At 40.3% G+C, this 72,089-nt stretch overlaps 2 protein-coding genes and 1 long non-coding RNA gene across 4 annotated transcripts in view; all 3 read right to left on the bottom strand.

The window, feature by feature from the left end:
- The window catches only part of LOC106894723 (PHD finger protein 7-like), a 3,992-nt gene extending 624 nt beyond the window's left edge, over positions 1 to 3,368 (bottom strand). Inside the window, exons 1-11 of one of the 2 annotated variants that reach the window (XM_014953571.1) lie at positions 3,247 to 3,368; positions 2,773 to 2,887; positions 2,349 to 2,440; positions 2,158 to 2,259; positions 1,754 to 1,878; positions 1,511 to 1,673; positions 1,318 to 1,424; positions 991 to 1,101; positions 717 to 835; positions 343 to 537; positions 57 to 205 (exon numbers count right to left, since the gene is read on the bottom strand). In XM_014953571.1, the coding sequence (XP_014809057.1) occupies positions 344 to 537; positions 717 to 835; positions 991 to 1,101; positions 1,318 to 1,424; positions 1,511 to 1,673; positions 1,754 to 1,878; positions 2,158 to 2,259; positions 2,349 to 2,440; positions 2,773 to 2,815 (1,056 nt within the window). In that variant the 5' untranslated portion in view covers positions 2,816 to 2,887; positions 3,247 to 3,368 and the 3' untranslated portion in view covers positions 57 to 205; position 343. Of the gene's footprint in view, positions 1 to 56; positions 206 to 342; positions 538 to 716; positions 836 to 990; positions 1,102 to 1,317; positions 1,425 to 1,510; positions 1,674 to 1,753; positions 1,879 to 2,157; positions 2,260 to 2,348; positions 2,441 to 2,772; positions 2,888 to 2,999; positions 3,142 to 3,246 lie in introns of those variants that run through there. The other variant, XM_014953570.1, reaches the window with a different exon arrangement.
- A 1,921-nt stretch (positions 3,369 to 5,289) lies between these two features.
- Positions 5,290 to 19,412, bottom strand: RFT1 (RFT1 homolog). The gene is made up of 13 exons (XM_014953569.1): positions 19,311 to 19,412; positions 19,092 to 19,177; positions 18,673 to 18,789; positions 16,648 to 16,837; positions 15,834 to 15,935; positions 14,746 to 14,880; positions 13,775 to 13,853; positions 13,034 to 13,084; positions 11,528 to 11,658; positions 10,186 to 10,330; positions 7,905 to 8,010; positions 6,371 to 6,620; positions 5,290 to 5,491 (listed from the first exon to the last, which is right to left on the bottom strand). The coding sequence occupies exons 1-13, from the start codon at positions 19,371 to 19,373 to the stop codon at positions 5,327 to 5,329; spliced, it is 1,620 nt and encodes a 539-aa protein (XP_014809055.1). The 5' UTR covers positions 19,374 to 19,412; the 3' UTR covers positions 5,290 to 5,326.
- A 4,120-nt stretch (positions 19,413 to 23,532) lies between these two features.
- On the bottom strand, positions 23,533 to 35,660 carry LOC106894724. The gene is made up of 4 exons (XR_001413301.1): positions 35,593 to 35,660; positions 34,498 to 34,594; positions 26,707 to 26,869; positions 23,533 to 23,584 (listed from the first exon to the last, which is right to left on the bottom strand). It is a non-coding gene; the product is annotated as an uncharacterized LOC106894724 (long non-coding RNA).
- Positions 35,661 to 72,089: the final 36,429 nt, after the last annotated feature.

Here is a 72,089-nt window from a genome sequence, read left to right on the forward strand (position 1 = left end):
CCACCATAGGCACCCGAGCGCCTGCCATGCACTGGGGGCAAGGGAAGGACTCCTACCTGCAGGCAGCCCCCAGGGAACTAGCCTGTCCGCATGCTGGGCACAACATGGGGGCATAGGACTGACTTCCCCAACAGAGCCCAGGCAGATGAGGGCAGGTGGTGTTTCCCTCCAGAGGCACCTCCACTGCCTGCTCTGGCAGAAGGACCTAGGGGGAAAAAGGAAAGGGATGGACAAGGTGAGAAGTGATGGGCCCTTTCCCAGAGGGTGGAGAGCGCAGAGATTAATGACCAACATTATTGTATGGGTGGAGCAGTTCAGCCACAGCATTCGGGGACTGCCCACCTCACGACTTGCGGCGCCGTTTGGGGTGCCTGGAACGACTTTGGGCCCTACGACGCAAGCGGGGGTGGTCTCGCACGCGCGTGGGCCCAGGGGGGGTCGGGCAGCTGCTGCCTTGAGGTGGTGGAGAACCGCTGGTGGAAGATGGTGCCTGGCTGGCAGCGCTGGGGCCAACAAGTCGTGAGCTGGCACTGGAGGCTGTAGGGGGAAGCAGGAAGGTCAAGGGCACAGGCCCCAGGCTCAGGGCAGGACAGGCCACAGAGCAGGTGGCCCCAGCCCTCCTGGAGCAGAGAGCCTCTGCCAAGCCCACCATGGGCACCCACTGCCAGCCCTTGCCTGGCCCCTGGCCCCAGCCCTGGGACAGCTTTGCCTCTTACCGGTGCCCAGGCCAGCACAGCCGTCGCACTCCCAGGTAGCCTGGCTGCTCCTCAAAGAGGAGCAGCGCCGGTGGGTGCCCTCGGCACCACAGGAGGAGCACAGGAGCAACTCCCAGGGCCTGGGGAAGCAAAAGGGATCATGGCTGAGAGGCCAGAGTGACGGCAACAGAACAGGACGGTCTGGCAGAGCTCTTGTTCTCAGTCCTTGTGCTTCAAGCTCTTGGCCAGACAGAGATCCCGTGCAGAGCCCCGGGGTGCAGCGTTGGACACTTACCCCTCTTCCTCTGCCTGCTCCCTGCCTATCGGACAAAGGCACCGACCGGCGTCGCAGCGGCTGTGCCTCGCACTTAGCTCCTCATCTGCCTGGCTGTCCCGTGATGGCAACCTGATGGAGAATGGAAAACTGATGAGCCTCCACTGCCCCAGCATAAGGCAGATACAGGGTGCCTGTCCCCCCTGCCACCCCCTGCCCTGTTCCCAACTTCTCCGTGAAGCTGAAGCCCAGAGTCACGGGGCAGTGGAGGACTAGGACTACTGGGCACCCCTTGGCACAGCGCAGCACCTACACCCTCCTGTCTTGTGAGCCGGGCAGGACACCAACCTGAAAGGGATCCGGATGCCCATGGAGAGCATTTCTGAAAGAAACGCATCCCTGTCCCTGCAGAGAGGGCACCGGAAACAAGTAATTCCATCACGCACAGCCTGTCCCTGCAGGAGAAACAAAAGGAGCCCAAGTGAGGCCCTGGTGGTGCCGAGCGCCTGCCGTGCACTGGGGGCGAGGGAAGGACTCCTACCTGGATACAGTGCCTGTGAAACCAAGCGTGCCTGCACACCGGGCACACCATGGTGCCGTACGACCTTCCTTCCCCAACACGATCCAGGCAGAAGAGGCAGGTGGTATTTGCCTCTGGAGACGTCTCCACTATCTGCCTTGGACCGTGCTCCCAACAGAAGGATCTGGGGGGGAGAAGAAAGGCATGGGTGAGTGAGAAGCAACTGGGTCCTTTCAGTGTCAGGGAGGATGGGGGAGGAAGTACCTGTACTGAAAAAAGAACTGCGTGACGCAGGCACCGTCCACAGCGCAGGGCAGATGGAAGCTGCGGTCACAACTCGTCTCCCAGCAGGTAATGGTGGCCCCGCTCTCTCCACAGACAAAGCAGGGCTGGAAAAAGCACAGCAGCCCCCATCAGCGGCAGCCCCAGGGCCTCCCCAGCCACCCCACACCTCCAGACAGGATGTGGGATGTGGCCACAGCTGGGTCACAGCCCACAGATGCACCGGGCAGAGAAGGCTCCTCTGCTGGAGCCTCTGTGCAGCTGCTGCAAGCAAGACATTTGTGCCAGAGCTGCTTGGAACAGCTAGGATGTCTTTCTTGAGGCCTGGGGTAAGCTCCAGCAAACCTTTCCTGGCACAAATGTCCCTCCTCTTCTCAGATCCTCACCTTCTGTGCTGCGCAGGTGACTGTGCGCTTAATATCTTCAGGGAGAAATCCCTTGAGTCCCAACTCCTCGACCTGCTGCTGACCAAGCTTGTTGGCAAAAAACTGCAGATGAGAAAACACAAGGAGCTGATGAGCCGAGTGGGGCAGGAACCGCCTGTTGGAAAGCTGCAGGGAGCCCCCGAGGAACTCACCAGGCAAAACTCATGGGCATGGATGCCATCTCGCTCCAGCTTGTGCCCACAGATGTCAGGGTCAGCTTCAACCTGACGACACAGCATGCACGCTGGAGGGGAGAGAGCAAATGGCGGCGGGAATGAGCACCTCTGCGGGGCCGGGGGAAGCGTCCCTGAGGGATTGCCCCCAAGGGCCTGTCTGTCCCTGCCCAGGTGGCTGAAGGGCAGGGCTGGAGGCCGTGGGGAGGAAGGGGCCATGGCAGGCAGGGGTGTCCCAGCAGGTGCCCACTGCCCAGCCTGGTCCCCGCTGGCTGAGGAAAGGGAGGGCCCTGCCCCGGGACGCTCACTGAGCTCCTGCCTGCCCCGGCCACCGCTCTCGGCCCCACGCTGACCGCCCCGACAGCCCCTCTGCCAGGCTCTGGGAGGGACACTGTGCTCTCACCCTGATCCAAAGAGTCAGGAGCCTTCCGCTTCCTGGTGGACATGGCACACCAAGTGTCCCGAGTTCCTGGCCCAGCAGCACCGGACTCTCTCCTCCAAGTGTTCCTTGGCTAATCCTGTGGGAGAAGCAGGACGTGGCTGAGCTTGCAGCAAAGGCCCAGAGACATGAGATGTGGGGGCCACCTCCTCCCTTGACAACCCCACACAAGCCCCGTCCACATCCCTCACCTCTCCAAGGCACACTGACGCCTGCCCAGGGCCAAACATTCCATTTCGTGCACTTGGCACCATCGGTCACCATGGCCACCGTGACATCAGCACCGCTGGCCCGTGTGCACCCCAAATGGAGAGAGGGATGCCCCTGGGCATCTGCCCCCCATTCTGAGATGGCCACCATCTCACGGGGGGGCTGTGAAGGGCTTAAGCCATCAGCAGCCATAGAACCAGGGGAGCTGCTCCTTGCAGAGTCACACACCAGGTCCCCTGGGGCACTCCTTGAGATCTGGCCCATGTCTCCACAGGTGATCTTGGGGACTTCTCATCAGCACTGTCAGAAAAGATGAATTTTGTCCAGTCTGTCTCTCCCCCATTCTCTTCTCCATCTTCCTTTAGTGCCTTTTACTTCTGCTTCACCAGCCTCTGCGCTTCCTTGGCCTCATGTCTCACTGTTTGCACTCCTGGGGAAGCAAAAGGGTCCATGGCTGCGAGGACAAAGTCACTGCAGCACGGGATCACCCGCTAGAGCTCTTTTCTCAGTCCTTTCACTTTGAGCCCTTGGCCAGACAGAGATCCTGTGCAGAGCCCCGGGGTGCAGCACTGGTGACTTATTCCTCTTCCGGCTCACTGCATCCTGGACAAAGGCACCATCCAAACAGGTGCTGGGGCTTTTGCCATCTAATATTCCTCAGAAAAAGCAAAACTGAAGCCTGTAAACGACCACCACGGCTATATCCTGCACCCCTGAGCGGAAAACACATGCAGAAGCAAACACTGCTGACCATCATGCAGGAGGGCACTTCTTGAGACCGTTTAGTCCAAACACCAGCTCAAGCAGTGTCCCCTGGAGCACGCTGCCCCAGGCCTCTACCCACTTGTGTTTTGCCTGTCTCCAGTGGGTGGCAGGGGAATGAAACAGTCCCAGTCCATATTTGGGGTACACAGAAGCCAGGGCTGTGGCCACCGTGACCCACAGGGGCAAGCCCACAAAAAGGAAGAAGGGCTCAGGTTGTGCATCGTTGCATCCCCACGAGGTGAGGATCAGCAGAGTTGCTACACAGTTAAACTAAAAGCTTTCAGCTCCACATTTTTCACATCTGAGCACACATTTCTCATCACTTGACATTTTTTGGTCCATCCAAACACTGCAAAGGCAGCATGGATCATAATAGACCTGCCTCTTGAATATTCTGAAACTGCCAAATTCAGAGCTTAGACCCATAATAAACACACCATTAGCAAACCTAAAACAGCAGCCTAACATCTGATTTTACAGTTTGCAAGTCTCCAAATTTTCAACCATTTTTAAAAATAAATCAATACAAAGATGCGATTTCTTGGTTGTAATGAAACGTTTTTCTATCCAATAATGGAAGTTTCAATATGCATAAATCCTTCAAAGAAATCTTATCAAATGTATCTAACATTTGATTTCACAGACAAGACAAAATGTTTATTGAGACAAACTTTTCATTTCGGCATTTAAAATTTTGGTCAAAAAAAAACCTAATGGAGTGAAAGTAAGAAGTTTTACAATTAACCTTCTGGAACTTCAGCATCGCTGTGATTGTACTTAACACCTTCTGTAAAATACTGCTCAACCTCCTTTTCTTTCTTCTGATAAGATAAGGCTTCAGAGTATTTTTGACAAGTTAATTAATACCCTCATAAATGAATGATATGCTGAATGACATCACCTGACATGGCTAGCATGGACGCTTGCTGTGCGCGCCGTTAATTTACATCAGAACTTTCTGGTTTATGCTTCAAAACACTGACAACTCAGGCTCTCTGCACCACATTATATTTTACTTCAGTAACAGTGATACTGCTATTGGTCCTTGGTCTTACTGTTTTCTTCAGCTTTTGTTTTATTTTATGGGTTTGGGGTTGGTTGTTTTTTTTAGACTGTTTCTTTTCTTCAGTTAAGCAGCCCACTATGCCAAATAAGGGCATTCTTCATTCCATCTCAAGACGTAAGCCATACGATGCCTTCAGACACGCACTCCCCATTGCTAAGAACGGGAGCTCTCTCCATCAAGGCTGTCAACCAGGTTATGTCAGAAGGGTGTATCTTCCATCTTCATTCATTATCAAAGAGGTTGTTTGAAGAAAAGCTTAGAAAAGAATGATGCATAACGAGAAAATTACTCCACTCTCTTTCCCTGTACTGGCCAGTTGAAAAGACAAAATAAGGCTCTGTCGGGAATCTCACATTGCCACTCCAGTATCAGTGCTTCCAATAAATACATGTGGAAACGTTACTGCATACAGATCTTATGCAAAAAACCAGCCCTTTACTCCAAGCATGTCCTAGAACCGTTCTGCACGTGAGCATTTCATGTTCCTTTCTTCATATAGCGGGAGAGGAACTGGCTTCCGACAAAGTGGAGCAGCTTGGTCTCTGTGCAGAACATGGTAACGACGGTTCCTGCAAAGCACAGAGCCCCCACGCTGATGTGAACCAGCCTCGCCATCCAACCCTTGTCACAGCAGAAGAAAACCTACAACAAAGGAAACAAGCAGTTGCAGGAAAACCAGTCAGCACAGAGTCGATGTACTGTCTCAATACAGAACATGGCCCAGCACCTCTCCTGACCACGCTAACACCGCCATCAAGCTGACTGCAGTTTTGCCACATGCACTCATCCCACAATAAATCATCTTTAGTAGTCCCTTGCTTTCTCAAAATCCTGTCAGCAAAAAAAGAGCATTCAGTAGATACCTGGTAATGTGGAAGTTCCCTTTATCTGGAATGCAGAAATATGTTAATCGAGGTTATTAGGAAGACTCTGCTGGTGCTGTCATGCAAGTTTGCAGCAACGCATCAGGCTATTTTCTAACAAAACCTCACTCAATCTCCCATTCCAAAATATAAAGCATTTCAAGGCATAATGGATTTTCAATCTGTCAAATATTTGTACGCTGAAATGCTACCATCTCTGTAATAATTACTCTGCACTATTACCATCTCATAGTCTGAGTAGATGTGATAAATGTGCTCTTGGCAATTTTTCTTTCTGTTCTTGTTTTGGCTGTTTTTCCCCTCTCTCTTTTTTATTACCGAATGTTTAAAAACAGTTTTCTTCTGCTACCACAAAATTTCCATCATTATTAAGAACTAAGGACATGGATTCAACTACAGACAACAGAAATGTGTTGAATTTTATCTCACTTGTCAGATCCACATTCTGCAGGTAGCAGAGATACCTTTGCATCAAAGATAATATCTCTTAATATTTTATCTTGCCTCGTCTTCAACGGAAGTCTTGCATCCTGTCCTCATCAGCCTTTTTTGCTAATGGCATTTCCCTGCTTGGGGACACACGAGTCGCTTGACACACAATCTCACAGCAAAAGCAACATCTGAGAAAGACCCTTACCTCTGAGAAACCAGTGATTACTCCACTTATGATATAAACGAGTACCAAAAACGGTGAGGGAAGCAAGCCTGCCAAAGGTCTGTAAGTGCTTTCTTTGAAGTAATCATAGATAAAGTGGATGCTGTGAGCTATTCGAATGCCCATGTTAAAGCAGTTGGCAAGGATGAAGCCTACACTGCCATACCAGTGGGTCAAGAAATAAGAGATGCACAGAAACGTGAAGGACAAGGCCAACATGACAAAATTGTACCTAGGGGAAAAAAAAGAAACAGTGTAACAATTTATATAGTTATGGTCTTTATTGACTAACTTTATCTTCCAACTTATTTTCTAAACAAGGAACACAAATTCTCTTACCATCTTCTAATGGAAGAAGATAAATTTGAGAACTGAGATGTGAATAAAAAAAAAAAATCATTGAAAGAATATAAAATACATCAAAATAAACCAACAACTAAATATATTATGTGAAGGAAACTATTTCGCTAATCAGCTGTATACTCATTTCAGAAAGTCAAATTTAGTAACAATGATTAGTAATGCAAAAACTTGTGGACTTTTTGCTATTTTAGGTACATATTACACGCTCAACAACAAGATGATCCTTTAGTTTCTGCTCCAAACACTGGCTTTGAAAACAAATTCACACTTTAAAGGGTTGATAAAAGTACCCTTTGCTAAGTCTACTTTGCCTGTGGAAAGCAGGCCTCAATGCCATTAATCTGGAAAGGCCCTGTGAGGGACAGCTGCTACGTTAAGTAAAAAAAAAAAAAAAAAAAAAAAATAGCACTGGGAAGGCAACCAGGCTTCAAAGTCAATAACCCAGGATGAACACAGAATCAAGAAATAATCCAAGGGAGGGATCTCTGGAAGTCATTAGTCCAGCCTCCTACTTAAAGGACATAAACCACTGAATTCACACCCAGCATTTAAATAATGCAGAAGTGTACCTGATCTGCAGTTGCAAAATTTACATGAGTTTTAAGAGATAAGTCTTTCCTAAAAACTGTAATTTCAAGCACATGTACAGAAAACAAGACTTCACATTTACTTTTCCAGTTAGTGATGTACCACAAGCTAATTTAACAATCTGTTTATTTCTTAATTTCTGACCTTTTTCCCCCCCCAAACATTTAAACATATCCTAAGGCTTCTGTATGTAAATCTACACGCAGACAGCTAAATAAGGAGTTGGTTTTCAGCAGAGCAGGGTATTTTTTAGTGCCAATTTCAAATTCACCCAGCTCTTTATAAGGTCATTGCATAAAAATTTTTAAGAAGATCAATGTTTATGAACAAATCTAAGCATGTAAAAAACAAAACCAGTGCACGTTTGCTTGCCCATCTGTTGCACCTGGCTCTGGAGACAAGGAACAGAGTTCCTAAAGTGACAACAGAAAGAAATTTGCTCTTTGGAAAAAAGCATTTCCGGGCACATATTCAGGCAGAACAATTGTTGTTGTTTACGTACTGAACTCCAGGCAAACCGTATGCAGATTAATTAGAGGAATATTCGGAAGACACTATTTCCTACCTGTCTACCTCTTCTTTGCACATCAAAGCAAACGTAAAACACTCTGTTACTCCATTAATAGCAAGAAATAGGACATATAAGGAGTAACATCGGAGCAGATCTGGACCTAAAAAACACATTAGAATGATAAGTACATTATTATTTCTTTTCTAAAACCGCATTGTTTTCACACCCACTAAGAGATGCAATGTTGTTGCAATGTTATCACTAATAACGGAAACTTAAGTTCATAAAACCACATTGTTTTCACACCAAGAGATGCAATGTTGTTGCGATGTTATCACTAATAACGGAAACTTAAGTTCATTTGAGTAAGTTTCCCATCTAGATATCTTGACAAAACCACAAATATAGAAGGCAAAATAAAAACAAAAATAAAACCCCAAACATGCAAGTATATCAGTTCTTAGAGTAACAGAAAAGATATCCACCAAAAGAAGTATTTTATTAAAAGGGATTTCCTAATTTAATATTAATATTTACCGTAACCCAAATCTTCTATTATATAGAAATTTGTGGAAATTAATCCAATAGTCATCATGAGGTAATAAAAGCAATAAAATGTATATTTTGAACACAATACTAAGAAAAACAGAAAGGTTATTCAATACATTCAAAACTGTGCTAGATAAAAATTGTATTCAGATTTTTATGGGTCAGAGATAATTTATACATGACTTCAAAATTCTCCATTCAGACGTTATTCTTTTTCTTTTCCTTTACAAATTTTAGCAGTGGGAAAATAATCCCACGCTTTTTAACAGATCAGTGCACATCCCTGAATACTCCTCCTGGATGGCAGCAATGTGGTTTGTATCACCAAGTCTCCTCCTGTTTCAGTTCGAAAGAACAGCTGCCCAGTGAGCAGTAAATACACTGCAGATGTGGGGCAAAGCTGAAGATCTTCTTTTCAAATACACGTAAAAATGTTAGATAAGAGAGCAGTCAGGAAAAAAAAAAAAAAAGAAAAAATATATCCAAATGAAAATAGACATGAATATCTGGTCAAATAAGCCAGTCCCCATGCTCAACATTTCATTTTCACACATTAACATTAGGTTAAAAAAAAAAATTAAATTACTTCTGCATTCATATTCCTGCAGATTCCTTAAAATCACTTTACAAATCAAGCACCAACTTCCAAGTAACATGCAAGGGTCTAAAGCAAAAATATCTAAATGCTTAACATTTAATAACAGGGATGGGGGTTAGAATACATCAAATGATCTTAACACTGAATAAGGTAATTGCAATTAATTTTAATACTCAATAAGCAATATTCCAAGGTTATGGTTTGAAGCTGCAGAAATCTGACAGCTGCAACTGTCTTCAACACAATATACTGCCACATGCTTTCATCTTCCCTGTAACTTTCTCTTAATTGTAATAGAGGTGAAATGGAAAATGCAAGCTAGAACTCTCCCAGGATGGCACACAGGCAGCATTTCCAGACAGAAATGCAGCAAAAGAGCTCCTCTGCGGAGCTGCCGCATCTTCACCCAAGATAAATCAGCTAGAAACCGAGACATAACACCCGCCTCACCTACAGAAGGCAGGCTGGTTTTTCCCTAGCAGGAGCTACTGTAAAAGTCAACTGACAAATCACTGAAAGGATCCAAGAAAACTCCAGGCTACAATTTGTGTGTTAATGTTTCAAGAAGAAGGAATTAAAGCAACCTCAACTTTCTTTCCTGAAAATCCAAGGTGACCTATAAATTACCTGACTGCTTCTGCAGACAGATTTGTAAAACTTAACCCATCAACTACAGCAAGATTGTTACTATTAGTGGTTTAGCACTGTTAAAAAAAAAAAATAAATTATTGCTTCTATGCTAAAACTATGGAATTTTTGGTTCTAATTTATTGTATTGGTTTCTGGGGTGTGTGTCATCATTGTTTTAAACAGCTGGAGTTACCTCATGGTAATTTCACATCATGTTGTCACACAACCCTTTAAAAAGTTCTTTTCCAAAAATGTGAAATTGCAAAAACCCGAGTTGTCACACAACCCTTTAAAAAGTACTTTTCCAAAAATGTGAAATTGCAAAAACCTGATCATACATGTTTAGAGCTCCTTAGTATATTTTAATTTAAGGTGACCACATACTAAAGATGCTATTACAAAGGCAAGAGTTTTAGAGTCAGGCAAGCTAAGTCACTGAATTCAATGGGAGTTTTACAGAGAAAAAAGAAATCTGCTGATTTACCTAAGAATTCATAATAGCTGAAGTTTCTCCTTTTTAAGAATGGCTTTTTCTTTGCCAGCTCTGTAAATCTTTACCTGTTCCAGAACTGAGCATTGAGCCTCCATAAATATCCAAAGCCAGTTGAGAATAGGCATAGCCAAAAACCGTGATGGTAAGGCCAATCAGAAGCACCAGTTTCAACAGCAATTCTAATACATTTGCAGCCATAGCAACATCATCCTGAAAAAAAATTTAGTCAGTTACATGAATCAGAATCAATATAATAGTTATTTTCATGGAGAAAACCTACTTCACACCCCAAAAAAAATCAGTTTGCACAGTGTAAAAAGGTGTGAAACTTATCCTTTGTTATCGACTTATCCATACTCATGGTCTTAACTTCCAACATGTTTTTATGTAGTTATTGTTCCATGCTATGTTTTACACATTACAAATTCTACACAAGTATTAGCCATGAACACATCTGTTCAAGGACATATGCAACAGCACTTGCACCTGTATAACAGTTAGTAAATGGCAAAGAAGAGCACGGCCTCTGCCCAAGGCCACGGTTTGAGTCAGCAGGGGGGACACATTTTTATTGCTGCACAGGACTACAGGACTTGCCACACCAGAACAAGCAACGTGTCAGTTCCACTACCTCATTACAAGAAGCATTCTTGTAATGCAATGCAATTTCAGTGCATATGGTGAAAACCCATAACCATTTTGCCAGTTATGTATCAGTTACGCTATATATAAAATATACATATACGTACATCTTTCTTTGCCCACCAATGACCTGAAGCATGGGATTTGTTTAACTGCATGCTATGGTGCAAGCAGCAGGATCACTGCAAAAAGTTGTCATAGTATGAGACAAAAGCCCAGGTTGACCTTCATGACTTACCAATAATTTCTCACCTACAGCATGCATGAATATTACTCTGTGGAACAAAGCCTTTGTTTGTTTAACCTTTGATACTCCACATACAATTCAAAAGCTCTTTTCTTCCCAAACCCACACTCTTTGGAAACATTACTGTTGCATACTTAACAGCTAATTATATTTTCAAGCCAGTCAAATATTTTCATACAGCATTTATTTGATAATAATAACATACTTTCATGATTTAAATGATTGCCTAAGCATATCTGGAAATACATGGTACACCAGGTTTTACATCACACTGTAGGAAGCAGATGATGTTAACTTCCTTTGTAATACAAGGCCATACTATGCCACTGTGTATTTCTTTGGTCCAGCCTCACTCAACATCTTTGTTGTTCTTCAACTTCAACTTTTCAGTTTTAGCAGCCTTTATACTCAAAGTTAAACACACAATTCTGACAGTCATACTTCTGTGTTGCAACTCATCTGTAACGTCAATCAAGCATTTGACATGTAATTAATCCAAAAAAAAAAAAAAACCATACCTGCTTCTGCTCCTTTACATTCTTCCCTCTTTCCAATACTTTAGCAAAAAAGACATAAAAACTCTCCTCAATAGGCAAAAAGATAAACCTGGCCACCAGCGAACCAAGATTATTCACGATATCATATACACCTAAAAAAAAAAACAACCCATAGAAGCAACCTGTAATTTTTTTAGACACACTTTCATTCTAAGTCTTTAACAACGACATGAATTCTAGTTTAACATTTCCACTGAGCAAAGAGAAAATAAGTGGAACTTAGTGCAACATTAAAGCAGTGTTCCCTAAAAATTCTGACAGTCACAGCAACCACAGCTCAAAATGATAAGGCTTGTTCACAGAGGGCAAGCCCAGGTCAAAAGCATCAAGCTCAGAGATGTGAATCTAGTAACAGCACCAAACCACACCGTAAGAATTATAAATTCTTTGTTAACTTAGGAAGTTAAAAGATCTTGATGAATTTCACTGAATGAGACTGTAAGTATTTACTGATATGGGAGAAGAGAAAGGTATCTATTTTTAGCGTGAGGTTCTTCTTTCTTTTTACTTCCACTGAAGTAGAAGAGCAATCCTACATGACACTTCACTAGCACTTCCATCCTCAGCAAGATACTGCTCCAAACCTGGTAAGACATCTATCTATGTGTATAGAGTCCTTGAGAGGTGTATGGATAAATGCTTTACTTATTCACAGTGAAATAATAGAATAAGGTGCTGGCTGATTTCATAGGACTTGGAACCAACGTTTCTCAACATTTTGAGAGTACAGGCATTTTTGTACTCATTGGTCTTTAAAAGACCCTTCAAGTAAGAGCCAGCTCAATTTTTCTGCACGGGAGGAGGATCAGAAGCAACCCCAGTTACTGGTGGCAAACACATTTACTCAGTATTTATGGAGGAACATACTAGTGCCAGCAATTAAAAGTAATTCAAACTAGCCAAAAAACTCCTAACAGTAGGCCAACAATTACAGCCTATTTTCCTTCCCCAAGCTATAAAGATCCAAGGTGCTGCCAACTCGGTCATCTGAACAGCTACTGCCATACATTACTCTGTAACCCCACTGAGTTCTTTTACAGAACACAATTCAGTTTTGAGATGCAATGCTATAAACAATGATGTTCTTGCCATAACAGATATCACAGATTCAAAAGGAAGACAGAAAACAGAATTACAAAAACTCAAGACAGACAACTGCAACACATCAGATACTAATGAAGTTTTTTTATTAAAAAAAAAAAAAAAAAGAAACAAGACACATAGTGTCACATATCCAATTGGAAAGTTTTGATCCAAAGAAAAAATAAAATTAAAATCCAGGACCTTATATTAAATTATTTTCCGTATCTATACCAATCATTCACTGAAATGCATCACGAAGTCATAAAAGCTTTGAAATCTCAGATTTTCAAGTTATCTTCAAGTACTTGAAGTCATTTTCAGAACCATCTGAATAGCATCGACTAAGAAAACTGTGTCACCGTTCCACACCACCATCACACTTACCCTGATCTCCGAAATTTAACACGTTCAAAAAAGTCATCACATATCGTTCACCTGTAAGTTCAAAATAAAGAACTTAAGAACAAGTCCCTAAATCTTTCCTAATATTTGTTCAGGCACTTCACAGAATGAATGAATGATACGGGGTTGGGAGGGACCTCTGGAGATCATCTAGTCCAACGCCCTGCCCCAGCAAGGTGCACAGAAACATGTCCACGCAGGTTTGGAATGTCTCTTGAGGAGACTCCACCACCTCTCTGGGCAGCCTGTTCCAGGGCTCTGCCACCCTCCAAGTAAAGAAGCTTCTCCTTATGTTTAGGTGGAACTTCTAATATTCAATTTTGTGCCCATTTCGTCTTGTCCTGTCACTGGGCACCAATGAAAAAAGACTGGCCCCATCCTCTTGAGACCCACCCTTTAAATATATATAGGCATTGATCAGATCCGCCTTCAGTCTTCTCTTCTCCAGACTAAACAGACCCAAGCCCCTCAGCCTTTCCTCAGAAGAGAGATGTTCTAGGCTCTAATCATCTTCCAACAGGAAGTATTCAAGAGACAAATCAAACGGCACAGCATCTCATTCAGAATACCCTCAAAAACTTCATTCAGGTTAGAAACATCTGCCAGCAACAATCTCTGAAACTCACATGCCCACACCCCCTACCAGCTTTCTCAAACTTTACATCAATTTTGCAAATGGTATTCATTTGCCCTTCTCCATCACAACCACACACCAAGCCTCACCCTCTGTCAAAATCTGTTTCAGGAAGGATTGTTTGAAGAAACTCCAAGTCAACCATGCTTCCTTCCAGTTAACAAAGGTCTGCAAAAAAAAGTAGTACTGAAATGTAATAAACATGACTAAAACTACAGAGTAGAAATAGAAAATACAGAGTCAGTACAACACTCGAAGCTAGCTCTAGCTGTACTGATGAGGAAACCCCACAGTATCGTAACTACTACCAACTAATCTAAAATATTGCTAAATTCAAGCCCTAGTATTACTCTGATCTGACAAAGACTGTTTCCGTTGCTGAAAATTACTGTTGTTGCAGAAGAAGTATGCAAACAAGTTTTTTTACAGAAAATAGAGACAAAAAAATACCCCCTGCTGCTTAGCATAACGATATAACTTTCACCTTCATTGTAGATATAAATTGTTTAGTCTCTTCAAGCCGTCCGCACAAGTTTTGAAAATAAGAACCACCTTTACCTTTTCAATCTGCAAATATTTTTCAAAATGTCTTCTTCCTCACTATGTCTTTTCATTTCTTTCTTTGCCTCATTTTCTTCTGACAGGACATGGGAGATATTTGAGTATGTGTAGGATGCTGTGTACTTGTGGAAAAGCCCAAGTACCAAAATCCATGGTAAAACAGTTCTTGTTTCTTTCCTGCCTCAGAGCCAGTGAGACCCGGTCATTCCCCTGCACTGGAGATGTTCTACCTCCAAGTTAATGGTTTGTGCAAAGACACTAAGAGATAAGTCAGCAACAAACCTACAACAAAGAGGTCAAGCTTCATACATTCTTCTGGCAAGGACTTTATTGATACAAACCACAAACGGAATTTGTATGTTTGGTTTTTTTAATCAGTCATATCTTCTACAGTGCAGAGATATCCCTCAAAATCACTCAATTGCTCCACTATCTTGAACTAAACTTCAAAGTTCTCTCAAGAAAAACTTAAAATCAAGAAATAAACTGTGCAACCTACCTCATCTTCCACCAAGTTAGGTAACAGAGCTTTCATTCTAGCAACTGGAAAAGACTTCTTCGTTGCTTCAGGAGACCCCAGAAACATCACAAAATAAATTACATAGCACATCACCAGGACACTGACATATAAAAGCTGGAAAAACAGGGGAGGAAAGAAGAAAAACAACCAGGGATATAAAGTTAACTTATAAAAACAGAATGTCATGCTAGAGTTCCAAATTCAGTGAGAACAAAATGCAGTAAGTAGCCCTTATTCTTGTCAAATTTTAAACTAGGTAGAGACTTCAACCCTCCCAAGAATGCTGTTGAGGTTTTTTTAATATGTAGGCTATCATAACCCATTGCCAACTTATGTTCTATTCAGCATTTTTAGAATGATTATTTAAAGCCCAATTATAAAGCAATTATTCAGTCAAAAAACAAGCTGACAGAGTAACATCTACATTTCTTTGATCAGTTATAACCTGCTTCAACCACTGCAAAAACTGAAGAAAAAAAAAGCACAACCAAATGTCCACATCTGAGGTGGACCACATTTTTACTTCTAGCTAAAATGATACATTACAGTCCGTAACCCTATTTTTCGGGTGCCAATATAAGCATTCTTCACTGTAGTAAAGAAAAATTTTTAATGTGAGTATGCATTAGACATGATTAACGGCTCCCTACAAGGTGATATGGGTTGGTGGTACAGGCTGGTAAAATTACATATTATAGTCTACTACACAGTAGAATTCAAAATCTAACATTAATACTGAGGTCAAGTGGTGAACAGTCTTCAAACATTAGAATGTACAACTGACTAAGAAGAGCTAACATAAAACTTATAGAGAATAACATAACCTTATTCACACAGACAGAACAAGTTGCTTTCTTGTACCTCCAATAAACTCCTCAAGGTCAAAGTGCCAAGTCAATAACGAGTATCAGGAAAATACTAAATATAAGTGCTACATCTTAAACCTCCCAGGAGCATTTTCTCTCACCTCCTTGAGGTTATTTAGCAGGCTACACGTCAAAGGCAGCAACAAATAAAGATTCAGACAAATCAAGAATTTCTAGAAAAAGAGAACACAGGAAACTTACCTGAGCCAAGGAAAAAATGTACAGGCCCCATTGAGGATAAAGAACAACTAAAATAACCGTCAAAACACATTTTGACACTACTGAAAGGCTTTCAGCGATTACCTTTAAGAAAGAGAAAAAAAGAATAATTTATTTTCTGCCAAAGTAACCACATACACAAACTTTAAAATACATTAGTTTCACACACAGAATTTATGTAGGAATATCAGACTTTGAAAGTCAGTGTGACATTATCACAGATTTTCTCTCTGCTGACTTTGCCATCTTAGACTGCAATTTCTCTGTAAATTTTCTCTTCTTGCATTTCACTGTTTTTCTGTTGCACTTTCCCAGTCCTTTTTATGGGATACAAGGGAGAAAATTTTGCTTAAGATAATCATGTTCTCAATTGATGCATTTCACAATTTCATTCGAACAATCAATTGAAATGCAAAACTGTGGAAGCTGTGCGCCTCTCCCTCCATTTAAAATTCATCATTAAGTATCTGATGGTCACTAAGGGGATAATTTCTAAATAAACCAACTTCTTTGCTTTAACAGGTACAAATTCATATCCATGTTACAACTATGTCACACAGTACTAAACAATACACAGTTTTGTACAGTTTTTTATATATTTGAATATACAAAGACATAGTTCAGGAATCTGTTCTTTTCAATAGAGAAAGATTAATTCCCCCCCCTAGCCCCAGGCATACACTTCATGTACTTTACTAACATTTGAATATACAAAGACATAGTTCTGGAATCTGTTCTTTTCAATAGAGGAAGATTAATTCCCCCCCCAGGCATACACTTCATGTACTTTACTAACCTTAAGTCTCACAAACAAATGAGCTTGTGCTAAAACCCAGAACGGTTCTCCCAGAAGCTCGATAATTGCAGAAAGACCAAATGCCACTACACCAGCCTGATAATGAGGAACCACAGAAGGATCAGGTACTTCAAGCAAGTGTAGCCAGACTAAGCCCAAGAAAATAGACCAAAAAACACCAAGAGGGACTCTAAAAAAGTTAACATAAAAAACAATCAATGGAAATGTTACTTAAGCAAAGTATCCAAGAAAATTAGATTAAAATGTCACATACTGCTGTAATAATTAAAAATAAATAAAGAAACAGAAATCCTGAAGAATTAATTTCTATTGTTACAATGCCAAGAATACTTTTTTTGTAATGAACATCTTTAAGGTATTCTTTTGCAAGACATGGAAAACATTTTTCTGACTTGTGTATTTTCTACTCAAGGCCTAACGTAAGGTCAACTATCCGCATTTCTTGTTCCCCAGGACCGAACAATTCTGAACTCCTATCAACCTGTGGAATACTGCAAACCTCTCCCTGCTACAATTTTCATAGTACGTGGTTACCAGGTGTTGGGCAGACAAGCTTTGCTGGATCTTGCTGTAAGAGATAAAGATGCCACCACTCTTAACTGCTAGTCTTATAGTCTTCCCAAAATCACTGGTTCTGTGACAGTAGAGTGAGCAGAGAAAATGCATGCCTGCACCTCAGGTATGCCAGTTCACAGTGCTCTGCTGGAGCTCAGAGCCCCTTTGATTGGGGACTGTAGGTAAAAAACCAAACTAGGCACAGGAGTGCAGACGTGTATCACCTTCTGTTGACACTGCTTCAGGAACGCGATGCTGCTGGCAGAGTGCAGAAAGTTTTATATCATTTCAGCAGGATCTACCTGACCGTCCCATTATCAGATCCCTAAGGTATTTGACATCAAGCTCCTATGATGTATTTCAGATCCTTCACGGAAGTTAATCTTTTTAAGTTATGCTTCTCTATGAGGAAAAATTTAAAAAGAAAAATGCACCCACAGTCATTGTTAACTCCATCATTTAATGCCCACTTAAAAGGCTGTAAAATAGCAGAAAACTGATTATAATACAACAAAGAGAACAGACCCAAACTCAGCTCTGAGAATCCCTCTTCTTTATACCTGGATGCAGATGACACACAGAACCTCACACTCCTGAGACAGATGTAAACAACAGCTGTTCAGTTCCAGGGAAAACCAGTAAGGTGACCCAATAGAAGACTACCATCTTCTCATGTGGGGGTAATTTTCTACCATATCTGACAAGCAAACTTACTTCCCAACCACCTAATTGTGGCCACTAGATCTGACAGAGGAGAAATAGCAGAGAGGTATGTCCAGGAACCAGAAAGGAGAAACAAGTCTTAAAAACCACTCAGCTGCAATGTGCGATTACACTGAGTACAGCTTCACAGAGACTTTAAGCTATCCACTTCCTGCTATAAAATGCACTACAGTTGAAAGAAATAATCCTACTTACTCCCTGTTGCTTAATTCCAACCGTTTTTTTCACCCTTTCACATGTCTCCTCCCCAACACAAACATCTATGTCGCCATGCCGTTAAACTGCATCAGGGGTCAAGACTTTGAAAATATTATTTAACAAAGGAAAATAGTACTTAAAGCGTCTTCAAGGTGGCGTAATGAGTAATAAACAAGCAAGACCACACAGGCAGTGGAAGAAAAAAAATAAAAGACTATATATTTGTGCTACAGGGTCTTCGTTTGACAGCCACAACATAAATGAAACTTCAGGGTAAGTGACAGAACAAATTGCTGCAGATAACACACTGGGTGATGCGTTTTCCCATGTGTTCTAAAAGAGATCAATTTCATAAACACTAAAGCAACAGACTTGACCAGCCTCCTGCATCAGTCCTGAGCTGTGACTGAGGCTGCTAAATGCTCAAATTACCTCTGTAAACAAATAGCTGCTTTGTTTTTATGAGCTCTCAGACAATAATTAGAAGTTCTTTACTTCTAAAGCAGCAAATTTTTCCAGTTATCTTACGTCAGCCACAGCAGATTAATTGTTTTGGTCCAGTTTCGCTTCGTACTCCCACTCAAACATGCTCTGCGAAATGCCTCCCTGGCCAGGAACACGACTGTTGAATACAGCAGAGTTAGCCTAAAGGAAGAGAGAAAGAAAAAGAGAGAGAAAATTATTTATTTACATATTATCTCTGAAACCCTTCATGCAGCAGCATCACTGACAGGTTCTACCCAAGACCACCTGACAGACAAATCTAACAGGTAGGCAAAGAAAACGTAGTGGTATGAGATAATTTACTACTATATTGTAAAAAAGGATGGAAAGTAATTACATGTGGCACACGGGACTACACACACACTTCCAGAAATCCCCCATCCGGCCGGGCACCCTGTTCCCGGGGCAGCCTCGGTGGGTCTGTGGGACGGGGGCTCCCTCACCTCACGTTGACCACGCCGATGAGCTCTCTGGAGAGGTAGCGCAGGGTGAAGGCGTTCAGCCCGAAGGTGACCAGCCGGAACAGCACCTGTGAAGGAAGCCGCACGGGAAACACCTGCGGGCCCGGCGGGGCTGAGGCGGCTCCCGCCAGGTACCGCCGAGCAGGAGGAAGAGGAGGAGGAGGAGGAGAAGAAAGAAGGCGGCCCGGGGTGGCCCCGCACCTGAAGCAAGGCGCTGGAGGAGGCCAGCCGGGTGGTCTGGCTCAGCACGTCCTGCGCCGCCATCGCCCCCCCACCAAACCCAGCCTTCCCTGCCCCGCCGGCAGGAAATGGCGGCGCCGCCGTCGCGCCGCGATCCCGTCAGCGCGGGCGGCACCGCCCCGGCGGGAAAGGGACCGGCGGGGCAGGAGCGGAGGTGCCGCTCTCCCGGCCGTTCTCAGCCCGGGAAGGGAATCCCGTCCCTCTTCAGGAGCACTTTGGACATACACGGGCGGCTTCCACAGTAACCGCGCACTCCAGTCGCTCGACCTGGCGCTCAGCGCCAGCTTCCTGCTCGGCGAGAAGGGATTACACCGAAAACACCCCAAAACTGCACACTGGCGCGTCAGAGGAGACGTGGTATTAAACAGCATTTTCTGACAAGCGCTATTTTCCAGAGATTTCTGAAAAAAATCGCCCGTGCGAGTTCCTCCCATGCTTTTCTAAGCAGAGGGTAACCCTGCCAAGTCTCCACTGACCTGAGGAGAAACAGACAAGCACCCAAAGCTGAGGAGAAACAGACAAGCACCCAAAGCTGAAGAGAAACAGACAAGCACCCAAAGCTGAAGAGAAACAGACAAGCACCCAAAGCTGAAGAGAAACAGACAAGCACCCAAAGCTGAAGGAAGCAGCATCTCATTCGGTGTTAAATAAATAAAGAAATTAACAAACCAACCACCCAACCAAAAAAACCACCCAGCCAAAAAAACACCTTCAAATAGTAAAGATGCCATTCAGTTGTGACAGACTTGAATAACACACTCACTCAAAGTCTTCCAAACTGGTAAAACATAAGACTGGGTGTAAATCAGCACGAGTTCCAGACTATGCTCTTATTTAAGCAGCAATATATAAAAAGATTGTTTATCCCTTCAAAAGCATGGCCCTTCCAGCCCAGAAGTTGCATTTTTCTTGTAAAGTTTCAATCAAAACTTAAGTTTAAACTTCAAAGTTTAATTGGAATTAAGACACAAGTGAGGCCAGATGTTGGAAACTCACCAACACTACTTATTTAACAACAATTTGAGTACTTGCGAAGGAAAGAGAAAGAAAGAAAGGAAGGAAGGAAAGGGAAAGAGAATTACACCCACCACTTTATTCTTCCCATGTTCAGAGTAAAGATTTTTCAGATGTTTTCATTTGGTCATTTTTCCTGGTAACATTCTTTGAGTACCTGGGAAGTGATGTATAGATGTGGGTGTACGTGGCAGAGGAGTATATCCTGTGAATTCTTTTATGCATGATACTAATATTGGGAACACCTAACTTGTAAAAACCTAACAAAAAGAGGTTATTATCCCATTGTAAAGATAGGGAGATATGGACAGAGAAGAAAGCAATCCGTGTTGGGTAACTGCAGAGACAGGAGGAAATCTCAGAGATTTGGGGTTACAGAAGGGTGTTCTCGCTAGAGGGGAGGAAATGCTGCTGCCTCCCCTCCCCTTTAGGCAATTTTCCAGTTCTCAAATGGAAAAGGCAATTAAAAATATTGTCCCAACTCAGGCTCTGGGCTTTTCTTAGGTGGTTGAACTGTGGGGATTAAAACCTATCACAAATTACACTGCACAGGGAAACAAATAGGCAGCTGGTGAGCATAAAGCATGCAGCATCTACCAACACTCCAGTAAGGATGCATGTTATTCTCTCTGTATCCATACACACATTTTCATGACAAAAGTAGGGAACTTAAGGAATAAAAGCAGGAGAAATTAGCCTGCTAAACTGAAGGTGATAGACAGACCTGTGCTGGCATCTGCCACAGTAAGTGACAACTAGTGATGTTTTGTTGGACAGTTTTGCTTGTCACCTCATAAAGCTGAAACAGAAACAGCTGCAAAGCATGGGGAGGTGGTAAAAGAAGAGAAACAACTGTAACTTCAACTGGTTTTAATAGGAACCAGCTTTGCTGCTTACAGCCTTTTGGCATTAATGCACCAAAGCCACTAGATGGCAAACGGCCCTCGAGGCAGCCAGCAGCGAGACACACTGGTCAAGCCCCAAAGCACACCCTTGAGGCTGGACTGAAAGCCAGGATTTTTACTCCAGTCACATCTTTCAGATCCTACTGCATGTTACGCCTGAACAATAGAATAGACCAACTCCTCACAGTCATGTGGCACAACGCAGGTCAAAACCAGAATAAGAGCAGTATTTCAAATTTACAAATTCACTTACCAGCTAACTTGCTTTTATTCAAACCAGTGTGTAAGGAGGCTTAGCAACTGAGTTGACAAAAAATGCTTATTTTTAGTAACATAATTTGAGAATAGGTATAACTTAAAGGAGTAACTGAACTGGCATACACTGTCGAGAGAGCTTCACAAGAACATGCAGTCAAAACAAGCACCGCAACATACACCCCTTTTGGTTGTCCTGAGGCAGCTGTTTGTGACAGCCTACTCTGAAATAGTTCACTTCCCTTAACTAAGCAAAGGAGGCAAGAAAAACTTAACTACTACAAAGGTCTTTGCTTCCACAGTTAGGCTACTTCTGGAACTGAACCTGGGTGGATGTTCTTCCAACACGGAACATACACTTCTTGGCTCAGGGATAAACCCCAGTTATTATTATTATTAGAGCACGGAACATACACTTCTTGGCTCAGGATGATGGGATAAACCCCAGTTATTATTATTATTAGAGGTACATGGCACCTCTACAGCAGAGAAATTCCTCTTTGATCCACTCCGAAGTTGAACTAGTCCAAAAAGACTAGACAGCTGTATAAACAGGCCTTTGAATGGGTTTGGACTGTTCCTTCAGACTTTCAGAGTGAAAAATCTTAGTGTTTCATGGTGTTCAGTAGCTGTGTTCCACCTCAGATCACTGTATTTCATTACCCCATTAATAAGTTATTTCAAGATGAAAGGTGGACTTTGACTTCAAATTACAACCTATATATAGGCTGAAAATCTAAAACCTGTTAAGAGCAATTAGGGACCTTCAATAATATCACTTCCTCAGAAGGGAAATCATCTTCAGCTAAAATATTATAGCTAATTTCCTTTGGGACAAAAATTCCCAAATTAATGATGAAGTGAGACTGGGAAGCAGGAATCTATTAAATCATCAGTCAGACCTTGAAACAAGCCTGATCAGTTGTGACTTCTCATCTCTTCTAAAACAAAGATCTCATTGCACAACCAAAATCAAATCCAGAATAAAGGATAAATATCAAATTCACAATTTATTAACTCAAATAAATACTGCACTTTATAGTTAGCAATATATTTTAACATCTTAATTTTATTCCCTTAAAGGTCCCTTGAGGAATCAAGTTAGAAAACTAACTGTGCTATGAAATCATAGGCAAAGTTCTCTGCTGCTGCCTGATACCTCCTAGAATAGTTCCTGATGTAACACAAAATGACAGACCAGCTAAAGACTGTAGCCTTCTGCAGCTGCTGAAGAAGCTTTTAGCTTTGCAGTCAGGACCAATTTTAGAAACAAGCAAAAAAGAACTACTCAAAACCCCTGGTGCCCAGAGCTAAGCAACTTTCACCCTGAATGGCAGCCTCTCCAGCTGATTCAGTGCACAGACACCAAGAAGATCCCTGACACCCACGGGGAGCAGCCAAACGCTGCTGTTTGGGTGCCCAGCCCTGGAAGGAGAGGCTTTGTGGGCAGCAGGCCCTCCCAACAGCATGTGCTGCGTTAGGAGATGGATACACATCCCTCTTCCCATCCCTCTGGCCACAGCATGATTCTGTCTCGTGGCTGGACACCTGGACTCTAGTAACGAAGACAAGCAGGTACAGAACTGGAGCTGTGCAGCACTGGCTCTGCAGAGCTCACTCACCAGCTGTGTGATGCTCAACAGAACTGCTCTGCTTCTGCTAAGAGACCACACTTTGCCATTTCATTAACAAGGACAAAATATTTTATTCCTGGAGCGGCAAAAAGATTATATTCCCTACACTGCTCAGAAGCCTTGTGCCAGCACAGGACAGATTATGTTAAGTCTAGTTCTAATTTTCTTTGTTTCTTTTTTAAAAATAATGCATAGAGGAGATCTGTCTCTCTGTTCCCAATAATATAAAGCTTGTTCCTTTACAGAAACGCATAGAGATCTGTCTCTCTGTTCTCAATAATATAAAGCTTGTTCCTTTACAGAAATAACTAGGAGGCTGGGGATAAAGCAAGAAGTCACATGGAGACTTACCAGAGGAGGCACTAAATCTCATTAAGCTTTCTTCCCTCCTGTGAGCCCCTCTCTCCCATCAGGGACGAATCTGGGCCTGAGGATGTAAAATTTCCAATTCAGTGCAGAACTGCAGAAAGCAAAAGAAGAAATTCACAGGCCATTCACCAGCAAAGGGCCCACCAGGAGTTACTGCTGTGCCAGTTTCTGGCAAAGCAAAGCAAAGCATCCCCTGGAGGGCTTTTTAGATTAGTTTCCCCAGGCCTTGTGGACTGAGTTAATCTCTCTGTGCATGTTAAATGGTTAAACGCAAATTTGCATTTTTTTTCCTGGCTGCATTAGTCCTTCAGCAAGGATTTAATTTACATCCTTTCTTTGGGATGGAAGAATAAAGGAGCTTTCTGAAGAATGCAGAGGAGTGTCCTTTTCTGTGATATGCTACATTCGAAAAATGAATCATCTCAGCTTTCAGAATAGCCTTTGACTTTGTAGTGTTAAGTGTTAATTTTGCCTCATGTTTTCACAGTGCATTGGCTTTTGATTTGCCATTTATATGTAATTTGATCAACTGGTTTTGCTGCCATATAAATTTCACTTTTAAATTCAACTTTTATTTATTGAGAGATTTTATGTATTTAGTATATGGAAGACTGATATTTTCTTATATGTAAAATGTAAAGTAAATCAATGTTCAACTCAAAGGAAAAGCAAAAAAAAAAATCAGCAAATATACAAGTCAAACAGTAAAATTTCAAGGATGGAATAGTCCTAAGCTTTCAAAAACAGTGTCAAATAATTACACTCCATATTTTACAGTATATAGGCAGATTTTAAGAAATATATCTTGATTAAAGAGCAAAAATTAGTGTTCTGCACAATGCTGTCTGCTTGCAATGTTTCACACTTTTCTTGTTCTCGTCACAATTTAAAAACCTGTAACATTCAACAGACATTCTAAAATCTACACAAAACCTCCAAGTTCTTCAGCCTGAGAGAAGTAATAAATTATAGTAGTTTTATCACTGGAACTGACAAGCTCCTTGCATAAAATTCTTGCAAAATTTGTACATTCCTTAAACTTATACATAATCAATTCTGCACAATCTTTACTGTCCTGTATGTTCTAAATACTAGGCATTTCCTTTGTATGTATTTATATATGTTCAGCTGAAGATGATTTCTCTTTTGCCTTCCTCGAGGCTAGAAATTCCAGTCATATTCGTTATGATCGGAATAACAGTCTCTGCCTTACCTGTCTCTTAACTGGCTTTGGAAACTTTTTATCAGCCCCCCACTTTGAATACTAAATAGACAATTTATCTCATTGCAATGTGCTTTGGAAGCCTAGCGATATATAAAATGAGAAAACTGTAATGGAACAACTCTTGATCTTTTTGGAAATAATTATCAATGAGAAGTTCTCTTGTGGGTTGTTTCCTTTACCTTGCAAAATATTAACTGCCTTCATTTATTGTTCATGTCAACTTCAACTATCACTATGATAAGTACTGTTTCTGGGAGGTAGTACCTCTCAAATTCTAACCTACAAATTGGAATTATAAATGTGGTGATGAGCAGGTGCTGATGCTAAACATGTATATTTCCCCCCCTTCCTATGCATTCTGTAAGATTAACTTCACAGTTATCCTTGCTGCTGCAGGTTTGGGGTTGATGAATGCATTAGTAGCGAACACAGAGAAGTGTTTTTTTTCTGGAGCACAGCAGCCATAGCAAAGTTACAGAAACAGATTTTGCAGCTGTGAGAACTTGCACTTGAAGAATCTCTAACTAGTGCTTGGCATCTTTGTGCTACAAAATCATTCCATAAACTCCAGGCTACCTCCCTTGAGGAAAAACATACTTGAAGTTACAGAGGTGCAGAAAGCCTGCAGAAGAGACTTCTACTTGCTATACAAACACATATGTTAACAAACAATATTTGCTTTAATAGTCATATAGAAATAAGGCTCTGTTCATTAAAACAGTTCACAGCTGCCAAGTACTCAAGCAGAATAATCCTCCTGTATTTCAGAATTCAACAAGAAGTGTTATTAAACTTGCTTTGACCTCAGCACGACTTGTTTGTGCATGAAAAAGCCTTAAGACTTTTAAAACCATCAGTGACAATAACTCAATGAACACAGTAAAATACACACAGTGGAAGGACTCAGCTGGCAAGTGCTTCTGAAATACACATCAGAGGAGTTTGGATTCTGAAAATGCACCTAATACAAGATATTCTTGTACAATATTCTAGTTTCTGTTTCCTTTTCTCCTTTGAGTCACCTGGAGACTTACTTTCAAAGCGGATGGAGACATGCAGGAGTTAAACTTAACAACCAGGAGGATATCTGACACAAAATGGAATAAGTGGTTTTGCTACTTTAAGTAATTCAGCATCTAGGAGAAGAATCACTTAGTGGAATGCCTTATAAAGGCTGAGAATACAGAATTTGTGAGTCACCCTACACTGTCTTCAAATTATATTTGTATGATATTATATAATATTGTGCATGATCACCTGTAGAATGGAATTAATTATGAGTCAGGTATCTCTTCACGTCATTCACTTCCATCTCCCTTGAAAGCTGACTTCCATTCTTCACTGAAATAATCCCTCTGAGCAAGACAGTGATTAGTGATTAGCTTGACAAATTGATAGAATAAAATATCTCCATCCCCCTTATGGGACCTCCTCCAGCATTCATGACAGTTACGATTAAGTGAAATACATTTTTTGGATTCCTCTTATTTTTTAGTGGGAAGCAAGGAATCTCTTAAATAAAACAGTTCCAGTATATGTTTATCTATTCAGTTTCAGAAGCTCTCACGTTATCCTCCAACTGTTAAACTTCACTTTCAGTACAGAAACCTGAAATCCAATTAGAAGGAAAACGCAGAAGCAATATGGGGAGCAGAACATAACACTGTGCCCAGCAGATTTCTCTCAATTACAAGTAAGAGAAAAGGAGAGGTCCTAAAGATCTATTTACCTTTTAGTGGGAGGTCACCTAAAACCAACTTTTCAATATTGGGGAACAATACTGAGAGTCAGAATAATCTCTGCCACTAATGCAGATGTGTATATAATAAAGCAACCAAGCTTCATTGCCTCCATTTGAATTGAAAACACAACTTCATTGCATTACTTTTTCTCCAGACAAAAGTACAATTATTCTCTCCAAGCTCAAGGAGGCCCAAGGTCATAAGACGACTCACCTTGACAAGTCCTACTGTTCTCAGCTCATTAGGAACAAGCTTCTACTCTCCAAGTTTAGCCTCTCTGCCATCCAGGCTGGCTCAGTCTATAGGCTTACATGGAAGCAACAAACATAGGCTGGCTTTGGTCTAAGGACACCAGCTGTCCCCAAACATCACAGTTCTGGTGATGGACAAATAGAAAAGACAAGTGAGATTAGTCATCACATGAGACACTTGAAACATCACATGAGTCTTCAAACACAAGATCTTGTGTCACACTAACAATGTTAGGGGACTTCCCCAACCTTGTCCCTTAAGGAGGTACACTGAAGTAAAACTCCCCTCTTGCTTTCCTACGAAATAAGCTGTTCTCTTTTATTTCCTCTTAAAGACATACTTTTTTCAGCTTTGCCAATCACTCTGAGTTTGTGTGATAACCAGTCAAGTAGAAAAAAAAAATACTTCCCTTCGTTCAGCCAAGTTGTAACTGTATTACAATTGAACCATGCTATGTCAACAGATTGTGCGTAACTTGGAAAAAAAAAAACCCACCAACAAATTAACATACCCACTCTCACTTCTAAGATTTGGCTGGGGGGGTGTGATTGTTTGGGGTTTTTTAAGCAACAGGCATATTGGGCTAAATTCACAATTGGAATAAACCCCCTAAGGATAACAGCAGCAATCAACTGTTGCCTCAACTGGGCTATGCATTTTTGCCTCCTCTCTCCCTCTGCAGGTTGATGTTTAGTTACAGAGGGTAAAAATTTGCCTATTACAACAGAAGATGCTGTCATCCCTGACCACACCCACACCCTGGTGAAAAGACTGGATGTGGTACTGTCAAGACTGTTGGGCATAAATTATGAGGCAGCTTACTCATAAATACAGGAGGTACAGTTTAACATGACTAGGAAGGTACTTTAGACACATTAATAGGCTCGGTTTCCTTCCCCTGATAATCATATGAGGGCCACATGGGCATCTTGATGCTGGCATCTTTATATTCTTTATACTTCCTATGTTCCTAAGAATTTATGTTATGAAAAGAGCTACATATCCTACCAGATACTCCATCTTACCAGAAAGGCTGCACCCCTACCAAGAGTCATGGTTTGACTTATTGCCAAGTTCAAGAGAGGTTGAAAACACAGTCAACTCTATAGCCCACCCGAGAGCAGAAGTAACCCCATCAAACCACAGAAGTAGGGGGTTTGATGTACTTGGGGTTTTGTAAACCTGGGAAGTGGCCTTCCCAGGTTTAGAGAATTTCAAAATTCTTGAGAAAATGTATTGTCCTTACCAAAGGGGAGAAACTCTGAATGAGCAGTGGACAGGACTGCTCCTACCAGATCAAAGGAGCTGGATATCCTTGTCAGAAATACTGGTGTCCACACACAGAGCAACGTAGATGCCTGCTGAGGAAAGCCATACCCTGGCTCCGATATTCTGCTGTTGCATCCACAACTTTTACTTGAACCAGAAGAGAAATGCCACTAAATGGAAGAAATGTCATCTTCCTGACTTCATAGCACAGCCTATAACACATTATTAATCTGGAGCCATAATCTGCTGCTATTACCCTTACTCACTGTTCTGCAACTTGCAGGTTATGGTTCACACCAAAGTTCTTCATTAGCAGACTTCAAAAGCACTGCGTAATTTCACCGTGCATTTTTAGATCTCCATGTCCATCCGACCTAAACATACATTTAAAATTCTTTTCTTAGAAACCAATAATTGGTTGTTCGTTGCAAGAGATGTCACAGGAGTCGTTTAAGGTTTTCATGTATGGTAGAATCCTCCCACGCACATCCTGAAGAATGCAGGGAGGTTCAAACAAAAGGATCTGACCACGTCTGAGACTAAACCAGCAATGCATATCTTCTACCCACACCATACTCCTAAAACTCAATGGCCATTATGAAACAAGCTCCTTTCTATCTGCATGCAAAACTCGCTATTTTATGGTATCGGTCTTGCTGAGAGTCCAACAGAAAAAGCACGAAATTGTTAGTGGCAAAGAAACTCTTGAAATCCTTTCCATCACACACACATTCCTATATAAATATTTAGGAATACCTGTCCCTTCTGACTATTCCACTGACCCTGTATCCTCAGCCTTTGACCTTCATCACTTCATCCTCCCTCCGACAGTAAATTGTACTGGGCTCAGTTCTGTTGTTGTTGACAACGTTCTGAATGCTATAGGCAGGTTTACTGCAGCCTGGGAAAGAGCTGGACAGGAAATTATGGAAGAAATGAGCCTTATTTTGTTACTGCAATTCTGGGAGTTTTCCAGATCCTTATGTCACTAATTGCACACGATTACTGGAAAAAAGAGAGCTCTTCTAACCATAATACTAAACAACGTAATTAATTCCATTATATAGATATAGATTACATAATTTGCAACAGTGTAGGCCCAAAATCTGAGGCGCCTTGGTAATCCATAAAGATAGAAAAAAACCAGTCCTTTTCATTACGTAAACCTGGATTTTTCACCAGTCTGTTCAGAATTACTCTTGTCCTTGCATATTGCTTTTTCAAGTGTGCTTTTAGTTATTGAAAGGAATATTGTATCTCCCCCCTACCGCCCAAGAAGAACTGTCTGCTTTTTAAAGACCCCATCATCAATTGTGACTGTGAGCTGGAGACTTGTATAATTGCTTCTCTTTACGAATAAAGCTGTTTGCTTTAAAGTGCCATTTACTGGTTTGCTTCCCTAATGTGACATTATATATTCTTTCCTGTAGCAGAAGAAGTGGAGCAGTCTGGGGGTGTTACAGGCTGCTAAAGCTGAAATCTACACTGGTGGAATTGCTTCTGAATACTTACATAAAGTAATTGTAAATTTGACAATGGAAAACGCTGCCAAAGCAGAGAAAGCTGTTCAAACCCTCAGATTTTGTTCTAAGCATATTACTAAAATCACAGGCTCTTTCCTGTTTTTTGTGTAGATAAACAGGTGAAGATTCATCTGGGGAAGGGGATGGGGGGCAGAAATCAAACTCATTCAGTTGACTTTTTCACAAATCCAGACTTACTTTCAGAACTTTTCACCTCTGAGAGAAAAATCTCACTTCGTTAAAGACAGAGAACGCTAAATCATTTATGTCAGCAAGGCTTTTGACACTGTCTCAGCAAGGCTTTTGACACTGTCTCCCATAACATCCTCATTGGGAAACTGAGGCAGTATGGGCTGGATGAGGGGACAGTGAGGTGGATTGAGAACTGGCTGTGTGACAGGACCCAAAGGGTAATTATTAATGGAGCAGGTTCAAGTTGGAAGCCTGTAACCAGTGGAGTCCCCCAGGGGTCAATACTTGGACCCGTGCTGTTTAATATATTCATCAGTGACCTGGACGAGGGGACAGAGTGTATCCTCAGCAAGTTTGCTGATGATACCAAACTGGGAGGAGTGGCTGACACCCCGGAGGGCTGTGCTGCCATCCAGCGAGACTTGGACAGGCTGGAGAGCTGGGCAAAGAAGAACCTCATGAGGTTCAACAGGGAAAAGTGTAGGGTCCTGCACCTGGGGAAGAAAAATGTCAGGTACCAGTATAGGTTAGGGGTGGACCTGCTAGAGGCAACTACTGAAGAGAAAGATCTAGGGGTCCTGGTGGACAGTAAAATGACAATGAGTAAACAGTGTGCTCTTGCGGCCAGGAAGGCCAATGGTATCTTGGGTTGTATAGGGAAGAGTGTAGCCAGCAGGTCAAGGGAAGTCATTCTCCCCCTCTACTCTGCACTGGTGAGGCCACAACTGGAGTACTGTGTCCAGTTCTGGGCTCCCCAGTTCAAGAGGGACAGGGAACTACTAGAAAGAGTCCAGCGTAGGGCTACAAAGATGATTCAGGGATTGGAGCATCTCCCTTATGAGGAGAGACTGAGAGAGCTGGGACTCTTTAGTCTGGAGAAGAGAAGGCTGAGGGGAGACCTTATCAACGCCTACAAGTATCTCAAGGGAGGGTTGAAGGAGGAGGGAGCCAGACTCTTTTCAGTGGTTCCCACCGAGAGGACGAGGGGCAACGGGCACAAGTTGGAACATAAGAGGTTCCACTCAAATATGAGGAGAAACTTCTTCACGGTGAGGGTGACGGAACCCTGGAACAGGCTGCCCAGGGAGGTTGTGGAGTCCCCTTCTTTGGAGATTTTCAAAACCCGCCTGGATGCAGTCCTGAGTAACATGCTCTAGCTCTAGGCAATCCTGCTTCAGCAGGGGAGTTGGACTAGATGATCTCTATGGTCCCTTCCAACTCTAGAAATTCAGTGAAATTCAGTGAAATTTAAAGGTAATTCAATTTGATCACCTTAACATAAAAGCACATAAGGAGGTTACAGCTGGGTAGCGCGGTGGAAGAGACAAAAAGATCAAAACTAAGCTAAGAAAACAGTAAACTTGCTCTGTGCTAATACTATCAGCACTGCTTTTGTTCTACAGATCCTAACGAGGGAAGTAACGAGCAGAGCTGTGTCAAAACCAAGCTCTCTGCTAATAGTGGGGCACAGGCTGCTCAGGCAGGGCTACTCTTCCACTGCTAAAGGAAAGTGCTCTTTACTATTATGCTTTTTGTTTCAAAAAGTGAAAAGGAGATACTCCCCAATATACAGTAAAACACAGAAAGAATAAAGTTACTTCAAAAATGACTTCGTGAAATGGACACTAGAAGAATGCTCAATTATTCATTATATTGCAAAAGGAGAAAGAAAGGCCTTGAAAACAAATGAGACTTTTTGCATCAATCATTTTTAAAAGAATGATGATTCTATATTTAGAAAAGGAGTCAGACACTGAGTTTCACAACCATATGTGGAAAACATTAAAGGGAAATCTGGATGGGATTGCCAAGGCAGTGTGGGGCCAAGAACTGCTATTTTTTAAACCCACCCTGAAACACCGATGGGGGGTACTGGGGGGGTGGGAGGGGGGAAGTTTCACCCAAGTCTCCTCTGCAACTATTGCTAAGTACATTTGCCTAGCAATACACAAAAACTGGCAGCGCTGGACTGCTACAGAGACCAAATTATGCTGTCAGCACCAGAACTGGTCAGGCAATTTTGGGAGAGTTTCCAGTGTTACTGCCCAATTTCTGCTGGTTTGTGAATAAATAGGGAATTTCAGTCTAATTATTCCAATCCAATTTGTGAGATGAATAGACAGTAGATAGAACAGCAAAGCTTCCCAACACATCAGAGAGAAGTTTTGGAAGCGCATGAGAGGATTTTTACAGTCAATAAGCAGGGCACGTTAGCCAGAATTTTACTGTGAACAGTAGAAAATTTGTGACTATTGTCAACATAAATAAAAATGAATGGCCTGAATATACCCACTACGTTACCCACTTTCTTCTGAATATGTCTACCAAGAACAGCAAAAAGGGCCTTGCTCATAGCCCTCAAAAATACTACTTCATTGTTGGGTCCTTCCTTTTGGAGAAAAAACTACACCTAGTGCAAATTTGTATAATTTAAAAAGCCAAACATTCTTTTTTTGAGCCCATCCAGCTCTGCCAAAAGCCGTATGGTCACGTTGGCACTTAGTCTATCCAATGCTTTGTGCATTCAGAGCATCGTATCAATACTGATTAATTGTCAGAATGCCTGTACAAGAGAAGCAAATAGAAATATGAGAGCCAGATACTACAAACAGCACTGTATTCAATCAGATCATCTTATTGTTAGCTTATCATTGCTTTTCCCTAGTATTTTCAGCCTGGATAGTGAAACTTAAATTGCATATTCTCAATAAGCAGACACCACAGTACACATCTACATAACCAACTACAAGTTGCAAAGCAAATGAATCACGGGGAATGGGGGGAATGGAGCCAACCATTCCTTTGTAAGATTAAAAAACATCTTGGGATTCTTATTTGAAAACTATGTCATGCAATTCCTAAACTTCCTTTTCACCCCAATGTTTCCCAGATACTTCGTCCTTCACAAGACTGTTAATTGCCTCTGGGGAAAACACAGTATTTCCACTGTTCAAGCATTACAACTTGGCAGGGCAGAAGGGGAAATAAAGCATATTTAACTAAGTAAAACTGCAAGATGCATTTAGAGGCTGAAATAATGCAGAGAGCCTTAGGGTGAATGTCCTCCTCTGGAAAAAAATGGCATAGAGGTTTTAAGAGCCACAGCTTGTCAGCTGTCTCCCTTTTCGTCACTGAAGGGGCATGCTGGCTCCTTAAAAGGATGTCTGTTGGATCCATTCTCTAAGGCACAACATGAGAGTGGTCAAATGACTCATTATGGATCAAGACCTTCCAGGACCCACTAGTGCTGCATCCCCAAGCAAAGAGTGAGCACATGTAGAAGTCCTCACAGTACTCCCATGAGAAGATACGTACTGAAGGAACCAAGAGGAAACTGGGAAATAGACTGAAACCTGGCACCCTGGGAAACAGACTGAAAAAGCTTAGGCTCTGAAAAGACATAATATATAATTTTAATTTACTGTTTTGCCTTCTTGCAATCACAAGTTGTCCAGACCTAAAGGCAGTAGTAAGTCCTACTCCCACTACCTGGAAGGAGAGTGCTGTTGCTTAGCGATCTCTGTTCATACACCCTTGAAGAAATGGGGGGAAAAAATCAGCATGTCAGAACACCAACAGAGATTTCACAACTCATATCTTTGCATTCTTCTTCTCAAGATCAGCCAGGATGGTCACATTTCAGTGATGCCAGCTGTCTTGACTGACTGCTTTTTAGACTAACTACCCATGCAGTGGCTCTTAGCTCTCTTCTGTCACGTTATAAAGCTGCAAGCATTAGAGATCTTGTGCACACCTGCACAGTGAGAAGTATCTCCCATTTACTTACGACGTATCAATACAGGATGTGCTCCAAATCAGTCCCTACATCACCTATTATTGAACTGCTTCTGAAGGCACTGGCTTTAAGAGATTACACGGTATGCTCCTACACCTACAGAACTGAGTACTGGGTTTTGGTCTAGACTCTGTTGCTTGCCAGCTGTTATTCTGGGAGACAGATAATGTAAACAATCAACAGACAACACATTCTTCCAGCTGCTAATGCTGTGAAATAATTTCTCAGAAGTTATCCCAGAATTAGATTTAATACTGACTATTAAGCACTTGATAATAATGTGTGGTTAAAGACAGACAACTGTAACAGAACGAACAGTGCACAGGAAGTACTGATTTTTATCTTACTGGCTTTTTGCCTCTATTTTCATCAAATTCTTCAGGAGTGATGACAGTAGATTAAAAAACATTTTTTTGCATGCAGACAGTAGTTTTCTAGCCCCGCTTCCTGCACTTCTATCGCATCTCCATTAATGGAGATATGTTTTCATTAGTGATGGGGCATCAGTAGCTACTACCACAAGCCCAGTGACATTCAGCTGTGTGATGCTGTTCTGAAACAGATGTTTCCCTGCTACAGTTAACCACATGGGCCGGCTGTTCTACACAAAATCCCTGCTACAGCTAACCACATGGGCCGGCTGTTCTACACAAAAACTGTCCACAACTGGCTGGGCAGACCAAAGAGACAGTTGTCAGTACACTCGGACCCAGTCCTTGTATGTAGGGCATTTTTATAGGCCACCAAATATTTCAGAGATGGAATCCACCAGGTTTTGATTTTTACATTTAGCTGTGAGAACTAGCGGACCCTTCTCTAAGGTTATCTCAGCCCTGAGCACTGCAGAAGAGTGCTGTCACTGCTCACAACAGAATAAAAGTTATTTTAGCCCTTGCAAAGGCCAATGACTTCATGTAGGTTTCTGAGCAGATACTGATACCAATGATGTTGCTGAAACAGACACCAACTTACCTGTGTCTGAAAAACCAAGCCTTCCACAAATGTTTAATCAACCATCAGACACTCCGCAAGGATTGCATTTCATCATCACTTGCAGCTTGCCCAGGATCTGCAATTAGTGAATCCAAATTAATGAAGACTCAGTATTTAGGAAAGAGATGATCAATTCACAATTAAAACTACAAGTGAGAGTTTAAAATTAGCACATCTGTAGAATTTTTTTTTAAGCTGGCGTACCCAGAAGCTGTACTATATATGGATTGGAGCATGTTCTAGTAATTCATTTAATTAACAAAATATAAAAGGTTCTTTAAGAAGTTAGAACTGCAGCCCCATATATTGGCTCAAACTTTGTCTAGTCACTCAAGCAATCACATTCACCCTAGTATATTTATGGACTTCAACTTCAAAAGCATTAAACGCATTCCAATCTAGTGAAATACTATGTTGATTTTGTTGAGAGCACCAATTAGGCTCCTGCTACTTGAAATCTTCACCAAAAACTCTCCAAGTTTGTTTCAATGTCACTATTGACACACTGACAAAGCCAAAAATATCCATTAAACTGTAAGAGTGAAGTGTTGTGGATACAGCACATCTTAAGAGCTGAAGGCACTCAGTACTTGGATGCAATTCCTGGAAAAGCTTCAGGAAGCTCTCACTAACAGGGTTGAATCAGTAGATATCATAACTTTTCAGTAACTACATAGTTACTAAGCTGATTTTTCAATACCCGCAGAGGCTTCAAAAGTCTGGGAAATATTTTTGCTAAGACTGAGCTACCGATTCTGACTATTAGAAGGTTACTAGAGTATATCTTGCTTATAGGGGAACACATGCATTTTGTTCTGAGCATCTGTGCTATCACTTCAAAGCCCATCTGGAGACTGCACTGACCTCTACCAATGTTCAATGCTCCATGGTAGGATATAAAAGTATGGGAGCAACTGCTTAAAGAGGAGGCAACTCATGTCCGAACTTGACATATTAGGTGGTCCACACCGGAGCAACTGCTTAAAGAGGAGGCCACTCATGTCCGAACTTGACATATTAGGTGGTAGCCAAGTCAGCAGCCTGAAAACATTAGTAGGTACCAGTTGAACTCACTTTCCACTTGTGTGACCCTCTCATTCCTAGCTGGAAGAATCCCAGATGAAAGTGTAGCCCTAGGATTGAAAAGATTGATTTTTTCTTCAAAACTGCATTTTTACTGCAATACAGCTACCATACAGCTGCTGAAAACAATTATAAATTTTATAATTGTTTTCTAAACAGAAGCTGGTGGATGGCAACAGTAAGAGTCCTTCATGATCAGCATGATCAACATTCTGTTGACAGAGGTAAAAAAAAAAATCCAAGTGAAAGAGTTTGTTAGAACATGAGAAAATATGAACTTTGGAGGTTTATCCAGGCTGCAGACTAAGCAGTATCGCCCCACCTTTGCAGGTTTTCTCTGTAAAACAACCCAACCCAAAACCAACTAAAACCAAACAGGGGAGAAAAGGGCTTATACCCACTCCTCAGTGAAAAGGCAATTATTGCTCACAAACCCTGCGAGGACCAAAAACCTCCTTCTGTGAAATGAACAGGCTTACCTGATTGGAAAAAGCAGATTATATTTGCATATGATTAAACCAGAATCTCAGTCTACAGCCATCAGTATTCAGTATTTTCAAAGATGTTCTGATTAATCAAACTGCCTAATTAAGAGCGTTTTAAGTGTCTCTACTATAACAATTAAGTGCTTTTTCTGTTGCCTTTTAACACGGTTCATTTTAAACTGTGACTGGATAGAAGCTTGACTGTGCTGATAATCCAGTTATGTTTTGGGAATTAGCATGCACCAGTTGATTAGATTAAGAGATGAAGCCAGAATTAGGAATCACTTGCCACAGCTACATCATTGTAGACTTGTATCTCACGGGGTTATGCTGTAACAGACTGTGCAGACAAATGCTGAAGAGACAGATGGTACAGGCAATGGCGCTCCTTTGCTGTTTAGGTTGATCCATGAATCAAGGCAAAAATTTAAGGGAGAGGCATTATATTATCTTTGATTAATAAAGAGAAACAAGCTGGCCTAATGAAAACACACACAAATCCCATTTTCAAATTTTGTCCTGCTTCTGTCCTCACTGGAACAATCAAAATAAGCCACATCATCAGGATTATTTCTTTTTCTACTGTAACTACATAAAATAAGCTGTGTTTATTTGGGGGGGAAGGGGTGTGTGTGTATACTTTCACCAGCCATAGCTGTACTGTGGATGCTTAAGAACACATTGAAACAAAAAGTGGCAAAAGGATCAAATCTCTAACCCTACATTTCTACCTCACAATAAAAACTGCAACTGCTTTGTACAATTTGCAGTGGGAAAATTATATGCATTAATTATTGTCTTTTTAAAAGACATACTTTTTGATGGCAGGACAGATATTTGCAACTAATTTGCTTCACATCACTGCGTATTTTTCAGAGGTCTCTCCCAAGTATTTTAAGAGTGATTCAGCAGTAATTCCAAAACAATTCTCCAATTCTCAGAAATTCTTTACCATGTATGGACATAGAAACTTCCCCCCCACTTTTTTCTTTTTTTTTTTGAATATGCTTTGCTACTTGCCAAATGAGTGCAGGATTTCTGATGCAACTTGAAAATGGACTGTGTTATAGGACTGCAAATGACTGGTTACTTCTGTTTGGGTTTAGTACTTACCATTCAAGAAGAAATATTATTTACTGGTCAGAGAGAGGGCTGTGTCAAGACACCAGGCTCGACTCCTAGAACTGTTAAAGACCTGTGAATTCAAACACTCATCTACATTTTAAGCGCCTTATTTTCCATTATATACGAAATAATTCAGAAAGATAAGATAGCACAGGACAAAATGGACTGTAAACATACACAAAAATAAACTAGTTTATAGTAAAAACTGTTGAGACTTGCTGTGAAATATTAAGACCTGAGTTGTGCTTCTATTCTATAAAACATTTATAAATATGCATAGGGTTGTTTTGGGAAAGAATAGCTGAAATGAAAGCTCAGGGCACACAACTTAAATCTTCACTGATGGATGAAGAGAAGATGCAATTTATTTTTAGGCAAATTATAAAATGCCTGATTACTAAATTATGGATTAGTCAAATTCTCCCATATTTCATACACCGCTGTTAAACAGTTTACTCTAAGATGACACAGGATTTATTTGTAACCAGCCTGCAGCCCTGATATTTCCACAAGCTAAATAAAAACTGCCTGAATTAAGTTAATGAAAACTGTATTTTAATAAAGAGTCTAGTACAGACTTTAAAAAAAAAAAATCACAAACTTCTGTTTTTTTACTGTCGGGAGACTGATTTTAAAAAATAAACCATGGAATACTCTGCTTGGTTTCGTGAAAGGAACACTCCTGCCTATTCGCTACCTGGGAAACGGTATTTTGTCTTGAGATGTGTGTGGGTAAATGCCTCAAGCAACATTTTCACAAGCGACAGTTACAGATTTTAGTTGCAGAAATCCATCCACAATACAGAACAAGCAGAAAATAACATATTTCTCAAAGTCCCTGACCTCCCCAGCTCCAGACAGAGGGAGTAAATTAACAGATGGCCTTAAGGACCACAAGAATCAATAAAAGACATAAACCACAGATATTATTAAATGCTATACTTTGGGACTGGGCATTGATTTTTATTGTCAAACTTTATTACTGCTGCAGGCACAAGATCCACTACAGACTTCTGTTCTGTATTGATTTGGTTGAACAGCAATCAAGAGTTCAGTATTTAATGGCATGAAGCTCAAACCGAAGTTCCTGCTTGCTGCGCAGAGGTTTTAATCAATTAAATCTTCCCATTACATATTCTCATTCACTGTGTAACTGCCTTGCATAAAACATAAAAGAATGATAATGTCATTCTGTTATCATTAATACTCCATAAAATTCCTTTTACTCATTAATTTAGTAACATTTATAGATCTTCACTGTGCAAGGCTGTAGAAGCAGTCTAAAAATTGTCACAGATTTTTCTGCATGACTTCTCATCTTTGTGACTTGGAATTACACAACTGTAATGAAAGACAAATTGAAGTATCGGAGAGAATAATTCCTAGAATTACACAGTACTCCGATGGTCAACTTGACCCTATTACATGGGGTCCAATTAAGATTCCTTTGCCATCTAGAGTTTTAAATGACAGCTATTGATCACAGCTACAGCACTGAAGATAAAATATACTTGATTTGTATTGGAGGAAGGGTTTATTATCTTAGGCAAAGATGGTGAAATCACCAAAATAAATCCAGCATAAAGCTGAAAAATGACAGACTCTGCTTTATATAAACTCTTGAAATTGTGCACGAATCCTCTTGCGTATGTAATTACACACACAGAAATTCAATCTGTTTTTACCTTTGCAACCTCTTCACAAGATGACTTCTGATAGAGACTGTTTTTTCCTACCATAAGAGTTGAGTAATGAAAACCTGAAGTGCTCATACATTTGCTGAATCCACTGCAAAACTAAAGAGAGAGAGAGAAAGTATAATTATGTTGAGGGTTAGATTTTGAGGACCCATTTATGTAATTAAGAATTCCAGCAGATAATACGGAGGGAAATATTAAAATCCATTTGTGTGGAAAGTAAGCTGGAGAATGGTTAAAATATAAACAAGATATGAGATTATTCCTTGCAGATAATACGAAACAAAAGATAATGAATGATGAGATACGTGAAAGGAAGGAAAGCAAGGAGACTCATTTAAGATTTGCAGGCAACAGCTAATGGCAGTAAGCAGATGAAGTGGCAGCACTGCCTGAAGGAATACACAGATACACAGCTGAAGATGCACAGTACTACAACAGGAAAGTAGCTCCCTTGATACTAAGTGAAAAGTATGAAAATTAGCTAACTAGATTAGGTGTAAATAGCTTTTCACATCTTCCTATTAAAAGTAAGGGCAATTGGGATCACTTCACAGAAATAGCTTCTGCTAAAAAACAATTAGTGGTCTCTCTAGGTAGTTTTCAGATTAGCCAGTCTGAATGTTAGCACATAGATGTGATAGTAAGAGTTTTGATCACATAAAAGTAAAAATTATTTGTGAAAAAAATGAAGGATGACTAGGAAAGAAGAAAATAGGAACAAATGACCACAAAGAAAGGAGAGAATGATCTTGTCCCGTAAGTCTGCAACCTCTGAAGCATTAGAATTGTGAACAACAAATAGCAGGAAGCTTCCTGAAAAACTAAGTGCTAAACACTTTTTGATGCTGAGAAAGCTAGGAAACAAACTAAAGCAGATGCAACACATTTTCTATTTAAAAATTAAAACCTGTTTTCCAACACCATTGAAACTGTTTAGCTCTTTCTCATCCGAGAAGAATGTTCTGCACGAGGTACGCCATGAAGCTTTCTTTGAAATTGTAGGTGGTGAAGATACGAAGCAAAACAGAGTAAATGCCTGATAATTGGCCACTGTGGCAAACTCCTACCCAGTGTCATGTATAAACTACCAGAACTTAGCTCCCCCATGAACAAAGTTTAAAATTTTAACAAAAGAGACATTCAGTTGTTTTACTTTGCAAAAAGGCAAACTCCTACCCAGTGTCATGTATTAACTACCAGAACTTAGCTCCCCCATAAACAAAGTTTAAAATTTTAACAAGAGACATTCAGTTGTTTTACTTTGCAAAATTACCATCAATAGAGTTAAAGCAGGAAAAAAAAAAACCCAACCTATTACTAAGAAGTGATATCTGCAAAGTGCAAAAGAAAATACATTTCTGGAAAACAAAACAAGAAAAAAAAAGTGAAAATAAAGATGAAAAGGAAAAGCAAGAAGTAGAAAAAGAGCTGCTTGTTGCTTTTCCCACCCTTTTCACTGAGCTCTAGCTGATGCCATGCACATGGTGCCAATGATTCTATTGATCATCTACAGTACAAAGTAGGGAACGCTTTTTTAAGGTCAATTTACTAGTAATACAGATTGTATGATCACATGAAATGCAAATGGTAACTGCTGAGAGCCAAGGTGGGGGCTCACTCATTCACAGCAGCTTCCCTCCGCTGCAGATGGCTGGGAGGCTGGGCAGATCCCTGCTGACACAGCAACTGGTCACAACAGCCAATAACCAGATAACCCAAGTTGGGGCAGATCCTTCTGTGTGGGCATCTGCCAATAACTTCAAGAAGCTTCAATTATTTGATCACAAGCAACTCCTGAGCAGCTCTAGCCAATAAATATAATCAATGACTCTATTGGTTCCCTATCCAAGACAGTTTGTCAAAATCCTTTCTGAGGTGACACTCCAGTGAAAACTACAGGCTACTGGAGCTACAAGTATCAGGGCCCTTCACACCACCAAGGACTCCTTGGCTAACAAACACTGACAGTAATCATCATAATTGGGTCATTAGTCCATTTAGTAATAGATAATAATGAACATCTCTTCACAACTACATCGCTTTCTTCTTCAAGACAAATCACAATGGACAACTAAAACATGGAGAGAAGCTCAACTATAAAGAACATGCACACCTATGGATTTAAGATATGAAATTAGATATGAAACAGTATGAATACCTCCCCTGCTGCTCTAAGGTTTCTGTTCTTAAGTGCATCTAAACACGTTGCTAAATTGATCACATGATATAATTACTGAACAAATTATATCCTCACTCCACACAAAGTGCATCCTCCTTCCCCTCAGCTCTCGCTCAGAAAGTGCTTCAAATTAAACTGCCACAAAGATGAAAATAATAATTTTGCTGATACCTTATGAGGACTGAATGGCAACAAATGTGTTTCATTTAGGATGTGGCTCTGTCTTCTGGACTGAGGTATTCTTGAGGGTAACAATTTTAAGGTAACATTCAACTGTGGGTTTTCTGCCACAGCCTAAGCCCTCTACCAGTGAAGGGACCCAGGCACGACAAATTCCTCTGTGTCACTGAGAGGACTTTTTCATGCAAACCATCAAGGTTGGGCACCAGAACTGGTCAACTGTGGCGGTCCAGAACTCAGCATGGGCCACTAGGTTTTAATGAGTAAGAAATATTTCTGACACGAGCAGATGGCACACCACACATGAACTTTCACTAGAAATGTACTGAGAAAGCCCAACGCTATCAGTTTTGTAATTCCCATCAGCTAATGCCGCACAAACTGACTTGAGTGTGGTCCTCCCCATGTTCCCTGTTTCAGATCACTAAAACAAATGTGAGACACTACACACCTCAAGCACATGGAGCCAAGTGACTGTTTTAAGGGGGAAAAAAAAAAAAAAAATCCATCATGGGTCCAGCAGGTTATTCAACAGCAATAAATGTTTCTTTATGTAATGAAGCAGGAACATTATACCAGCCCACACAAGGCTGCCACATCCCCCCATGTCACTAGGCAGCACATAAAGGGAATGTAATCCAGTATGGTAAGGTGATGATCAAAACCAACCTGAAAGTACCAGGAGAAACCCAAGCTGCACACGATCCTTCAAACTTCATAGAAGAGTGATTTGTTCTTAAAAGAATTTAATTAAACAAACGGGTTTTGGCAGATGATCAAGTATGATACACTCACAAAGGATGGAAAAGAGTTGTACAACTGATAGGGCTAAGAGGAAAGCAACACCGCCTTTTTAAAAGATTTAACTGCTCATACCATCAGCAAGAAAAAGCCATCAAAATTTGGCTGCTCTTTGAGATGCATTCCACTTCCTTTCATCTTGAGTGAGCTCGCCTCAGGTTCCCATGGAAAAGCAGCTTTTTTACTGGACAGGAATAAAAACAAATAAACTGTGAAGCTAATATAAAATTCAGTTCCTTTTTAGACCTCAAAATAAGACCTATTCACTTCCTCCACCCACTGAACCTTGCCAGACAAGAGCTAAGTAATGTTGGATAATACCAAGCCAGAGGAACGAGCTTTTGGGGGAGAACATCCTTGCTCCTACTTTCCAGAACCCTGCTTCAGGTTACCTTTACAAAAATGAGGGGATGAACAAAAAAAAAAGTCAGCTTCTTGCAGTGAAATTGAAGGATACTCAAGGTCAGTCTAGAGATCCTGTGCCCGAGACATAAGCAAACTGGGAATTAACTATCCTTTATGTTTTATAGCACAGCATGGAAGTTATCTGCTCTGTACACGTTAAATTAGTCTCTGTTATTGTATACAGTTGTGTTTTATGAACAAAAATTTAGACTCAGAACACACAAGATCTGTGTAGTTCTACTATAAACAGGACTTTATTTTTAAGCAAACTCCCTAAACCAGTATCCATACTCTCTGTAAAAATTAATAAATAAATCTGTAGGATCACCCAAACCCTCACATCTTTTCTTTTCTGGAGTTGCTCCTGTTGCTTTTTTCTTATCAAGATTGTTTCCTATTGTACTAGAATTTGCTTATAGCTCTAAATATATTTTTTTTCTTACTGTACTCTTTCTTTGAACAAAGGCAATATTACTCAGCACTATTTGCTACCTTTCACTACCCTCTGCAGAGACTTCTTTGTTTATTTGGGCATCCACAAGAGCACAACATGTTATTCTCTCTCCCTCAGTTTCTCCAAAACAACAGCAGCAACAACAAAAATATTATCCACATCACCAGAGATGTAGCAGTGCAGCTCTGAAGAAAAATCCTCTTCAATAAGCAAGGATTAGCCATACTTTACCTTTGGGCTAGCAAAAGAGTGTCAAAGCATCCCTGACACAAAGAAAATGAACCACATTTTCAGATGCTACTTTGCCTCCATGTGACTATGGAATGAGAGGAGGGTGCTCCATCATCACTGATATTTATTTCTAATTGTGGGAGTGAAATGATAACTGACACCCAGTGAGAAATGAAGCACAAAGTGTTTAATTGCCCACCTGTGCTCATACCTACATCATGCTAAAAATGCTGAAGGACACAACAGCCTTGTCTACATTCCTGTTATAATCCCCAATTCCTGCAGTCAGCAAGGACAAGCTTGCTGAGAAATGAATTTGGCCAAGCCAAATGTCTTCCCAAGCGTGGATGTGGCCATATGGTTTTCCATGTGATACATCTAAAGCTTAAATTTTCATCAGATCTACTTTAAGGCACAAAGGAATAAATGCACGCGTTTTCTTACTGTTGTGCCTGAAGGATTCCATCATTATTAGTAATATTACTGTTACCAACAAATAAGAGTTGCCTTGTTATATACATCTTTGTAAATTAATTTGTAAACTAATGCAGAAAGATCTGATTGAGAGCTCAGGCTGCCCATGAAGCAGTTCCTGTAAAGGGAACTCAGTGAAGCATCGCTACTGTGACTGGTCTGCATGGAGGGCACAGCAAGATTCTGGCCTTGATCACTTAACACTGAGAATCTTTTCCAGCACCTTAGGGCTCTGCAGTCTGTGCACTAACAAAGCACAATGCTCTTCGTTTAAACCAGAGTAACATCTTAAACATATATAAAGCGAGGGTAAATTAGGTGTAAGTTACAATACAGTGTGTATTGCCTGAAAATCAGATCCTTGAGTGAGTTGTGGAAATGGAGGTAGGAAGGACTAACTGCTGAAAAACATAGGAAGGAGTGATGACAGTAGGGGTCTTCTTGGCTTTCAAGAGCAAGGAGGATATTGGGAAGGAAAGAAAACAAGAGTTGGGCAGAAAAGCAACGCTGAGAGCACTCAACTGTGAAGAATAGGTACTGAATATGCACTGCATTGACATCAAACAAGTATTTAAAGCTGTATTTGCTCTCTAAATAACATGGAAACCACGTAACAGATGTGAATACCTAATCTGAACAGACATCAAGACAGATGCTGAAATAAATTGCAAAATACGTAAAGTCAGTTCTAATGGAGAACACACACATTCAATTAATCTCACCTATCTCATTACTACGACTTACAGCAGGTGATTTTGTGAAGGCTGGAGCGAGAGTACTTCACATTGTCTAATCTCAGCTGCAGCCCTCAAGCATTCTTCTCCTATAATCACGGTTTGCTGTGGGAGGATGTGGGGGCTGTAATTGTCCCACTGAGGGCTTTTGATGGATGATCGTATTTCAGATATCTGGGCCTGCAAGTCTGTAAAGTTTACTTTGACTTAACATTACATTAAAAATAAAACAAAGCACTCGGAACACTGCCAAAAAAATTGTGAAAATAGCTGCTCCTAAAAAGATGCACTGCAAAAGGGAAGAATTGTTTTTACTTTCTTCATGTAATTTTCTGTAAAATTAAAGATACCAAATAAATACAGTGAATTTTACACAATCTTACACCTATGCCTCTGCTGTTGTTGTGCAAAGCCTAGTACACAAAAAGAAATGGATTTGTTTTCATCTAAAGCTTTGAATGTGTTGGCCAAGATATGGTGAGAACTCAGTTACAAAATTTTAAACAAGTACATCTACTAGAGCTTTTCCCCTCTAAGCCCTTGGTCTAATCTGAACACTTAGGTAATGAGCAGCAGGTCCACAACAACCTGATTCTACTCCTAGTGTCATACAGTTACCTGTTGTTCTTAAACTCCATTTAACCACCTTAGAGGGAAAAAAAACCAAATACAAAGGGAAAAAAAACCAAATACACAGGATCAGAAACTATTTTGTTTACACTAACTCCATAGAAATCAATAGTTGAGTATTATTTTCAAGCAAAATCAGTCCCAAGCTATTTAAAGTTCACATGATGTGCACAATTGAGTACTCTGTATTGTGAGATAAACAGATCAACAGATGACCTGAAAATGGTCTTCAGGAATAGAAATCTCACTTGCAGAGCTGTGCTATTGTAAGTCTCTTCCCTCACTAACTACACAGAGCACACTGACTGCTCACTGTTTACACGTAACTTTCTACATTAAATGCTGAGCTCATAAATCCACCTACCTACCATATGTAATTTCTAGCACACAAATGCCAAGCCACTTAAGGTGCCATTGTTTTTTTCAGTAAGTGACATTTTCATGGCATCCCCGCAACAGCACAAAGATCACTTCACCAGAACTCAGTGGTTATCCTTTGCCAGAAGAGAAAATAGCAGTGGTTTGCAACCAGAGAAACGTACTGTGTTCATTGGGAATATGATGGATGACTCTGTGATGCCTACCCAGTGGCACAGGAAAATATGCTAATTTATAACGGTATTTAAAATACACACACGAGTAACTGCATTTTAAGATTTCAAATGCTTATTTTATGCACTATACACAAAGGTGATATGAATATTAATAAAATCTAGGCCTCCATTTTAAAGCCAGTACTCTAGCTATTTCTCTTAACGCAGACTACTGTTATAAAATTGAAACCAACCAGCTCTAGATACAAATTCGTACCAGTCAGTACAGTTACCTGTATGTACCTTGGAGTTATTGTTTTGCTTTATTTTGTTCCCACTGTTTTGATGAGCATCAGGTAACTATTTGATAATGTTACATATGTCATACATATGTGCTCCAAATTAAATCTGTACAAAAAAAGTAAATAAATGTTTTAGATTAAACTTTGGAAGAGGAAATGAAGTTGCATTCTTGGCCTTCTTCGATATAAGACTTGTCCTTTTTGGAAATGTTCATAAAGCAGTCAGCTCAAGATAATGCCATATGGTCAAAGTGAAAAAACACTTCTTCCCCAAAGAGACATGCAAGGACTACTGGTGCTGGAGAAGGAAGAAATATTTGATTCACTGCCAGTGTCTGAACTCTCAGAGCACTGCTCAACACCAGAGCAGCTATTTATTTTTGTTAACTTGTTCATAGTTTCCCAACTTTTCAACTCACATCACCATTATGAAATTTTAGCCTTCCCATCTTTCACAGTCTGGCCACCAGAAGTGGCAGATGAGTGATATCTGTAGTTTTACTGTGCATTTATAACACTCATTTTGTAGCATTAGCTGCACGTGTACATGAGTGGGCGTACACATACACTTAATGAATGAGGTAAGCTCCATATTCATAATTCATTAACGCTTTAAATAATTTCAGTGCATAATTTTCATGAATTTAGGGATCCTGAACGGAAGCCTTAAAACATCTTTCATCTTTCACCTCAATATTGTGATTCATAAAGCTCCTTTTTCATCCAAAACTTCTACCACCTTCAGTTGACATCCTGACACGGTAGTTCCAGTCACTGCAAATACTTGTAGGACATGGAACTGACTGATCTACTTGATTAAGGTGGGAAGAGTTTAGACTACAGCAGTTTGGGAGAATACATAGTTTTCCAAATTAAAATAAATCAATAAACACACAGTGGGCTTTTTTCTTCTTTCCCTTTTCCAGTTGCATTCTACCCCATCCACTTCTGCTGCTGGCTAGTAAAAAACTGTAGCAAAGCTCCTCAAATTTTTCATCTGTTGTTCTTTGTGGTATCTTAAAACTCTGAGGACTGGTCTACTTTTAAAGACTGTACATTAAGTCAGTTAAGAATGTGACTTCTTTTATCCTAATGATAGAACATAAACGTTAAGTAGATATTCTCATATTATAGAAAGCACCTAACACTGGTAGCTCGTTTGGCTTGTCAACATGGACTATCAGGATGGCAGTACATTTTCAGAGCCAAAGTAACACTCTCATTCAGAAGGGTACCAGTAGCAGTACCATATGTGGAACGCTCTCTACTAAAATATTTTCCTAGTACCATACATAGACCCATCAAGCCTGTGAGCTTAACATTAATCCTGCTTAGGAACAAACACATCTAATATATTTTCAGCCTTGACTGGCAGGCTGTACACGGGCTGCTGGACTAGAAGACATCAGCCTGCATCTGATCCACACGGAGAAACTCTAAATGCTCAGCACAGCTGATTACATTACACTGTTCTAGAGTTACTCATCCTACCTCATAAAGCTTCTGCTTCCAGCTAAAAGCACATTTGTTATTAATTTTTCCAAGACAGCTTCTGAGAGAAAACAGCCCTTTCTTTCCGTTTAGATTTTGAAATAAAAAACAACCAAGCAACAAAACCGCGACAGGAGATACACATTTGACCATGTTTAGATATAAAAGAAATTTATGCTAATTGAGGGCAGGATAGAAATATCTCTTAAGGGCCATGAAACAGTTTGTCTGAGCACTATGTGCTTTTAAATGTCTTTTTGACATTCCTTATTTGATAGCATCCCATCAAAAATAGCGGTGCATTAAATTAGCATATCAGAAACCAAAAGATGGTCAGAACTGTGGATGAGAATCTATTCTCAATAAAATTATTGTGGTTTAGATATGCTTGGCAGTGTCACTAGGATTAAAAACCCTTTTATATACCCATAAACCATCATGAGCTTTGAAGGTAAGGAAATGGTACACAGAGCTACATCTCTGCTTGCCTGGCCCCAAGGATGCTGTTGGCATCTGGCTTTGACCTGAGGTTTAAGCAGGGAGAAATCCCTTCAGAATCTCACCCACCTTCTCTTTGGCTCCTTTGGAGTTGTTTTAGTGTCTACGAAACTGTATTAAAAACTTATGTTTACTGCTTAAGCAAGTTCTTGAAAACTCTCAAAACAGCCTTCTCTTTCCTTCTTTAGTGTTTGATAATCTGTGCAGATACAGCCACATTGTAGATCTGGCAAAAAAATACTCTTTGAGGCCTCTCACCTGCATCCCCACTTTGAGATGCTGCTTAGAATTCCACCTCGGCCCCACAGAAAATAGTCTTTTTTTTTCCCCCTGTGTTATGAGGAAAATGTCAAAAGGGTTTTGTGATGAACAACAAGTGTGGGTGGGAGCCTGGGGCTCTTCTCTTCGCTCCCAAGATACAGTCCAAATATGTACCCAGCTCCCATGCAAAATTAAAAACATATTATTAAAATATTTTTGCGGGCTGCATCTGTTCTCAACACCCACAACCGTGCTCCTGCCTTGATACTGCTGCCTACTGATGTGAGTGTTTCAGCTTTAGATAGAAATCATTTTAGGGAGGAGGGCCAGCAAGGTTAATGACAGCTATAGCTTTTATTATTCAGGCTTAACATGACCAAAGTTAAAGACCTCTCTTTACCTAATGGCAGGATCTCTTTGCATGTACGCTCATATCCAGTTTAAATAAATAAACAAGCTCAGCCTGTGGTAGCAAACTCATTACTGCAGAAGAGAACTCACATGAGCTTTAAATGGCTCTTCCAAGACCATTTAGCACCTTCAGCAACAAATACTGGTTTTGCTGTTTCTTACTGATACTGTTTGAGCATAGTTTGGGGAGGGAGAGGGGGGTTGCTGGGTGGTTTATGTGCTAGGACAACTCTGGCATTTAAACAGGTCTGAACTTTTGAGTCTGTCCATGATCCAACTAAAACTTTGAAATGACAGGTTTCTGTTTCTGTAGCTCTGCTTCTTAGACATATTCCACTGTTAGTCTAAACATACCAGTCAAATTTTCCAGTGGCCCAGACAGTTGTACAATTATTAGAAAGTTAATTCCAGAACCACTGTGCTGAAATTGTTTTTAAGAGCTATTAACCTATGTAAAGGTACATTGTCAGCTTGGATTCCTTACAGCTGTTGAATGTGTAGTATGTATTTTCTAAACCATGTTGATTCATTAGTCAGCTGTGAACTGGAAAAATGCCAAGAGGCGGGGTTAAAGTGTCCAGGACAGTACAGTGTTATTTTAAAGTTTTCTTCAACTTCTGTTATTTACATAATTTAATTTGAACTTACTTTCATTCTGGTACTCTTATTACTTATATAATTAAACTGATACTTTCTTAAACAAGTGCACTGGTTTGAGGACATAGGAATCAGAAAAACCGTTAAGTCTTCAGTCCAATAGTCCCTCTCACTCACAGTTTCTATTACTGCTGATAAAGTTACGGCACTCTGGACACTAGTAATTAAACATCATCTTTGATGTTCTCTGTCAGAAAAAGTAAAAGAGTTTGAATGCGAGACTAAATGCAACAAGGGGAAAACAGGGCAAAAGCAGATGTCATCACTCTAACAAAGCATCCAAGTTTATATATACTTTTCCCACCCACAACTCGGGAATGGAAAAAGCAATGGATTTTTCCCCACATCCTAGATACTTGACATTGGCCCTGCTTCAAGTGGGAGGCTGGACTTGATCTCTTGACCTAATTATTCTACTTCTAATCCCCTTAGCAACTCACTTCAAAATGGCTAGAACCTGCAGGATAAGAGAGGATTCATACGGCTGAAGTACCTTTCCTACAGTAAGAAGTTTATTTGCTTCACGACTAAAATTTAATTTCATTTGCTGAAACCCAGATTCCACCGTAGAAGTGAGATGACAGCAGAAGCTACACTTGCGTGTTGTGGCACAGCAACTACAGTGTGCAGCCAACTGGGACCCCACGTCAAGGGGTCGCTATAAAATAGGGAACATTCGCCTACAAACCACTCATGAGGTGGAATTACTTGCACCATGAGACAAACTGGCACTTAATACCCTAGACAAAGCGCCAGAATGAAGATACACCTGCTGAGAAATAGCTTCCTCTCTTCTGGATCACGCTGCCACAGAAAATGGATGTGAGCAAACATTAAGCAAGTGATTGTCAAAGATTAAGTGATTAGGCAGATTTACCTGTTTTGTTTATTAAGGACGTTTTCCCACAACGTAGAAGAACCTTATCCATGCCAACCCCCTTCTCTAGAGTGTTTCCTTAAACTCTGAGGTCTTGGTATTGACAAGGAACGCCAACACAAATTCAAATAAAGATCAAGATAGAGCAAAACCAGCAGGTAAGAGCAGTCTCATTGTTGCCTCACTTAACAAAAGAGAAGGCACCTGATAGAAATACCTTTCTTATTTTTCATCCTCCTTGCAGCAAGATAAGAAAGAGTTCAGTGTATTCTATTCCTCTGGATTTGCACCAGGGTAAGTAACTCCAGTAACATCAGTTGAGTTATTCTGGCACGAACCCAGTGTAAGCAAAAGCAAAATTTAGTCTCTTGTTTGTTCTTCATAAGGCTCCTGACCCTTAAAGCATCAGACTGTTTGGAAACAATCCCATAGCCTTCAAGTTAGAAAGGCGAAAAAATCTGACTTATATAAAAAACAGAAGTATGCCAAGTAAATTTGGTATTGCTTTATATTTTACTGACTGAAAAAGATGCAGAAATGTTTGTTTTAAAAGAAAGTTTATGGGGCCTAGCTAGAAGGCACTCTTGGTGGGTGTATTCTACTACTGAATCTGCTGCTTCTCTCCATTACTTTTGGGCAAACTGCCTTTTTTTTTTAAAATGGAAACCACAGTTCTTGCCTAACAGCTTCATGGAAGGGTTAAGAGTTTTGATAGCTATTATAAAGGGTTGGATTTTGTGATAAGATAAGAAAACATTTCTTTCTGAGGTTTTTTAAAGCATGGCTGTTAGGAGAATAACAATAAAAACCTCATCCTGTGTGTCACGGTAAGCTCAGCACAGGATACATTACATATCTTGCAGTCTGAAAGTAGCACAAAGCTTGTTGGTTTTGAAGTAGGGATTCGGAAAGAGGGACAACCAAATCTCCATTTGTAAAGGTTTCACCCCATGCTGCAAATCATTGCCCTAAATGCCTTTTCCAGCTTTATCTCTTGAGCACATCTCTTCATAAAACAAATAGGAAGTGACAGCAATGGCACCAGTGATGGATGGAGTATAAACAATCCACAATGCCTTCCTGGTTCTCTCTGGGGACTGGGCTGATTGACAGAGTTTGAATTTGCATTACAGTCATATTCCATTTGTGGGGCTTGAAATTATCAGAGATCAGCCATGTAACAAAGTACCAGATCTTTTTTCTTCCTCTTTTTTCAAAGGAAACAGAACTAATTTGGTAACAATCATGGTTCTGACTGCAATCACTCATCTAACTGCTTACTTGAGCCTATTTAGTCATTTGGACCTGAACTTCCCAAGTCTGACAGAGCACAGAAACTGCCTCTGGAATGCAGACATCTCAGATGTGGATCCCCTGCCTTGCTGCCCCTGCTAGAACTGAAACTGCAGAGATCAATGGCCTCAACTAAAAGAACACTACCAGTTTCCTTCATCCTTGTGCACTTCACTGTAGAGATACATCTTATGGACATTTTGGCTTAAAAAAAAAAAAAAAAAATCTCCTACAGAAACAGTAGAAATCCACTATTAGCAGAACCCAGTCTTTAGGAAATAATAATTTTAAAAATCAATCTTTCAAAAAAGTACAAGAAATATTTAGATCAAGAAAAACAGTACACTTGAACATCCCAGAGACACTGGAGAAAACACAGTCTTTTAATTTAATTGAACTAATCACTGTAAAGTTCTCCTCTTTAAAAAGACATTGGCAAAGCATCCTGGCTATCTGCTGCTCCACGTTTCAGAGCCACACAGAACAGCCCTGGTATGGCAGATGATAGTTGCCACATACCCTGCAACATTTGATAATGTCCCAACTTCAGGAATCAAACAGCATCAATAAGCTTTATGCAGAGAGATGTCCCTATAGTGTGAGAGGGATGGCATCTCTATTTGTAAACACGAAGGTAAGAAGTCCTAATAGGATATTACTCAGTAAACATCAATGCTACAGTTAGTCTCTAGTAAACCAGGCTCTTGTTTTACCAAAGGGTTCTCAGCTACCAATCGAACAAACTGTCAAGCAAACGGCTTTAAGAGTGGCTCATTCATCCTGTTAAATTTCACTAAGTCTGCAGCACCATGGGACACACGAGTGCTCTGCGTATCTTTTCAAAATCTCAGCATATCACAAAACAGCCTCATTTATGTAGACAAAAATGGAAGTAAACAGGTGAAACACCAGATGTAAGATCATAACTGTATCAGAAAATGACCAGATACTTCAATTTGATCAGCTGTTTCCCTCAGATTTTCACCTCTACGTGATGCAGTTAAGGTCAGAGAGGATCACTTACAGTCCTGAAAAGTCGGATAGGGACACATGCTATTATGAAGGCACAGGCAGCCAACAGAAATGCAACTAGGTATTAAAATTCTGCAATAGCAGTAAACATCCAAAGAACTTGGACAGAAGTGATCAGACACAGGACACATGCAGAGGCCACACCTCACCCAGATCAGCTTGGGCCAGCTGAAGTCTCACATAGCAGCCAAACAGCTGATTTTAAAGAAAGATGTACACTTGCTCCTAAAAAAGCCAGTCTTGCCACAAATCTTTAGTTCTGAATAGAGAAGTTACTTAGAGTATGAACTAGCAGTTGTATAGCCCCACAAAGATTTCTACAAAAAACAGTATCTGAGAATAGTAACGAGATCTAAAAACCTGTGCTTTGAAGGATGATTGTCCTCAGAAATAACTCAGCTAAGAACTAAAATAGACCATTTCCCATGGCAGTGCTTGGTGAAATCTTACTGAAGTGTCCCAGTGTAACCAGAATGGACTAAGAACTGCTGACAATACACCCGTATGTTTTATGGAGAAATTAGGGACTGAAAGATCTAAAACATAATGATGTTATAGTCAAGGCAATACATCTAATACTGGTAAAGGTCACGTAGCCTCACATAGTTTTGTTCTAGTAAGGCTATAAATCACTGCATCTCAAACTTCTCTCTGCTTGGCTACTTTTCTGGAGGGAATTTTTGTTCTTTTACCCCTCAACCAAACAACTGAAACGCTTACTGTTGGAGTCCTCAGAATGACGAGTTAATATCTTTGTGTAATTTCATGAAACTGGAACACTCCCAAAGTTCCACAGCAGAAACCATCTCAGAATTAGGTGCGACTGTAATCAAGTTGGAGACTCTACCCAAATAGAATGCTGATCCACTCACGAGTTTGCAGAAACTGCTGCTGGCTCCTTACAAAAAGGATAAATAAAACAAAGTTCTTTTTAAAAAAGATGATATAGAAGCAGGAAAGAACAGCATAGAGCCCATCAGAATGAAACGTGCTTCTAAGCAACACCAACTTTCTCCACATGCATGCACCCCCCACACCTCCTGCCACAAGCTCTACATAGACAAAAGACATCATCAGCTGCAGGAAAGCTTCTGATCTAGATGATAATTGTATGCACAGCTTTAAAAGTTAATAGATCTATTTTTATACCTTTGAGAAGAGGAAAGACAGGTGGAAGATTTAAACATTTTTGCAAAATGCTAAGTGAATGACTTTATTTTTCTTGATCGGGTTTAAACTTTCTATCATTTTCTCTCCCTCTCCAGTTCTTAAAGATTTTAAATATAGGGTCAAGTTAGTAGCTTCTAACTGCAACTTCCAGTTAATGCCAATTCCTTTATAAATTGTTTTGGATAATGTTTCATGCACTGATACATTACAGAATAACAGCTGGGCTTTCAGACTTCCAAGACTTCAGTTTACATGAGAAATGGGCAAAATTCCATTGTTCTGTGTATTCTTGTCCATTACAGTACAGGAAGATCCGAATATGCAACTGAAAAGATAATGTGCATCTCTAACATATAGCTAAATGGAACCAGAAGTAACCCCACCCTCAATGCCCACTCTCCAAATACAGCTATTTGTCTGTCTGTTCTTGAAATCAAAATTCTATTAACAAATGAGAGGAAAGGATTTTTTCCTCCACAAACTTAAACCCATGTAAGAAAGTTTTAATGCTTCAAACCCTTTGTGCTGTTTTAATCCTAAAACCAAACAGCACATACTGTAACAGCCTGCAGTCTTATGGCAAGAGAGGGAACTCACCAGGAGATTCAAAGTAGAATCATTTGGAATACTTTTGTTTTGCTCCAAATCAACACTTTCTTCTCAAGCGATTGTTTAAGGTTGTGATGCTTCAGACTTCAAAATGAGTGCCATCCCTGCCAGAGCATCACAACACAGTATCTTTGAGCTGGGAGTCTTCCACCACTCACTGGGGAATGAAACTGGTGCTAGTTACTCTACCTGAGCGGGATGCACAAGATTCTTATTGCCCCAAGGGCTTGAAGAAAAATCAAGCCTTCTGTTTTTACCTTGAGGGACAGAAAAGAGCACCTCCTCATTCCAACTAACCTTAGGGCAAGAGAGCAATGTGTGCTGCTAATGATTATAAAGAGACATACAATTGTTATTATACCAAGATCAGAAGACCACGACTACTAGACACCATCTGAGAAATCAGTTTCCTTTAAGATTGGAACTGTATCTAATATTTTACAAGACAGACTTCTTTTTTAACCTCTTGCCCATACCAAGCAGGCCTCAACATGTACCTGAACTTTCACCCATGGATCTGTGATTCTCTCCTTCCCACCTCTGAAACTCAAGGACCCTAACATAAGTGATGCTTTTGCACCTGCACTAGATCAGAAAGCAGAGACACCGCTTTGCTGGCATCTTCTGGAAAGGGACCATTCTCCTGACTAAATTTCACTTCCATTGATTACTGTCTGCTTCCCCATACTCATCTGCAGTTCAAATTGGAGAAGGAACTTTCCACTGTGTTTGAACTGCTATACACCAATGCAATACCAATGGTTTATTCACAGCTACCTTATTTTCACTACTAACTTCAACAATATGTACCTTACACCTACACAAGACCTCTTTGACCTTTCAGCATGCCCTTCATTTTCTTTTATGGCCATCTTTACTTTATGGCCTTTGGTAAAACACCAGCAGAGCGAAGCTGACATAAACAAGCGCTTGAATTGAGACACCAGCAGCCTGGGTTAGTCTGTAATTTGTATTCCTGCACTGTTACTCCAGGATGATTGCATAGCTATTTGCAATGCCATAAAAAGGTACAAGAGACCAAGCCCTGCCCTTCTTGGTCAGTCACGACCCTGTAATTTGTGGCAGAAACAATCCTAGTATAGTAGGAGGGGTGTGATGGCACCATGCTTAGGTGTTCCATGTGTGCCAATAAAACAGAGAATGCAAATGTTAAGCTACAGCAGGAAGGAGAAGGGTGTTTGGCAGAGACCAGCTCTGGTAAATCTTCCAGCTCATTAATCACGTGCTCTTAAGTCTGCAGCAAAGACATGTTTTCTGCACGGTTATTCTGCATTTAAACATGGCTTTGCCTATGTCCTGCTATGTAACATAGTACCTGGGACTGTTCAATATGGCAGAGGATTATCTACTTTAAAGTGTAGTTCTAAGACATTTTATCCAGCAAAACCATTAGTACAATTACTAGAAATACTTAGAGAAAGCTGAAAGCTAAATACAAAGACTTTTCTCAAAGAACAGATTTCATAACTAATTCAAGATGCATTTTAAAGTAATAGAAATAAGTAATGAAGTAAGAAAGACAAGTACTGAAGCAATAGAAATAAGTAATGAAGAGCAATTTAAATGTAACTATAGATGATGCCTGTTTCAAATAACAAATTAATGACCTCCCAATCATACATCCTGTTATTCATCCATGATTATAACTTTTTTCTTCTTCTTTCTCTGTTATCATATTTCTTCAAACTTTGGAAAATCAGTTGAAGATGTTGGCAGCTAAAATTAAGTACAGACTTGCATAAACGACCCACACCAAGCCACCAAATATGTAGGAAAAATAAAGGTAAATTAATGCAGTTAAACCAAAGCTAAGATCTGTCCAGATTCTTCCATTTTTAATATTGTTCATCTTTCTGTATTGTGCAACTGCCCTAAATAAATGAAAATAGCATAGTTAGGTGTGTGACTTTACAAGGAAAATAGAATAATGCTTACAAAATACACATCTATCTTAACTGAGGAAATTAATCAGGCAGAAAGGCAATTTATGAAGGAAGTTAAAAGGCATAAAAAAAAAATGTCAGCTGGAACAAGTAGTTTGTGAAAAGGTAGAAAGCTTCATAAATTTCATTCTGTGTGTGTATAGAGATCATTAAAGTAGAATTTAGTCAGAAAACTAAGTTACAACTTTTGTCCCAACCATCACTCTTATTAAAAATACCTAAAACATGACCAAAAGCATTCAAGGCTGATGATAATTGGAGTATATAGTTTCTAATGAATTCAGCATCTCAGATCTGCTTCCTATCATGTTATAATCATGATTACTGAACTAGAAGACAATCTTTCATCTAAATTTTTGTGATGTTAAAGGTTTAGCAGTAATATCTTTTTTTCTTCTCTAAGCATTAAATCAAACCCTTGCAACAAGTGCTCCCCAAGTACTGCCAACAATCTTTTGTGCCAGTTTCCACCATCTCTCAAAGAATTTTTTTTTTTTTTTAAAGAAACCAATGAAGTATGAGGTGTAGAGTTATCAGCATTAGCACAGGGCAGATTTGAGAAGACAGAACTGTGTTTTCCATTCCCCTGACCTTTATGGGAAATGCCTGATGGTCTCACAGAATCATAAGCCAAGCATTTTTGCTATATTATCTCTTATTATCATCATTAAGTATATAAAGTCTGTTAAGGAAAAAAAACCACAACAATTTCTTGTGAAAGGAAGAGGGTGTCAGTACCATAAAATATGAGAGCAATTTCTTTCAGGGCAGGGAAGGCAGGGAGGAAGAGAAAGCAAGAGAGAACGAATGACAATGGTAAAGCTTATTCCAGTGAAAACGTAAATATATCACAAAATGAAGGGTGGGTAGTTCTCATCAATCTAGCAGGGAACAGCGATCCTGTAAAAGGTTAGACTACTGTTGGCAAAGTACCAGTATCAATTTGCATATGTTTATAGTCTAAATCAGATGCTAAACACTACTGAAGTGCTAGAGATCCAAGACAATACCCCAACAGTGGCTGATCACATTCCAAATGACTGAGAAGAGTTCTGCCAGGCGGCTCTGCAGCTGCACTTGAAGTTTACTTGTTTCTTCTTAAAAAAAAGAAAAAAATCCTCACAATGTTCCCTCTTTGCTTCCTAACAAAGTAAACTTTGTTTCCCCAGGCAGTTGATCTATCAGGCTTTGTAGTCCTTAATTGCATTTTAAACAGACAGACACTCTGTGATGCACTCTGTGTGGTGAAACAGAATACATGTCGTGAAATGTTCTCACTATATATAAAGAAATGCTGTGCTAATGTAACCCACTGATTAGTACCTCCGCAAACAGCAAGAAGCTGTTTTTCTAATGCCAAGGGAAAAGATAGAAATGGAAGAACTGTATGACTATACAATAGAGAACAAGCAAAAAGCCATTAAGCCTCTTCACAGTGCTCCTGAAATAGCAAGCTCACTCAAAAAGAAGAGATGCCACAGCTTTTGGATACTCTGAAAACAAAAGGTATTTTGCAGGTACACCTAGGGCTGTTTTGTATTCTATCTCCCTACCTTCTGCTCAAGGAAGACTGCCTGCACAATTGCTGAGAAAACAACAGGATCTTAGTAGGGATAAGAGTATTCATCATTCAGGCTCAACAGGAAACCAAAGTATAATATTAAGCAGAAACCGTAGGCCAAGTTCTGCACTCAATGTCTGAGTCAATGCTAAAACTGTAACAGCTTCAGCCCTCCTACTTCATGCCTTTGGAAGAGTACAACTTAATTCACATTTTCAAATCAGAAATTCTCCTGCTAATACCACTTGTGTTTTATGGATCTGCACTTTGTCAGGCCAACGGGAATAAATTAGCTGAGAAGCACGGCGAGTAGAAAATAACTGTGTATGAAAAACACCATGGTGAAATAAATTGTGACATACAAAAATTGAGTTTATCTGAAATCCCAAACCAACTTCCTTTCCTATAGAGGGATCTTAAAAAGATTTGCCTGTAGAGAATGAGGGGTTAAGCCTTCATTAACATTTCCAAGGTGGCCTTCTAGAGGGTGTTTCAGAACAAGGGGTAATCTGGCCTCTGTCAATTTGCTCTCACTCCATTATAATAAAACACCTTGCTATCCACAACAGGAACTGTCCCTCCCTGATAATACAACGCAGCTGCAACTCATCCAATGACACAAGAAATGGAATGGTACTCCCTACAAACAGTTGAGCTCTTCCCAAAATTCATTCTGATAGGTGAGTTAATTCCCTTAAACATTTATCCAACAGTTAAGCAGCAACAATTTGAAAACCAACAAAAAAATACCCCCAAACACACAAAGGCTACAATTTGTCATGAGCGCACCTTATACACTGATTTATCATTCTAGCTATACATTGACCCTATTTATCTTAATATGAAAAACACCCTCATATATTGATGTTTTCTGTAACATCAGATTCCAAATAATTGGTGTTACTTCTTAATTTATACCTTATCTAAGGTGTTGCAAGTTTTCCTTCTAGCATATTTTAATCTGCATTATTCTGACAGACACAACATCCCTCTTCACACAGAAGATCTCAGAAGTCTGCTTTCTAAATACAGAGAAGACTCTTCAAATTCAGTCTGGTAGAGTGGGATGCTTTGATGGACACGATCACCATGATTTCCAGATGTTTTCCAGCAGCTCTGGAGATAGCTTTCCAGTGACTAACTGAACGTACAGCGAGAATCTTCTGTGAAAAATGGAAACTGAAACAATGCAATGAACCCTCAGAAGAGGCCTCACAGAGTTTCATGACACATTAGCAGCAAAGGCAGTTTAAGCAGCTGGAGCTGGGTCACTGGTTGTGCCTGTGTGTGGCAACAGACAGAACTTGTCACTTGTACCAGAACAACTCTTCATAGAGCTGTGCTGTAAAGGGGATGCATATAGAACAGATAGGAGTTCAAATAGAAAAGAAAAAAAAAACACATACAAAAACCCAACAAAAAAACCAAAATTCCACAAAGAAAACCATATACACACTTTACACACATACTGTTTGTGGCCATGTCAACAGTCCAGTATAGAGCAACAGGACACAAACAGCCCCTGCAACACATGTGAACAGTCGCTGAGAACAGGGAGGCTACCTGTTAGGGCAGGTCTGCCAACCAAGTCAGTAGCTCATGAAATAACAACTCTACGCATCTTAGCAAAAGATAATATTATTATACCAAAGGCATGAACTAGCTAATATTATTGTCCTAAGAGAAAGGTACAAATGTTGTCTCACCCTACAGCTTCTCCACTATAACAGAGAGGCTAAATCATTTATTTTAGTTTATAGAGAAGACTATGGCAACTTTTTACTGTCTGTTTCCAACTTTCTAGCTGAGATCTTGTATCTTAGCTGCACATGGTTTGCAATACTAAGTGGTGGAAACCTGATTTAAGGGAGTAAAGAGGACAGGCACAGCACAAAGTACCTCATTTTATAAGAAACCTCATGATCTCTGCTGCCCAAGTCCACAGGCACACCTGATAAGAAAGTACTAGATTTGCTAGAATACACGTTTGGTTTTGTGAAAGACAATATTCTCAGCAAAGAATGGGATAAAAACCACCAGCTCAACCCCACATCCTGACTAGACCTCTTGAGATGACAGGCTCCTTCTCACTCACTGACAAACCAACCCCTGTGACTTTGGTATTATGGAAACTTACCAACACTCCAATAATTTCTTAATTCCTAGCTTTAAAATGTCCCAAACTAACCATTTCAATAATTGTGTGGTCTGAGGGGGCAAAAGGCATAATGCTTCCCTTTTATTTTGCTTTTACCTCTGTTGCTTCAGCTAATAACGTTGCTGGATGTGGTTAGTGACACTGGCACTTCACCTCAGAAATCTGTAATTTAAAAACGCACTTGTGTTTTTTAATCTTCTTCCCTCCTCTAGGAATGGATTCTGTGGAGAGCAGAACTAAAAACTGCTTTCGTTACTCAGAAAGGCTTAGGGCCAAAGTGACAAAAAGGAGAGCTTATGGCACTCGAGTAAAGCCTTTCATTTCTCTGGAAGCTTGGGGTTGGTTCTGTCCTCCCCGCTGCTTCAGGTAGGGCTAATTTCCATCCCTTTTTTACTGTACATACCTGTTACAGTACTTTGCTATCAAAATATGAACAGGGAAAGACTGAAAGCAGCTGCATTATCACAAAAGGTATCTCTACAAAGGGATACAGGGGAAAGAAGAGGGCACTATGAATCTTGAAGATAATGACAGCCCAGAAATAACTCTTCTTGGAATGCTGAAGTACGGGCCTTCAGCAGAGAGAACAGGGGAAGTCTTTCCTTCATGTACTAAGAACTTTAAGAGTTTCACATATTTTGTTTCAGCTACTGCAGAACATGAGAAAAGGTGGGAGCCAGAGAGAGAAATTCTCCCACCCAGACTTTAGCTGTCAGAATGGAAGAAATCAAAGAAAAAAGAATCTGTGATAACATCATATGACTCACAAGCTTTAACTAAGTGCCTTCAGAAATACCTGTTGGGCAGGGTGAAGGCTCCCTTGTCTATCTCTTTTCCATTTACGCATCCCAAGATTTGCTGCAAAAGGAAACACCGACATTTTCCTCCAAATCTTAAGGGAGAAACTGCTTCATGTTTTTGCAGCTGCACTTGCCAGAACGCTGTTCCCACCAGTCCCTTGGCTCTTTCGTCAAATGTCCCATAGTTCAGATTCCTTTAAGGATAACTGTCAAATCCTCATATTAGTCCTCAGAACACAGAGGCATAACCCCTGTCTTAAAAGACTTCAAACTCCCATCTTGCAGTTGGTGCAGCTCCTGCTACACGCTGCCAAAAAGGACCCAACACAGCACAGTGACCAAGTCAAAACCATGAACTTTTTTTCTGTTTCTTTTTCTATTTCAGGATCCAGAAGCCATCAAAGGTATACACAAACTGTTCAAAGCAGCAGATGGGTACACATGCCTTGAATTAAGAAGCTGCTCACACGGATCAATGTTGGAGGCTTTTAGAAGTTCCTTCACAAAACTGAGAGCATCAAAGCAAAGCTCAACACCTACAGAGAGAACATTTTCCTTTGTTCTCCTTGGCAACGTTAAGCGTGTTTATCCTGTCAGTGCTTACAGAACAGCCTTGCAGCATTCACCCCATAAGAAAATTGTACCTCATTAAAGAGAGCAGTAAGACAAAACAGCCCTGTAGGCCAGTTATCTCGACTGTGCCTTTCGCTTGACTCTGCCCACAGAAGCAGTCAATCTAGTAAAAGGTTAAGAATACTAATACAGATGGGCTAAAATTAAAGGGAGGCGGGGTAGGAATATTACAAGATGACAGCAAGTGAGAGACATGTCTACTTCAATTTTTTCCTTTGTAGCTATTCCAACGGAATTAAAAAAAAAAAATTAAAGGCTCATGAAAAAAATACCCGCGATACCTATGGAGTGCTCTCCCTGCACATTAAGTTCACTATGTTTCCTCTGATCTATAATGCTTGCCTAACACTTTTACAGCAACACTCCAACACCTGAAAAAAGACTTGTTTGTTGTGCTGACCTATGCTTTAACAAGGTTGTAAAAAGTAATTGGTATTTTGCAGCAATTAAGACCATACACAATATGCAGCGCAAAGAATAGTAATGTTTTTCAATGCAGGTCTGTTCTGTTTGAACTAAAAAATGGTTGGAAGCACTCTGCCTCCAGATTGTGCCAAAGTCCTTTTGAAACCCTCGCTGGCTAACATTTGCCTTAGAATGAACAATTAAAAAAATCAAACTAGCCTTGGTTGCCACTGCAGCATCGAGCTGCACTTAAATGCAGTGAAGTAGCACGTGATGTGTTGGTAACCTCAACTCAGGTGTCACCCAGGAATACCCCTCTGACTTGCAGAGAAGGTGTCTCTCGCTCTCTCAGAGATCCATTTCACAGGTACTGCAACCAAAATAGCGCACTCTGTATTTATAGCCCCACAAAGCTCCACAGGGTTTAGTCATCACTGTGTGACGATGGACACACCCCTCCTTCAAGGGCTAAAAATAGGAGACTGTTAAGGACTCCTGAACCAGAACTGGTGACTGATGCACCACTCACCATCAGCAGGGACATTTTATTTGCTCAAGGTTTCTCTGCAGCTATTTACCCAGCGATATCCCAGTCCTCCTTAACTGCTTGCCTTGAGCATAGCTAATGATTACATGATTAATCTGTATAACCCTTGACTTTAAACAGTTCTTGTCAACTCTTGTTGACAAGAGCAGTTAAGAAAACTGCTTTACTAGCCCCTCCAACACACTGTAAGTCACGCAAAATAAATTCTTAGAAGGCAGTGGCAAAGTCATCTGAGCCCTTTGTATCACTTAATTCTAAGTATATATTCATCCAGCCAGAACAGTAGAAAATATCTTTGCTGTCTTCAAAAAAAAAAAAAAAGTGAAACTTGACCCATGCTTCAAATAAATGGCAGCAGGTTACACACCTGCTGTAAAATGTTTCAAAATTAAACTTCAAATGGTAATGAATCCCAAGTTTTACATGGAATCATTTATCAAGCCAGTTTTTAGCAGAATCAAAGGGCTTTAAAAATAAATAAATAACCAAACAACAACAACAAAAAAAACCCACAATCCAATCCCCACAAACCAACAAGCCCACCTGATGAAACCTCTCAACCCCTGTTTTTTTTAAGCTTTTTCATGAAACTCACATGGAACTTCTCAGCCTGTTGACAGCACAGACTGCATTACTCTAGGCTTTCCCCTGTTCTTTGAAAGGCTACAACAAGATGAGATTGCCAATAAATCACAGCTGGTGCATTTGCAAATGAACAGTCAAAACACATATGAAAAGAATGATTGCAATTAATCCCCTGCATAATATCTATTTCCTTCTTTGTGGAAAACACAGAACACAGATCTCAGCTTCTGTAAAAATTTATGTACTATGTCTATAACTCCTGGTGGTATCAAAAGTTCTACAGCTTACCTGCAATTAACTGTGATTTTAACTGCCCAAAATCACCTTATTATTAAGTGCTCAGCATCCTGTTATGATTGCCATAACAGGCAAATCTTCTGTTCACATGCCAATGGATAAAGTGCATTCGCGAGCAGAATGGGGAGAAGCAAGAAAGAAAAACCCCAAACTACAAAAAATAAAACACAGACAGATTCATCACCTATTTCCCTGGAATATTCCCATTTTTCTTTTGCTTGTCATGCTCCAGAAAAATATGAAAAGTAGAACTAAGGAAAGCAGCATGCAATTTGCAGCAGTTGTATTAGAGAAAAATTACTTACTTCTTAACGTCTCTATTTACCAAACCACTACTTCCACACAGTGGTACTGTAGAACGGTTTTAAATCAGGACAGTGGAATGAAAAAGTAGGTAATTTAACTAAAGATTGTCCCAAAGCATCTCAATTATTTTCCTGGGCACTGCTTTCTGTAAAGAGTATCTTTGCAGAAATCCCAAAGATAACGAGATTTGTGTGTAATTTCTGTCATACAAGAAGAAAGCAGGACAGGGTGACAGAACACTAGAAAGGTATGTAATTGGTATCCTACATACATTTTCTGACAAGTCACCTCAAATGGAGAGAGAAACAGAATAAGAATATAAATGGGCAAAAACTCTTCCATTCTGGGGATTAGATCCGATTTTATTCCTTAATGGCCAAACTGCTTAAGTCTACCCATATTTTTATTGCTGACAAATGAAGCTGACATCTCTTATAAGGAAGGCTTGAGAATCCACTTTCAGGCATTTATTTTCATAAATGATCTATAGCTGGAAGGTGGTTGCACTGAATTTGCAACTGTGCCCAAAGGTCTAGACAGAACAGATTTCAAGTCCTTTTCCAGCATACACATACCTAAATGCATTTTATAAAGAGTGATTCTTTCATTTTTTTAACCATATGTCTTTTTGCTACTTAAGTTTGATCTACACGTTTCATTTTTAGATGCTGGCTGATAAAAAAAAATATTTTTATTCAGCAAAGAACTCCCTCAGAAAGGTTTTCTGGACATCGCTCCACTCAGAACAAGTGTCAAAAGGGCACAGACTGAAAGAATCTTTTCCCACAAGGTGTGTCCCTTCCCGGGCTGTCATCCGACAGACACATGAGAAACACCCACTGACCACAGAAGAGAATAGCTTAAGGGACAAAGGTGACAGCTGCACAAACATATTTTCAATGCCAGGTTTATCCAGGACAGTGAAATGCTTCGTTCTTAACCTTCTGAAGCCATCATATATAAAGTCTCCCCCTATGTTTCCAGGAAAAAAAAATATCAAAGGCTCCAATATCTGACTTCACAGAAAAGCCAAACATCTTGTAAAATGAAGAAGTCGGATTTTTGCCTTTGGCAAATTTCACAAAACCTCTTGACACTGCTTAAAAGGCTGGTTTTGTTTTGTTTTCTGCGTTTCTACCTCTTGGCTCTTTGCTTGCAGATCTCAGTTTTAGCCTTCAAATTACAAATTTCTACCTCTTGGCTCTTTGCTTGCAAATACTTGGGCAGATCTCAGTTTTAGCCTTCAAATTACAAAGTATCCGTGGTGTGTTTGACACAGCTCCAGGACGGCAATGTCACACAGGCTTCCCTCTGCTGCACGACCTGCCAGGACACAGCCCGCAACTTCTCTCCAACAAGTGATTCAGGGCAGAAAGAAAAGCAGAAAGACGTAACCTAGAGGGTGAAGCTTTGTCTCTGTTTGGTGTACAAGGGAAAATATAGTAACTCATGAAATAAATGCAAACAGAAGGAATTCATTTAGTGCAGAAATGGGGACTGTCTTTGGTGCCTGGCTCATCTATAATAAACAGCCAATGAGTTAGAATTAGGTATGGGGAAAGAAAGACCCTGACTTGCTTGGGTACTTACTCATCAGTGATGTGTGTTAACATTTGGCCTACATAAAAATTAATTTGGAAACCATCTGCTTAAAGGGGATCTGCAAGTAAAAGGGATTTTTTTCAGCCACCTGAATATAAACCAACCTTGTCCTTCTTTACTTCTTTCAGCTTAAAGACCTTCAGGCTGCCTGTGAACTAAAGTATTCAACAGAACTGGAACAAAAAAATTCCACTTCCTTCCACTAAAATAAGTCCAGAACAATGCAGACAGTTTTACAAACAGAGGTTGATGCAAACGGCAAGAATGTACTTACAGCACAGAACCATGACTCTATGGTTCTACTCTAGGCTTCTCCCAATGTTGTTTTTTAAACAGTGCAATTAAATCCATATAAGACTTTAAGAAAACCAAGTAGATTTGAACAGAAAACAAGGTACACAGCTGAGGTGGTCAGGAATTCCTTGATGAAACACTAAATAAGACTTCTAACCTGATGTGGGAAAAAGCTCTTCTATCTGGGTGATGGCACTGGTGCCACTTTGCTGGCCACTGGTGAGAGTCATTGCAGCCCACCTTGAGGTGTCAACAACAGCTTGAACCAGCCACCAGCAGTGACAAAAAGAGACTCATTTTGTTGTGCAGTGAAAGGGAAGGACAGGCATAAAGGAGAAGTCTCAGAGACTGAAGAAGTTTAGATCACAGACACTGGGGCTCCAGCAGCTTTTTTTAGGTCCAAGGACATGTCCTCAGTCCCCATGGTGAGACCATTCTAGACAAAGCAAGCAGCTGAGTAGGCAAAGGGAAGAGAAAAGCTGCAGCTCTAAAACTGCTTTCAGGTGCTGCCCAGACAGTATGAGCAGTAGCTTACATGTTTTGTTCCTCGAGCCAGATAAATTCTCTGAATACTCCTCATTTAATTACGTGCTCCATTTAATCTAGAGTGACTATTTCTCAGGTGAGAGCAAGCTCTAAGACTTGCAAGGCTTAACATCTGACAAATCCTCTGGATTTCTCAGCTGAAAGTATAAACAACGTGTAAATACCAACGTACCTGATACTAACAGGTATCTTCCTGTAAGTGTCGCATTGCTTACATTGCGCCTGAGTCACAGTATGGCAATCCCTTGCCAGAAGAATCAGTCCAGCAACACGACATGAAACCAGGAACATAAAGGAGAAAAAAAAAAAAAGAAAACCAAGAACGACACCTGAGTCAGCATCATCAACCATAGTGACTCACTGTCAGACAAACAAGGATGTTAGGAAACTCTGTATGACAGGTATTTTGCTTGGGGATTTCCTCTTTCATACAACTTGACATATTTTCAATCATTTTTTAATTGCAGAAACTGATTAAAGGAACACTGATGGATTAAATATTCTTCAAAGTTTGGCATTGTATTAATTGTAGTAAATGACAATGTCCTCTAAATCGCATCTCTTGACCCTTGACATATATAGCAATAGAAACACCTTCAATACTTTTTTGATACGTAACAATGCATTTTGGAACCTATATGGCTAGGACAGTTTGCCTAGTAGGCATGTTATCACATTATTTGCTTGTTCAGATTAAAGCACTCTCAAGTTTTTATAAAGGAAGAAAAACTTTCTTTCCTCATAAAGAAAAAAACTTAAATGCAGATAATACAAATTTATAAACTGTTCAAGGCATATTGATTTGCACCTTAATAGGTGTCATATGCCTAATCAGACATTTTGGGCAGACTCTGTAGCAAGTGAAGAACTACAAAAAGAGCATTTTAGTGTTCGTTGAAAAGCGTATGAGTGAGGAAAAAAAAAATGACATTTTTAGTGACTTGCTCTAGATATTTGTATAACATTAAAGAAATTTTGTTTAGGCAATGCTTAGGAGAAAGAAAGCTTTTGTTATTCCAAACCTTTGTCCTTTAAATGGAAGTATGAGAAATAACCATCATCACACTCAATTTGTTCTCAAAGTATCCTAGAGCTGGCACTTTCAGTACTAAGGACCCTAAAGTAAGCAAATAGACAGATCAGAGGTAATGCAAAGAAGAAAGGCAGCGTCTAGTTCCTTTGAAAAGCCTTCTCATGTAGAAGACCCAACAATGTGTATCAGTAGTGTCCAGACCGGTGATATTACTGCAAGACATTCTGAGTTTTACAATTTTTTTCCCCTGAAACTTCCTCCTACTTCCTTGTCTGGAAGAAAACCTTTCAAATCTCCACCCAGCAAAACCCATTAAAGAAGGGCCATAAAGATAACCTCAGATCATTCTAGCTTGAACTGGATTTTCTCTGCCCTAGTCTGTATATTTATCTGAAATCACTCCCTACAACCTTATCAAAAATATTGATATCAACTTTATTCATATATTCACTTGCTTCCCTCACCCATTACGGTCATTCACCCATTCCCTTACCAAAGGGCATCCTTCCCTTTTTATTTCTGTGAGCTTCTCCTAAATAAATTTACATCTCAAATTGAAGAAGCTATAATATTAGCATGCCCAGTCTGTGCCATTCCTTATCTTGGTCCCTCAGCCATATATTCTACTCTTTCCTCCCCCCTTACTGTTGTCATGTCTTTTCAAATAATGAATTTTCTGAATTTACACACGGTTGGGTGAAAATGACTCCCTCAGGCACAACTACAGTAAATAACATTGATAACTGAAGACTTTTCCTCACAAGAACTTAGGTGTCAAATTTAAATGATCGCATGAAAACATCATTTCTCATTGAAGTTTCCAGCTACCATATCTGCAGGACAAAAGCATAAATCTGAACCAAACACACTCCAAAGGTTCAGAAAATAAACACCTGTTTTTCATATTTTTTAGATTATTTTTTTTCGTCTTGGTTTATAATAATTTGAACAGTGAAATTGTCAGCTGTGATGTTGTGCCTGTTTCAAGCTGAAATTTGGCAGTCATTTGGCAATAACTCCAATACAAATACCATAGGGATAAATCATGTAATAAAAATACGTTTTCCACACGTCTTTAAAGGCTCACCAGGGTTGAATGTAGCATTCTCATATTTTTTTTCCTTTGCTATTTCAAACTCATTTCTTCTGCTGATAGTAAAGCACAAACAGAAAATAAAAGGGTCCACATGAGTGGTTAGGAAACCAAGTGTACTTTACAAAGAACATAATAGGATTAGGAAAACAGAAGCATTTCTTGTTAAATGGTCACTTTGGTCCCTATTTATGAGGTTTGGAGTTTACCTGAACTATGCAGGAAAGCTTCTTATGGAACAGCAGCTGATCCCAAGTAGAAGGCGTGGAACACACAGCCATGTAAAACATGCTCTAACTGCAGGAAGGACCCATGAACTCCTTTCACCTCTTCTGTGCACTATTGAAAGAAAAGAACAAAGTTTAAACTATTATTGATAACTCACTAAAGGAAAATATTTAAATCTCATTCTCCAAAAACCTTATTCAACAACTAAGAAAAAAAACCAGTAACACAGAATCACAGAAAGCTTGGAAAGAACACAGGACATGGAAAGGAAGCACAATAAGATGGATGCAAAAGAACTGTCACATTTAAATGAGATTCAACCTCCTGATTCATTAAGATATCCACCTCACAAGGACAACCTCTCTTAAGACATCTAATTACTTTAATGTCCCTTAAATGGGACATAAATACAATTCCTTCTACTATGTTTCTGCTGTCAAACTTGACTTTATTTCCCCCCCGCAGTTATGTTTGCAACAACTATACAAGACAGCTTTCCCCTCAGGGCAAACAGAATTGTAAGCCTAAGTCATTCTGTGAGACAAAGATAAGCAGCTTCTGCTTCGTGATGGAAATCATTCTGATTTTGCAATTGATGATTTGTAAAGAGTTAGAAGCCAAGTGATGAAACCTGACACCCTGGACAAACAGATCTTGACAGAGAAAACAAGCTTTGACAGCTAATGGAAGTGAACTTTGCACTGTATTTCCATTTGACTTCAAACTTTTGGATAAAAGGACTAAATGCATTTTAAAATATGCCTGAGCACAGCTGTCTTAGATAATTTTCTACAGAACATCTCATTTTAGATGTTTTACTTATAAGCAACAAGAAAAGGTCACTAATACGTGACTTTTCGTCTAAAGATGTTGTTTGCCTTCACCAAGAACTGCATTTCTTCATATCTCCTGGGGACTATTTACATGAATGATTTTGCACCTGAAGGTCCTTACCTGTACTTCACACGTGTCTGAGCTAACAAAACACCAGAGCTTAGTAACTTACTCTAGATTTCAACACTTTGAAATTATGTTTTCAGCCAAACTGGACATCGATACAGCCCACTGTTGTCAATTCTAATTGCTCTTTATCATAGTTTTCCTCAGTGAAGAATGTTTTTGTTCCCCACTGAGGAACACTGGCCCTGAAAGCTAAGCCCAGTCACATATTTTGTTTCACCCGAGTGCTCCGCAACATGGTCCAAAATGGGACTTGGATACTAACACAATAGTAAGATCCCTTCCTTGAAGGTGTGCTTTTGAGACCTTCTCCTGTATTTTGTAACTTCTGGACTCAAAGCTTGGAAAACACGGTATTTTGGAATCCCACTTAACACTGGCTAAATTTCATCTGAACTCACTTTGGGACCGTAAGCAGTCCAGAACAGAGTTTGAAATTACCAAGGTTAAAAGATCATATACTAGTAGTAAGCAGAGGACAAAGCCGTTAAGAGATTGCAGACAGCTGAGCACCCCCTCCTTTCTTGCACTCATTGTACAACGCAACAGATTTCACTAATGAAACCAAATCATAATCCTTATAACTAAATATATAACACCTTTTTAATGAAAATTTAACCAGAAAACTTCATATTACTTTCTGCTATATATGCAAAGACCTTCCCTATGTCGCAAGCTATTCTGAAATCCAAGTTTATCAGCAACTTGACATAGCATATTCTGCAAGCGTGTGCTCTATGGATGAGCACTTCAGAACAGCAGCCACTCAAAATTTAAGCAATTTCAGACATTGCAGACCTGGGGTGTGGTTTCTTTATCTTTGCAGTTCGTTCTACTTGCCCTGCAGCTGAACTTATTCTATTAATACATAACAGTAAGGAAAGATTTCCTCTAGAGACAGCAATGAACTTCAAACAATAGGGAACTGGTATTACTTTCATCTCGCAGGGAAAGCAAGCGATCACATAACAGTTCTCCTGGTCTCCAGAAACCTTGTCCTCAAAAACACACTCCATTTTATTGGGCTCACAGAAGACAAGTTTCTCCCAAGTCAGGCGCAATATTGGTGCGACCAGCACTTCTTCATCTGCAGTATTAAATAAAACATGAACCAGAACCTTCTCTTAAATATATTCTCCTCTGCTTCTCTTAAATATATTCAGAAGTACCAAAAACTTCTATGAAACAGGGTAGAAATATATGAAGATATAAGAAACCAGCACAAGAACACCAGTTAAACTGCTAGTTTGGTCAAGTTATTTAACAGCGTCTTAATAATCCTACCAAAGTCAGTCTCTTCAACTTTTCAAACCCTTCAAATCAGAAGGGCTAGAAACACACAAATCTAGATCTATTGGGAGAAAATAGTCTGTTAAATAATCTGTGAAAAATAATCTTTAATATAGAGGTTTGGGGCTTGATGTGGGTGTATCAGTCGGCCACAACCAGTCCCAGGGGGTAACAGTACAAGCCATTCCTCTCATCAGCTCAGGTGCACCCTTTTTCTTACACTGATGTCACGCTCTGCTGTCACCCCTACAATGTATATATACACTAATGTATGCAAACACCCACCACCTTTACCAAACTGGACCACTTCCTCATTACTGTGCTAACAGCATAGTTAGCAGGAGAGTTAAGAAAAGATGAGCCCAACCTTTTCAATCTATTCCATGTGACAACTAATAATCTTCTTTCTACCAGCTTATGCCAGAAATATGACAATTAAATTACCTGCTACACCAGCTACACACATTAATTAGTACTGTAAATCAAAGTGGTGCTCAATTCAGAGCAGCCTGAACCTCAGGTAGACAAGCTTACGTGCTTCTCTGGATCGCAGCGAAACTTTCAGCACCCTGCAGAGTAAAACCTGAAACTGGGGACATTATGTACATTTTCATACACACACACATCTGAAAATAATAACCATAATAAAGCACATGTGCACATTCACACGTATCTGGAAATAAGGCAAATTTTCAATAGAAATCTTCACAATAAGATTGGGGTGCCTCTGTGCTGTGGTGTAAGAAGTTCTTCAAAATAGTATTTGAAGCCTCTCTGTGAAGTAGATTTCTCAGTCTACATTAGTTTCCCTTCACAATAATACTTTATTGTAGGTAACAATACAAATCTCATCAGCTGTATTAACATCTACATCACATATTTCAGTATCACCGATTTATCAAGCTTCTCAGAGAAACATACCTGCTACTGAAGTTTGAGCCAAGACTTGTAGCCTACGTAATATTTCCAGGATCTGAACACCAGCTTTGTACTCACATCAAAACAAGAAAAGGAAAGTGATCTGGAATGACTCTGTGTCAATCACAGCACAATTTAAGATCTAAAATTATAATTGCATGCTGTCAAGTGAAAAAAAAAATTAGCCAAGAGTTTCTTTTGGGTTTTTTGTTGGGGTTTTGTTTTGGGTTTCAGGGTTGTTTTTTTAATGTTTTTATGTTCCTGCAATATCTTCAATGAGGCGTTTTTGTAACTTTCTTTTAATGAAGCTATAAAGAAGAAAGCAGAGTACATTTCCTGGCAACAAATCACTACCTGGCAGGACTCTATTTACTGAGGGTTTTTGAATTGCTGTAACTAAAATGCATGATGCATTATGCCAGAAACAGAATGTTACTGGTATTACAAAGGGGATTAAATTCAAACAATAATTATTCCTAAATGCCCAAAGAAGTGTCCCTCAATCTGCAGAGAGAGTTAACAGCTGAGAGAGCCATCAGTCCCATTGTCCTGAACAGGACAATTCCAGTCAACCTTCTCATAGTCATCAGTAGTTAATGCTACTCAAGAAATCAGAATCAGCTTCCCCCCCCTGCCCCTTCCAATATTACTAAAAATGCCTTTCTGGGCCAGTTTTATGAGCTCCCTTAGAACTCCTTAAGCAAGTCTTGCATATAGGAAAGAAAAGATACGTCAA

The sequence above is a fragment of the Calidris pugnax genome, unplaced genomic scaffold, assembly GCF_001431845.1.
Source record: "Calidris pugnax isolate Ruff unplaced genomic scaffold, ASM143184v1 scaffold247, whole genome shotgun sequence".
NCBI lineage: Eukaryota > Metazoa > Chordata > Aves > Charadriiformes > Scolopacidae > Calidris > Calidris pugnax.

Excerpts from the sequence above, each read along its gene's own strand:
- RFT1 (XM_014953569.1), bottom strand. The coding sequence starts at position 19,373 with ATGGCGGCGCAGGACGTGCTGAGCCAGACCACCCGGCTGGCCTCCTCC. Across the intron at positions 13,085-13,774 it reads GAAACAGATTTTGACAGAGG|GTGAACGATATGTGATGACT; the intron begins GTGAGGCTTGGT and ends TTGAACTTACAG. Across the intron at positions 5,492-6,370 it reads TAATCACTGGTTTCTCAGAG|GTTTTCTTCTGCTGTGACAA; the intron begins GTAAGGGTCTTT and ends CCTTTGTTGTAG.